Source organism: Triticum urartu, chromosome 1 (assembly GCF_003073215.2).
Source record: "Triticum urartu cultivar G1812 chromosome 1, Tu2.1, whole genome shotgun sequence".
Lineage (NCBI taxonomy): Eukaryota > Viridiplantae > Streptophyta > Magnoliopsida > Poales > Poaceae > Triticum > Triticum urartu.
This window is the reverse complement of record NC_053022.1, coordinates 66,454,158-66,526,024: the sequence shown is the minus strand read 5'-3', so window position 1 is coordinate 66,526,024 and position 71,867 is coordinate 66,454,158. Positions and strand designations below refer to the sequence as shown.

The 71,867-nt window shown below is 49.5% G+C and overlaps 1 protein-coding gene, 1 long non-coding RNA gene and 1 other non-coding gene across 4 annotated transcripts; 1 reads left to right on the top strand and 2 right to left on the bottom strand.

The window, feature by feature from the left end:
* Window positions 1-36,603: 36,603 nt before the first annotated feature.
* On the bottom strand, window positions 36,604-36,684 carry TRNAL-AAG. Its single transcript has one exon. It is a non-coding gene; the product is annotated as a tRNA-Leu (tRNA).
* A 298-nt stretch (window positions 36,685-36,982) lies between these two features.
* LOC125547748 lies at window positions 36,983-53,137 on the top strand. 2 transcript variants are annotated; one of them, XR_007300755.1, is made up of 9 exons: window positions 36,983-37,198; window positions 39,278-39,389; window positions 39,934-40,012; window positions 40,124-40,228; window positions 41,567-41,660; window positions 46,501-46,648; window positions 46,732-46,790; window positions 46,869-47,070; window positions 49,756-53,137. It is a non-coding gene; the product is annotated as an uncharacterized LOC125547748 (long non-coding RNA). The 2 variants fall into 2 exon arrangements; XR_007300749.1 differs by having other exon boundaries at window positions 46,869-53,137.
* LOC125547736 (transcription factor MYB61-like) lies at window positions 42,707-45,139 on the bottom strand. The gene is made up of 3 exons (XM_048711532.1): window positions 44,668-45,139; window positions 44,403-44,532; window positions 42,707-44,285 (listed from the first exon to the last, which is right to left on the bottom strand). The coding sequence occupies exons 1-3, from the start codon at window positions 44,798-44,800 to the stop codon at window positions 43,259-43,261; spliced, it is 1,290 nt and encodes a 429-aa protein (XP_048567489.1). The 5' UTR covers window positions 44,801-45,139; the 3' UTR covers window positions 42,707-43,258.
* Window positions 53,138-71,867: the final 18,730 nt, after the last annotated feature.

Sequence of the window (71,867 nt, the reverse complement as noted above, 5' to 3'; positions counted from 1 at the left end):
TTTACGTGGCTGCTGTGGGTGTCGGTGTCAAAACCGGCGGATCTCGGGTAGGGGGTCCCGAACTGTGTGTCTAAGGCGGATGGTAACAGGAGGCAGGGGACATAATGTTTACCCAGGTTCAGGCCCTCTTGATGGAGGTAATACCCTACATCCTGCTTGATTGTTCTTGATGATATGAGTATTACAAGAGTTGATCTACCATGAGAACAAAGAGGCTAAACCCTAGAAGCTAGCCTATGGTATGATTGTCTGTTGTCCTATGGACTAAAACCCTCCGGTTTATATAGACACCGGAGGAGGCTAGGGTTACACAAGGTCGTACAAAGGAGGAGATATACATATCCGTATTGCCTAGCTTGCCTTCCACGCCAAGTAGAGTCCCATCCGGACACGGGACGAAGTCTTCAATCTCGTATCTTCATAGTCCAACAGTCCGGCCAAAGGATATAGTCCGGCTGTCCAGAGACCCCCTAATCCAGGACTCCCTCAGTAGCCCCTAAACCAGACTTCAATGACGATTAGTCCGGCGTGCAGTGTTGTCTTCGGCATTGCAAGGCGGGTTCCTCCTTCGAATACACCATGGAAGAGTTTGAATACAAGGAAAGTGTCCGGCCCTGCAAAATAAGTTCCACATACCACCGTAGAGATAATAATATTTCCATGAATTTAATCTGCTGACACATTTTGACAGCATGATATCATGCCATGGCCCGGTTATTTATTCGAACCGTTTTTCTCAACCAGCTCCGCACATAACGCGAGGCGGTTTTCTTGACACGTCTTGTCAAAGCAGAGATCATGTCCCCCTTATCACGGGATCCTCATCAATACAAACATCGGTAACCCAACCGTGCCTGTTGGTATGACTCCTAGATTTCAGGCAAGTCCCAAACGGCCATGAGGAGGACGCCTGATATTCACCCTCTTTATAAAGGGGACAAGGCTTTTTCTTTTTTCCCTCCCGTGCTCAATCGAATCCTTCCCCGCCTCGAGTTCTAACACCCAAAGCTCAGGTCAGGTGCTTCAGACCTTCAACTATGTCCGGATCCAACCTTCAAGGTCGGTGGATGCCTTCCTCCGTCAGAGAGGAGGACATCAAGAAGTTGAGAGAGGCCAGATATCTGACTGCCGAAATTTCGCATAGGCTGACCGCCCGAACCCAACGAGAGTGTTGTGTTCATCTCCCACTTCCTCCGAGGACCAGGCCTCGCTCTGGATCCCTTTGTTAGGGGTCTTATGTTCTATTACGGGCTGGATTTTCACGACCTGGCCCCGGATTCCCTTCTTCACATCTCGTCATTTATTGTTGTATGTGAGGCCTTCCTCCGCATTACCCCTCACTTCGTCCTGTGGCTCAAGACCTTCGATGTGAAGCCGAAGATGATCGATGGGCAGCACGCAGCGTGCGGAGGTGCTTTAATAAGAAAAATTGCTGACGCTCCATGGCCAGAGGGTTCCTTTCCAGAGGTGTCCGGATTGTGGCAGCGGGGGTGGTTTTACGTCACAGCTCCCCGAAGTGCCAAGTGGGTAGCTGCCCCCACCTTTCGCTTGGGCCCCCACCACAACTGATGTCATGGATCAGCAGGGGACTGAGCTGGGGTCCAGCAAAGGACGTGCAAATACTGCAGAGCCGCATCCGAGATCTCTTTGAGAGAGATTTCAGTCTGGTTATGGTAATGCAAGTTATGCTAGTTCGTCGAATCCAGCCTTGCAAACGTCGGCCCCTCCGCGTGTGGGAATTCAACCGGGAAGGACCGCGAGCTATTCAGCATTTCCTCGGCATAACGCTCGAAGAGATGTACAAATCATTCTTCGGACCCCAAATAGAGTGTCCGGACACCACCGAGGACGTGGGTCTGAGCTGCAACCGCCCCGCTGCCCAAGTAAGTAATCCCATGTCGAACCTACTGTCCTTTTATTTATCATGGCATCATTATAAAGAGCCGCTTTTTGACCAGGACTGGATAACAAAGGTGATGATGATCAGGTGTTTGGCCCCCCTTCCAGAGGGCTTGGACAACCCGGTACTGGACAAGATGCTCGAGCGGGCGCCTTATCCAGTGCCCTCAAAGGAAGATGATGGGGGAACAAAGAGGGCGAAAGCGGGCCTCACTCGCTACTTATTCCAACCGGGGGACTCAACACCTCCGCGAGGGAGAACAATCAAAGGGAAGAATCTGACATTCTCTCTCCACGGGGAAGGAAGAGGACTACCTCTGAAGATCTAGAAACTAAGGTTTCCAAACGGGAGAAGAAATCTTCATCAGAGGGTCCTGCCTCGGAGGGTATTCTTGCCGCACAATGTCCGTGCGGGGATCAGCCCTCTACCGAGCTGTAAGTAATCGAAAAGTACTTAATAGTGGAAACATCCTACCTTACTTCCGAAGACAATAACCGATGCTTATAAATTGTAGTCCAAATCATAGCCCTTCTCGATAGAGTTCATCTTTGGGGGATCTTATTCCGAAAATGATGGAGAGCAAAATGCCTCCCCCGGACACCCCGCCTCATGAAGCGGGCAACCTTGAAGTGTCGTCGTGGAGGGTATCTCCAGATCCACTAAGGCCAGAGGATAACCCTTTGGCTACCCGAAATCCCCAGTATTCGGCTCCTAAGGAGAGCGACCGCAAGGGTCCGTACAGTGTGCGGTCGGACGCGCTGAAGGATCTTCTGGGGCAAGCAGCCGTCTCAGAAGCGCATCGTACGCTAATGGGTACCGTAATTGAAAGGATTTCATCCACTGAAAGTGGTTTGCATGAAGCTTTTATGAGTCTGCTGAAAGGCTTTGAGGTACGTGAAATAATGTATGTTTTTAACAGTACCACATACGTTAGGTATGCCCTATGAAGATAGTAGCCCCTGAGACTCTGGTCGTCGTCGAAAACGGCGGCAAACTGAGGATCATAGTCCCAGGTAATAACCAGACCGCCTTTATGTGCAGGTGGCTGAAGCTCCGGTGGCTAGCTGGACTGATGGGTTTGCCGAGCTAAAGCGGCAACTTGATGCGGCAGATGCCGACATCGTGCTTGTCAACAAGCGGCTTGACGAGGCACAGGGTGAGCGATTTCTCTGGTGATCGTCACATAATAAGAGTAACATGATGCCAGTATCTTTAATATGTTGTGACTGCAGATGGAGTTGCCACCGTGGAGACCCTTCGGGCGGAGCTTACCCGAGCCAAAGAGCAAGCAAGGAGTAGCCATGCGGCCGCTCTAAAGGAGGCCGAGGAGTTAAGGGCCGAACAGGCCGCGCATTGCGAGAGCAAGGAAAAAATAGCCAAGATGGCTGTAGAGTTAAAAGATGCCGCTGACCGTTACCATCTTCTTGAAGAAGAAAACCTGGCGAAGGCGACGGACCTGGAGAAGGCCCTGGTGGCTGCCAAGGAAGCCTGCTCCAAAATTAGAGCGACGAAGGAGGAGCTGAATCAAGCTGCAGATATCATGTCTGGGAAGCCCTTCTTGTTGCGGACTAAGTTCAAAGATCCAAAGTATGCTCCTCTGGACCGGCTATGGAGTTCTCCGGACGCCTACATGGATTTGGCTACAAGTGCTGCTGATGCGGCTGAGTACTTCAAGGATCAGAAAGGTCCCGAAGTGGAAAAGTTGTTCTGGTCACAGTTTCACGCTCCAGTCCGTCCGCTGCTGTTGAATGAGCGATTGGCCGAGTGGGCCGAGCTCCATAGGTTGTCCAGACTTGCCATGAGGTCCGTTGTGGATCACATGTGGCCGGGAGGGCCAAGGCCGAATAGCTACTTTAGCTTAGTGCAACAATTCCTTGGTGTTGTGCCACGCATCAATGTTGTAAAGAGATCAGCATGCATAGAGGGTGCGCGGATGGCCCTTGCCCGTGTCAAGACATACTGGGCGGATATGGATGCCACCACTGTTGCAACACAGGGTTCGACCGTAGGCCGAGTGGCTGCCGAGCACTACTTTGAAGAAGTTCTTGAAGGCACTCATTCGATAGAGGCTCAGTGCTCGAAGAATATTATGTTCTAGTGACATGTATTCCCATTGTAAAAACAATGTTTACTGAATTATCAAGGTTGTATTTATACTTTTGCCTGAAAGTACTATGATGCCTCCTATGCGGTCGTTTATGTATATATGTATATAACCTAAAAGTTTGCAGTCGTCGGCTTCCGCCCCCACACATATAATGCGGGGGTGTTCGCAGAAAATGCATATCCACACTTGATCCAACGTCTTGGTCCGTTAAGGAGGTGATAACACAGCGAATGAGGCAATCGGACTATATTGCTTTAACACTTTCACTTAGCCATAGGAGTTTGACAGTGGGGCTACTATATAGCCCCTGGTACTTCTGCGCTCGTCCGAATATGGGGAGGGTACATACATGACCGGGAAACGGCCCTTCGTTAATGCGGAGGAACCCCGAAGATTGCGATGAGTCATCGAGTGGTTGACCAGTCTCTCGCTATATCATGATGGTCAGTTTTCGGCTTTCTCTACTGAGGTGCTCGTCCAGATGAAGCAGGGCACAATAGCAGTAGTTCACCCAGTGCTACCTTAGCCGATATAACGGAATGTAAGGTACCAAAACGTGGGAGCCAGGCAAACCCAACATGTGACCAAAGACATGATTCGGAGCTGATGCATATAGGGCCAAACTCGCGACGCCGAACACTCCCTAAGGTGTTCGGTCTTTATAACATATTCCGGGCTAAACAATGCCCTTAATAAGAAGTCCCATGTGTCCAGGTACGTGCAAAATCCTGACGTGGCCACATGCCTATAACGCCAGCATCCTTCTCGGTTGTGTGGAGTATCCGGAGGATGTGAGCAACAAGAGACAGTAAAAAAAGTTTACGCAGGGTCTTAATCAAAAAAGAAACCTTTGTGCGGGTCCCTGCTGCACGTCTGCGCATGTGTCTCCGTTGTGCCGTGTCCTGAACGGGTGTAGCACGATTGTCATCTGCAAAAGGAAAGAACTTAGGTGAAAGTTGCCGTGCCAAAAAGAAGAATTGGTTATTGTCAATGAACTATCAAAATTCAAGACAAGCCAAGTTGAGTCGGGCTGGCCCTAATTACACGCGGGAAGCCCCTGGTATCGTTTATGAGGGTTTGATCATCAAACCAATTGTCGGGGGTTGGGTGCGACATATGCCAAAGGATGGCTTATCATAGTGGGAGCGAGTAGAACGTCACCAGTGCTCGGAAGCGGGATTAGGCGTAAAGAAGAACGTCGGCGTACTTTACCCAGGTTTGGGGCTCTCCTAGGAGATAACACCCCTAGTCCTGCTCTATGGGGTCTTCGCATGATCACTAAGGCAAAGTGAGTACAAGTGTCGGTGTCAAAACCGGCGGATCTCGGGTAGGAGGTCCCGAACTGTGCGTCTAGGCCGGATGGTAACAGGAGGCAGGGGACATGATGTTTTACCCAGGTTCGGGCCCTCTTGATGGAGGTAAAACCCTACGTCCTGCTTGATTGATATTGATGATATGGGTAGTACAAGAGTAGATCTACCACGAGATCAGAGAGGCTAAACCCTAGAAGGTAGCCTATGGTATGATTGTTGTTCGTCGTACGGACTAAAACCCTCCGGTTTATATAGACATTGGAGAGGGCTAGGGTTACATAGAGTTGGTTACAATGGTAGGAGATCTACATATCCGTATCGCCAAGCTTGCCTTCCACGCCAAGGAAAGTCCCTTCAGGACACGGGACGAAGTCTTCGATCTTGTATCTTCATAGTCCAGGAGTCCGGCCGAAGGTATAGTCCGGCCATCCGGACACCCCCTAATCCAGGACTCCCTTAGTAGCCCCTGAACCAGGATTCAATGACGACGAGTCTGGCGCGCAGATTGTCTTCGGCATTACAAGGCGGGTTCCTCCTCCAAGTACTTCATAGAAGATTTTGAACACAAAGGTAGTGTCCGGCTCTGCAAAATAAGTTTCCACATATTGCCATAGAGAGAATAATATTTACACAAATCTAATCTGCTGACGTATTCCATAGCGTGACATCACACCACGGCCAAGTCTTTATTCGAATCGTTTTACTGTCCCACCTCAGTGCGTTTAGCAAGGCGGTTTCCTTGGCACGTCTTGTCAAAGCAGAGATCGTGTCCCCTTATTCCGGGATTCTCATCAATACGGGCGTGGGTAACCCAACCACGCCATTGATTACGGCGCTTGGGAGATAAGCGAGTTTTACCAGGCTGGTGGGGGCGCATAGTCGCGTCCGCCCATATAAGGGGATAAGGATCCACCTTTTCATCCACGCCTTCTTCCTCCTTTGCCTATCCATTTCTGCGCACTCAAGCTCCAGCGCCAAAGTTCGCACACCCCACCTCAACCTTCTCCAGCCATGTCCGGAGCGGGAGGCAAGTGGATGGTCTCCTCCGTCACGGAGGGACACTTCAAAAGACTGAGGAAGGCCGGATACTTGTCTAACGACATTGCGCACCGGCTTCCCGAAGAGGGGCAGCTCATCCCCACCCCTAGGCCCCATGAGAGGGTGGTGTTCCTCCCCCATTTCCTCCGCGGACTGGGCTTCCCTCTCCACTCATTTGTCTGGGGGCTCATGTTCTACTATGGCCTGGATTTCCGCGATCTGGCCCCGAACTTTGTCCTCAACATCTCGGCATTTATCGTCGTGTGCGAGGCTTTCCTCTGCATCCGCCCCCATTTCGGCCTATGGCTCAAGACTTTCAATGTCAAGCCGAAGGTGGTGCGCGGCACCCAGGCGGAGTGCGGAGGCGCCATGGTGGGCAAGATGCCCAACGTCCTATGGCTCGAGGGCTCCTTCGTGGAGACCCTAAAGGGGTGGCAATCGGGGTGGTTTTACATCACCGAGCCGCGCGACCCTGAATGGGTCGCAGCCCCCGAGTTCCGATCTGGACCCCCTACGCGGCTCACCTCCTGGAAAGAGACGGGCCTGTCGTGGGGTAAAAAAGGAGAGCTGACCGGACTCCAAACATGCGTCCAAACCCTGGTGGACAAGAAGCTCAAACTTGTCAACATAGTCCAGGTTATGCTCATCCGCCGGATCCTCCCGTGTCAACAACGGGCTTTCAACCTGTGGGAGTTCGACCCGGCGCATCACCGAACTCTGAGCAGGCTCTTCGACACGACATACGAAGATGCCTGGAAGGTGCTTTTCAAGGGCGCCGAGGCCCCCGCATCCGCTATCGAGGATCGCGGATTCAGCATGCAGCGTCATGCTAGTGCGGTAAGCTGTTTTTACCTCTTACAGGGTATTAGTTTTTCATAGTTTGACTCCATGCGGGATCTAAGCTCCCTTACCTTTGACAGGATTGGCAGGAGACGTCCGGATAGATCAACTGTCCGGCTCCTTTGCCCGAAGGCCCAGCGGACGCTCGCTTGGCGAAGCTGCTGGTTCCGGCACCCTACGTGGTGTCGGAGAAGAAGGCCAAGAAGAAGGCCACGGGGACTCGAAAGAGTGCCCGGCGCCAGGAGGTGTCGGATTCATCATCCGACGACTCCAAGGCGCACTCCTCCCATGAAGACGAGGAGGAGGAGGAAGAGACCTCTCCCCCTCCAGTGGGGGGAGGGAAGAAAAGGAAGGCCGCCCCAACTGGGGAGGACGAAGGGTCCAAGAGGGCGAAGACCCCTCCTCCGGACTACTCCACCAATGCTGACGACGGTGAAGAGGAGTGGCCGCACAGGGCCAAGCCCCTAGCGAGATCGTAAGTATTCGGATACCAGAGTGATTCATAGTATTCCCCCATTGCACAGCTTTTCCTTACGTCGAACATGATTGTGCAGTCCGCCCAAGGCCGGGCTCGACGAGTCGTCGAGCGGCTCCCTGGATTCGTCGGATGTGAATTCGCTTCCGACAGCTTCCTCCCCCCACCCTACGGACGGCGCCGAGGTGGCGTCCCAACAGGTTCCAAGCCAGGAGGAGGTGGTCCTGGAGGCGCCGCAAGGCAACCTCCCGGACTCCAGGCGTAAAGGGGATAGAACCCCCAAGGGCTCCAAGTCCGGCCTTGAGCCAGACACCGCGCGGGAACCTTCAACGGTTCCGGACTCTAGTAGGCAGCCTCCTTCCAAGAGGAGCAAGCCTACCGAGCCGGTGACCTCCGTCCAACCGGAGGCACCGGACAATTTGCTGGAAACGCTTAACGGCGCCTCCATCGACGAGGAGCACCGCACTATTATGAGTGCGGTGATTCAGAAGGTTCATTCCGCCAAGAGCGGACTGACTGAAGCCTATGCCAGCCTTCTAACGGGCTTTGAGGTAAGTAAAGAATATGTAAAAATATTACCGCATAGACAGTAGCCCCTGATGCTCTGTTCGGCGTTTGGAAAGAAAAGCCGAATAGAGGATCTAATAACATTCGCATGAGTCTAACATAATCAAGTCAATATGCGTATGCAGGCTTCGCTGCTGGCCTCCGTTGTACTGACTGTGGAGGTGGATACGCTGAAGCAGAACCTCGAGCGGTCCGAGCAAGAGCTCGGCCTAGCCAAGCAGCAGCTCGAGGTGAAGGAAGGTAAGAAATACCTTATTGAAATATGTGAAAGGTGCAATTGCAAAAAGTGACAGGATTAACGCGGCTATTGTAGGGGCCACAACTGAGGTGGCGACCCTTAAGCAAGCACTGTCCGAGGCCGAAAAGAGGGCGGCCATGGAGCGCACCGAGCGGGAGAAGCATGAGACGCAGGTTGGCGAGGTGCGGCAAGAGCTCCAGGCTCTCATGAAAAAACATGAGAGTTTGGAGCTTGACTCGAAGATGCGAGAGTCTGAGCTCGCGGCGGCCATTGAAGATGCCAAGTCTGCCAAGGCCGAAGCCCAGAAGGCCCTCTAGGAGGTTGAGGCAATAAAAAAGATAGCGGCGGGTAAGGCATTCTTTATGCAAAGTAAGCACGTAAAAGTGAATTACTTGTTACTTACCCGAATCCGGAGCTCTCCAGGAGCATTCGCAGACTTGCCCCGTAGCATGTCGGATGCCGCCGCCTTCTACCAAGCCGAGGAGGGAAGCTCGACGGAGAAGGTGTTCTGGTCTCAGTATGCTGAGGCCGAACATCCGGTGCCCTTAAGCGACCAGCTGAAACAACTGGTCGAGCTCCATAAGGTGGCCGAACAGGCCATGAAGGGCCTCATAGTCCGGCTGTGGCCTGGAGAGGCCATGCCTGGGAGCTACTTTGGGCTGGTGAGGCGGCTGGTGGAGGCCTGTCCAAGGCTCGAAGTCATCAAGCGCTCTGTATGCATCGAGGGTGCTCGTAGGGCGCTTGCCCGTGCGAAGGTGCACTGGGGCAAGCTGGATGCTGAGAAGCTTGTGAAGGACGGGCCACTGCCGGGAAAGGAGCATCGCAAGCCCGAGATGTATTATGAGGGCGTTCTGAAGGGTGCCCGCCTTGTGGCGGATGAATGTTCCATGGATGTAATTTTTCAGTAAACTCGCTTGTTTTGTCCTGTGCGCTGAAAACTTGTTCATGTGCGCTAAGCAATGCTTTTTGAATTTAAAATATTACCTTCTGTGCGGCCGTTTATCAAATTTGAGAGATGGCGAGTCGTCGGCTTCTGCCCCCATGGCACGAGTGCTGGGGTGTTCGGGATAAACATGAGCGCTCTTTTTCCCATTCTTGGGTCCTTCGAGGGAGGCGCTCAACACAACGAACAAGGCAATCGGACTATAATGCTTGAACACTCTCACTTAGCCATAGAATTCTATAATTTTAAATTTTGGCGAAGCCCCTAGTGTTCGGAAGACCGAGTTCGGGGCGCTATCCACGCCTAGGCCGGACAAAGCCGACTCCTCGCTCTAAGCGGCATAAGTCTTTAGGGACTCGAAAACCTCTCGAACAGCGACCAGCTCTCGCCTCATCATGATGGTCAGTTTTAGCTTTCTCTACTGAGGTGCTTAGCCCAGCTCAACTGGGGCACAATCGCAGTAGTTCTCCTAGTGATACCTTAGCCGATATAACGGAATGTAAGGTACCAAAACATAGGAGCCGGGCAAACCCAACTATTGACCCAAGACATGATTCGGAGCCGATGCATATAATGCTATAAGTTCGGGGTGCCGCACTTGTGAAAGTGTTCGGACTTCTCACACCGTATTGTGGGGTACTTAAGCCCCTGGCGTATTGGCCGTACCAAAGTGTACGGGTGCAATATGTCATTAATGAACATATATTCGTAAAAAAGAGTAATGCAATAATAGATGGGAGCTATGCATTGTTTATTTAAAAAGGCTGCGAACAAAGCAGGACGATACAAATAGTGCGATAAGCAAAAGATGGGACTATCAAATATGTCCTTTCCAGGGGCGAGCTGCGGAATGTTATGCGAAACAGGTATACTGCTCGTTATAGAGACCACCTTAGAGTTCCGTAGTGCGGCGTAGCTTTCTGCTTTCCTGGTTGTATCGTTTGTGCGACAATTGTACTGCCGGACAAGCCTTCCGAAGAATGGAGTCCTGAAAATAAGAGAAAATTAAGAAATCGGCAACCCCTAGTGCGGTTTAAGCCGCGTTTCGGGCATGCCGTGATGGTGCCCCTCCCCCTGTGCCCATGGTATTTCCAGAGCGTAGTTATGTAAGCACAGCACTAGTTTCGCAAGTTCACGAGGGCTGGGGTTGGGCCGCATTGCTACGGTTGCTCTAAACGTGCCGGGCGGTCTTGGTGTAGGTTACTCCGGGCGCGCTTGATGGTGTCCAGACGTTTAATGGCCGGACTAGAGAATTGCCTTGAGAGGCTGCTTTGTACTTCCGCTGTGATAGCAGCCGTATGCTCCTCCATTCGGAGAGAGCGTTCGGTGTTTCCATTGACCGTGATGACGCCTCGAGGGCCTGGCATCTTGAGCTTGAGGTATGCGTAGTGCGGCACCGCATTGATCTTGGCAAATGCGGTTCGCCCGAGCAGTGCGTGATAGCCACTGCAGAACGGGACTATGTCGAAGATTAACTCCTCGCTTCAGAAATTATCCGGAGATCCGAAGACCACTTCAAGTGTAACTGAGCCTGTACAGTTGGCTTCTACACCTGGTATGACGCCTTTAAAGGTCGTTCTGGTGGGTTTAATCCTCGAGGGATCAATGCCCATTTTCCGCACTGTATCCTGATAAAGCAGGTTCAGGCTGCTGCCGCCGTCCATAAGGACTCTAGTGAGGTGAAATCCGTCAATAATTGGGTCTAGAACCAATGCGGCGAATCCGCCATGACGGATGCTAGTGGGGTGGTCCCTTCAATCAAAAGTGATCGGGCAGGAAGACCATGGGTTGAACTTTGGGGCGACTGGCTCCATCGCGTATACGTCCCTTAGCACACGCTTCCGCTCCCTCTTGGGGACGTGGGTTGCGTATATCATGTTCACCGTCCGCACTTGTGGAGGAAAACCTTTCTGTCCACTGTTGTTCGGCGGCCGGGGCTCCTCCTTGTCATCGCTATGCAGCCCCTTGTCTCTACTTTCGGCATTTAACTTGCCTGCCTGCTTGAACACCCAACAATCCCTGTTGGTGTGATCGGCTGGTTTTTCGGGGGTGCCATGTATCTGGCATGAGCTGTCGAGTATTCGGTCCAAACTGGACGGGCCCGGAGTATTTCTTTTGAATTGCTTTTTCCGCTAACCGGGTTTAGAGCCTCTGAATCTGGCATTAACTGTCGTATCCTCAGCGTTGTCACCGTTAATGCGGCGCTTTTGCTTGCTGCGACGCGACCTACCACTGCTGTCCTTGGTATCCGAATTACCAGGGCTCTTGGTCATGTTATTGCTGCGAGCTAGCCAGCTATCTTCTCCCGCGCAAAAGTGGGTCATAAGTGTCGTGAGAGCTGCCATAGATTTCGGCTTTTCCTGTCCTAGGTGCCATGCAAGCCACTCATCGCGGATGTTATGCTTGAAGGCTGCTAGGGCCTCTGCGTCTGGACAGTCAACAATTTGATTTTTCTTGGTTAGGAACCGTGTCCAGAATTGTCTGGCCGATTCCTCTGGCTGCTGAATTATGTGTCTTAGGTCATCGGCGTTTGGTGGTCGCACATAAGTGCCCTGGAAATTGTCGAGGAATGCGGCTTCCAGGTCCTCCCAACAACCAATTGATTCTGCTGGCAAGCTGTTAAGCCAATGCCGAGCTAGTCCTTTAAGCTTGAGTGGGAGGTATTTGATGGCGTGTAGGTCATCACCGCGGGCCATGTGGATATGAAGGAGATAGTCCTCGATCCATGCCGCAGGATCTGTTGTGCCATCGTATGATTCGATGTTCACGGGTTTGAAACCCTCGGGGATTTGATGATCCATTACTTCATCTGTGAAGCATAGTGGGTGTGCGGCGCCTCTGTATTGGGCTACATCACGTCGCAGCTTAAACGAGCTTTGTCTACTGTGTTCGGCCCGGCCGGATTTACTGTATCCGGCATGACGAGTACCGTCTCGTGCCGTGGGGCGCCCACGTGATCCGTAGATCGATCTTGTTTGCCTTGTCCTCTAATATATCTCGCAGGTCTGGCGCATTTTCCCATGCCTTGGTATTTTTTGAGCGGCGTCGGGGTGCGGCTTGAGTGGAGGGCCGAGAGGCCTCTCTGTCACGGCCATAGGGTGGCCGGTCGGCCACATCATGCGCTGGTGATGTAGGTTTAGGTGCTTCCTCCTCTAATTGGGGTAGCAACCTGCGCTTTGGGTAGCTCTTGGAGGACGTTCGAGTTCATACTCTTCGGCCGCAAGGACTTCAGTCCATGTGTCGGCTAACAAATCTTGATCAGCTCTAAGTTGTTGCTGTTTTTTCTTGAGGCTGCTCGCCGTGGCCATAAGCCTGTGTTTGAAATGCTCTTGTTCGACGGGATCCTCCGGCACGACAAATTTGTCGTCGTCGAGGCTTGCCTCGTCTTCGGAGGGAGGCATATAATTATCGTCCTCGACCTCTCTGTCTGCCGCTCTCTCATGAGGGCTGGCTTCTCTATCCTCCTGTGCTGAATCTTGCTGGAGGTGGTTGTCTTCGGCACTGTCCGGGGTGTTATTATCTCCCGTGCCGGAATCACCGTTTTTGTTTTGGCGGGATTTAGAGCGGCGCCGCTGACGCCGGCGCTTAGGCTGCTTCTTGGAGGGGTCATCCTCCGCTGTTCCATCGTCATTGCCTTCTTTTGGGGTGTCCACCATGTATATATCATACGACGAGGTGGCTTTCCAGTGCCCTATAGGCGCTGGTTCTTGATCGCCTCCTGCATCAGCGTCCATACCGTCGATGTCTTCGGAGTCAAAGTCGAGCATGTCGGTTAAATCATCGACAGTGGCTATGAACTGGGTGGTGGGTGGGCTTTGAATTTCTTCATCATCCGCATCCCAACCTTGCTAACCATAGTCCGGCCAGGGCTCTCCTGACAAAGAGAGACTTTAGTGAATTCAGAATATCGCCGAAGGGCGAGTGCTGAAAGATGTCCGCGGCGGTGAACTCCATGATCGGCGCCCCATCGGGTTCGATCGGTCGGGGCTCGGAGGGCTCGGAGTCTGGAAAGGAGTCCAGCTCCTTGGAGTCACGGGCTTCGTAGAGAATAGGGCTGGTGTTCGGCTCGATCGCCGTAGAGATTGCAGCCCCCGAGGCGGTGTCTAACCACCCATCCTCAATTGGTGTGATCGGCTCCAAGCTAGGGGTCGGAGCGGACACAGGTGCGGCCTCCAGGGCACTATTCGGCGGCAAAGCTAAATCATGCCCATCGTGACAGTGCGGCGCGCTCGGCTGTGGCTCGAATCCGTCGAAGATCAAGTCTCCGCGGATGAGGAGGAAGGGGTGGGGATGGGGTGCACTGTAGCCATCCCCCGCCCCGCCCCCCTTGATGTGGGTACGGGCTTCGAAGGGGCCGCGGGCCGACTCCTCGGAGCCGGCTTCTCTAGAAGCCGCCTGGCAGGAGTCGGCTCGTCTCGACCTTGCCTTCTGGACTCGGCCGTCTACGGGCAGTCGGCTATTTCTCCAGCCGGCTTCCAGAAGGCGGCTCTTTTCTTTGGCATCCTGAGGGGCGCGGTCAGCCGGGATGTCTTGAAAGGTTATGGGCGTCGGGTTAGCCTACCCGTGGCCCATTACTCTGACAGTAGTCCCCGAAGCTGGTGAGGCGCTGGGGGCGACTGGTCGAGGAGCCTCAGCAGTTTCCTTTCTCCGAGTGCTTGAGGCGAAGCTTCGTTCGGCTTCTCCCGGGCCGACTGGCAAGAGTCGGACTCGCCCAATATGACTTGTCCAAAATTTTCGAATGCCTCGGCAGGATCCAAGTGGCGTGCTAGCTAAGCTTCCGGGCCGCCGCTTGTTTCGGGCCTGTCACGTGGCGACGTGCGGCCGGGCCAGTCTACCCACCCACGCACGCGACGGGACACGCCTATAGGCAGGGCCCACCACTACCATGCCACGGCACGTGAGCGGATCCGCTGCAGCCGGGGCGGACGGTTGAGATTCCCGCAGAGTTACTGTGCGCAGTAACTTTGTGTGATAAATGTGGGGGCATGGGGTAGTGGGCGCAACAAATCCCACACCCGCCCCCTCGGCTTCGCAGCCCACCGGTCTATAAGTAGGGGGAGGAGGGGGAGCAGCAGAGCACGCGCGCCCCTCCTCCTCATTGCTTCCTCCTCTTCTTTCTCTCACCGCCGCGCCCCAAACCACGCCAAACGCCACGGTGACCCGTTCCCAATGAGCTCTTCTTCCGCCGCCACGCCCCCCGCGGTGCACTCTGGCACCGGGACGGTTCGGAGGTCCACGATGACCACATAGATTTCCTCCGCATGACACGGCGGCTGCCCGGCAAGGACTTCGTGAGGGTCCGCCTCGCGCCGAAGAAGGAAATCTCGCCGGCGCCGGAGGAGGGCGAGCGGGTCGTCTTCCGCTCGCACTGCCTACGCGGCCTTGGCCTTCCGGCAAGCGGCTTCTTCCGCGCCTTTCTCGAGTTCTATGGTCTCCAGCCGCACCACCTCACCCCCAACACGGTGGTGCTGCTGTCTGCCTTGGTCGCCTTGTGCGAAGGTTTCCTCGACGTTCTCCCCACCATCGAGCTCTGGGGGGGGGGGGGTTCTTATACTCCAAGCTCGGCCCCCAAGCCGCAGGCGTGCCGGCTCAGTGCAGCGCATTCATCGTCGTGCGAAGGTCGGGGGCTGACAACCCATTTCCCCCCATACGGCTAATAAAGTCGGTGAAGATGTGGCAGCGGTCGTACTTCTACGTGAAGAGCGTCTTCGCGGAGGGCGACTGGGTCAATCTGCCAGCCTACGTAGCCGGCCCGCCGGCTGGGAGATAGCCCAACTGGTCGTATCGGGCCAGGACGCTGACGCCCGCTAGAGCCGGCACCATCGCGCGACTCCGACTGCTGACGCAGTCGGAGGGCCTTACCGGGCCGGATTTGTCGGCCGCCTTCATGGCGCGCCGAGTGCTCCCACTCCAAAGTCGCCCCCCATGATTTGCTAGATGAGCGGGCATTAGGACCCGAGTCGTCTGTGCACCAAGGAGATGCCTCACGCGGAGGTAGCTCACATGGTAAACAACCTTGCGAACTGCGAGCTCACGGGAGAGTGGCAGTTCGGCAAGGAGCCGTATTCACACGCCAACCCTCCACCCATGGTGAGTTGTTTCTTTTCCTTTTTCTCTGACTCCTTTGCCGCCAAGTCCGTCTTGTCCAATTTGACCAATCGGCTTTGGTTAGAACCCCCTCCTTCATCCGGCAGCCGGCACCATGGGGCCAGCCTGCGAATTCCTCCCCGACCAGGCGGAGAGCGACATCGACGACCCCGACTTGGGGGCGGCGGCCTTGGAGGACGACGCCGAGGGAGGAAGTAGCGAAGTGGGCGGCCCGAGGCTCGGGGCCAGTTTCAAGGACTGGCCTGACGATGACGCGGAGGAGGTCGCCCCACGCCACCAGCCAGGAGCCGGCCAGCCCAGCGTGAGCTCTTCTGCCGCGCCAGACGCCCAAGGCAGCGTGAAGAAGTGTAGGGCCGCGCCGAGCCTGTTCAGCAGCCGGCCAAAGAAGCCCAAGGGCTCGGTCGTGGCGACCAAGCGGGACGAGGCAGCCGCAAAGGCCCACCGCTTCCACAAGGAAGTGAAGAAGCCGCTGCTAGTCTCCACGTAAGTGCTACCTTTCTTGTGCTTTTATTTTTTCTTTCGTTGATCTTGTCTGAGTTTGCTTGCTTGCCGCCCTTGGGTCCACGGCTCCCCTCTCTCTTGACAAGGTCGTTGCCGCCTCCATCGTGGGGTCGGCGGAGACTTCCGCCACCACTTGGCGGATCGACCCTGCCGCCGACCTCCGGGAGGCAACAGAGCGGAACGCACAAGAGGTGCGTGAAGAGCAGGAAGCCGCCTGCCTGAACAAGGCAGAGGCTGAGAAGGCGGAGGCCGCTGCCAAGAAGAGACTGACGGAGGCCGAGGTCGCCGATGCGGTGAAGAAGCGAGCTGAAGAAGCCGTGCACCGCCAGTCGGCGGTTTTTCTCGTTCCTCTGAACTCCACGCCGCAACCCCCGGAGTTCACGGCGCAGACTGGGGAGGCCAGCGGTGAGAACCCGGTCATGGAGAGGGATGGCGGCGACACTGCCACGCCGACGTGATCGTGCCGCCACCGCCGCCATCTGGGAGCGTGCAAGGCGAGCAGCCGGCGGACCCGCCGGTGCCGCCGACTGAAGACGAGGTGGTGGCGAGCCTAGTTCTCCAGGTCGCCACGCCGACACACCGCCGTCTCGCGAAGGCGGCTTCGGCGCCGCGCCCTCTGGAGACCGGCGCCGCGAGCTCCGTGATCCCGGACACCGAAGCGAAGAGCGCCGCGCCCACTGGGTGGGTGCGGGGAGGCGGGACGGGCCCATTGAACCGGGCGCTTCTGGACGTCCAAGCCAAGCTCCGAGCCGAGGGCGATGCCATCAAGAACTGCACCAAGGTGTATCTGGCATCACGAGAAGCCGTCCGGGTACGTTCCCTTCCTCTTTGTTTCTGTTTCTTGTTCTTCTCGGTGGGGGCGCGCCAGCGCACCCACTGGGTGTAGTCCCCGAGTTTCGGGACGGCTGCTGAGCAGGCGGCCCGAAACTCTGATCGGCGAGTTCCAAGTACTAATACTTGTCTGAAATTTTTTCACAAGACTACCACAATCTTCGTGTGACCACCTTCAACGCCAATGTGGAGGAGCTGTCCAAGCGGACCGCCGAATTGTCGGAAATCCGGAGTGATTCCTCTTCCTTCTCTGCGGGGGCGCACTGGCGCACCCGCGGGTTGTAGTCCCCGAGATTCGGGCCGACTGCTGAGCAGTCAGGCCGGATCTCCCCGGCGACTATTCTTTGTTCTGTTGGTGACTAACACCTTGTTCTCTTCTTTCTTTTGCAGAGGCCAACGCCGCCCTGCAGCAGCAGCTGGGTGAGGCCAACACCGCCCTGCGCACCAAGGAGGAGGAGTGCGGCCAGCTGGCTGAGGAGCACGGCCGGCTGGCCACGCAGCTGGCAGAGCAGAAGGAGCTGCTCAAGAAGGCCCAGAAAGAGGTGGAGGACAAGGAGACCACCCTCCTTGCCGAATTCGCATCCGAGCGCTCCTCCTGGACCGACAAGGAGGCGATGCTGTCCTCCGGCTTCCATGAGATCGAGGATCTCGTCGACAGTGAGCCTCTCCTCACTTTTCTTCTTTGAGTTGCCGGCTGTTGGTCGAGCTAGCTTCTAATCTTCTAATTTGGCTCTTTGTCTTCCTGTCCTGGCAGACTTCTTCCCTGGCCACTCGGACGCCGCCAACCAGGCCATCGAGGCTGATCGTGAAGGGCGGAGGGCGGATGGCGCGAAGATCGCCGCTGACTCCCCCCGAACCCTTAACGAGCAGATCCTGAGCATCGAGGCTTGTCTTCGGCCGGCTCACTGGATGTTGTGCCGGCTTCAACGTGTCGGCGCCCAGGCGATCGCCGCCCTGTGGCCGGACATGCCGGCACCGCGCACCCCAAGTCTGACTGCCGACTGGCTGGAGGTAGCGGCTGGCCGCCTTGAAGCCTGGAAGGGCTCTTCGGCCCGGGTTGGAATGCGTCGGGCCTTAGAGTTCGTCATGGCGTGGTATCCTGGGCTAAGTCTAGCCCAGCTAGCCACGTTCCGGCTAGAAGCTTAGGCAGAGTTGGTGGTCGTGGAAGATGACCTCGTCAAGCGCGCGACGTCGATCGCCGAGTACACTGACACCAGCGTCTTCGTCCCAGAGCGGGCTGAGAATGGCGACGAGACGCCACCGGAATGGTTCGGGATGAATCCGGCTGACGGCGAGGATTCAGCGGAGGTGATCGACTCCAGTGGTGAGGAAGAAGGCGGGGAGGAGGAGGAAGGCGAAGGGGAGGCGCCAGAAGTCGGAGCGGACGGCCAGCCTCAGCTCGACCGCGCCTCCAACAATGAGCGACGCCCAACTGAGCCGGCTACCACTTGAGGCGACCAAGCGAAGACTTCCCAGCCGGCCGCTTCACCAGCCGGCGCCGCCGATTCCGCCGTTCCACCAAGACCGCCTGCTGCTTCCTAGGCTGCCACTTTACCTCTCTTTTTTTATACCTGCTTATCGGTCTCGATGAACTTTGTTAATTTGCACAATTCCACCCGCGGGGTGTATCTTGAATTGTTGTTTGAAGATTGGCCAAGGGCCTTGCTATCTAAATATATTCCGAGTTCTATCCCTTCTTGCCTGTTGCTCTTTGGCTTTTTTCCTTTGCCGCCTTCCCTTGGTTGCCCTCTTGCCAGTCAGACAGCCGCTCTGTGGACTATTTCTAGATCAAGTACTTAGCTTATTTTGGGAAGGCAAGTACTTAGCCGTTTAGAGTTCTTTGGCAAGTTAAGTAGAACACGGCGAGCCGACTTCTCAACAGTCGGTCGTAAGAGGCGGGAAGCCGGCTTAGACTATGCCCATGCTTGTGTCCTTAGCCATTTTTCATATGGGCACCCTTTCTACCTTACTCCTACCCACCGTCTGGTCGCTCTGCGAGCCGCAGCTTCTGGCAGGAGACGGCTTAGGTGCCACACATTACTTGTCCAGCTGCAGGAAGCATTTCGTAGTGCAAGGCGGCAAGTCCCCAGGCCGCCTAGTCAGACCCGGTGCCAAGCGGCATAAAAAATAACACACTTATTGGCATGATTCTAATCATATAGATAAAAGAGGGCAGTCCCCGAGCTCGTCTCGGGGGACCCGGAGTCTTCGTACTTAATACAAAAGGTAGCGTGGTACATACTGCTTTAACTATAAAATCTTCAGAGAAGGTTTGCGTTCCACGGCCGTTCCGTCTCCTTGCCGGAGTCGTCCCTCTTGCGTGCTCGAGGCTTCTGAGCGTCGATCAGGTAGTAGGAGTCGTTTCCTAGCACTTTGCTGATGACGAAGGGGCCTTCCCAAGGCGCTGAGAGCTTGTGTTGACCGGCTGTTCGCTGGATCAGCCGGAGCACAAGGTCTCCCTCTTGGAAAGATCTCAACTTGACCTTCCGGTTATAATATCAGCGCAGGCTCTGCTGGTAGATGCTGGACCGACTGAGTGCTAACAGTCGGCCCTCTTCCCCAGCAGATCGACGCCATCTTGACGTGCTTCTTCTGCCTCCTCTTCGGTGTACATAGTGACTCGAGGGGAGTCAAACTCTATGTCTGTTGGGATGACGGCTTCGGCACCGTAGACGAGGAAGAAGGGCGTGAAGTCGGTTGACTTGTTTGGAGTTGTGCGCAGGCTCCAGAGGACGGCCGGCAGCTCGTCGAGCCAACAGCCGGCCGAACGCTCCAGAGGCTCGACCAGTCGAGGCTTGATGCCGGACAAGATGAGGTCGTTTGCTTGCTCTACTTGTCCGTTTGACTGCGGATGGGCAACGGACGCTAAGTCCAGTCTGATGCCCTGCGTCGTGCAGAAACGGGCCAAGGCGCCTTTGGCAAAGTTTGTGCCATTGTCGGTGATGATGCTGTGCGGTATGCCGTATCTGATGGTGATGTCAGAGATAAAAGTCACAGCAGTCGGACCGTTCAGCTTCTTGATTGGTTTGGCCTCTATCCGCTTGGTGAACTTGTCCACCGCGACAAGCAGATGGGTCATGCCGCCTCGCGCTGTTTTGAATGGTCCCACCATGTCCAGGCCCCAGATAGCAAAGGGCCAGGCGATGGGAATAGTCTTGAGCGCAGAAGCCGGCTGATGTGGCTTGGAACAGAACTTCTGGCACCCTTTGCATTTTTGGACCAATTCCTTGGCGTCTTCAAGAGTAGCCGGCCAGAAGAAGCCATGGCAAAAGGCTTTGGCGACGAGTGCTCTTGAAGCCATGTGGTGGCCACACTCGCCTTGATGGATGTCTTTGAGAATCGCTTGGCCTTGCTCCGGCTCCACGCGGCGCTGGTAGACACTAGTGACACTACGCCTCACGAGCTCTCTGTTGACAATGGTGTAGGCTGCTGCCCGACGTTGCACTTGCCGAGCCGAGATCTCATCAGTTGGTAGCTCTTTGTTCACCAAAAAACTAAGGATGGGCTGGGCCCATGAAGGTGCTGCGACTTCTGCAACTGTCTGGACTGCAACTTGGACAAGGGTGGCTGGGCCGGGAGGCGGCGGGTTGGAGTCGGCAGCCGCTTGCTGTGTCGATGAAGTCTCCGGGCCGATTGGTGCAGTCCTCGGGCCGAGTTCTGAAGTCCCCGGGCTAGTCGCTGCAGTCCCCGGGCCGGGTTCTGAAGTCCCCGGGCCGGGTGCGACTGCTGCGACCCCTGAGCCATCCGTCAGAACTCCTGTGCCGGCTAACTGAGCTCTCAAGTCGGATTCGACTGCTTCAGGAGGAGCCGGCACGAAGATAGAATCTGACTCTGGTGATGGCTTGACAGACGGTTTGAGAAGGCGCTGAAGGGCGACACCGGTTGGTATTGCTTGACAGGTGGAGCCGATTCGTGCCAGGGCGTCTGCTTGGTCGTTGTCGTTTCTTGGCACATGGAGAAACTCGCATCCCTCAAAATATCCACTGAGTTGCTGTACGAGGAAGCGGTAGCTCGCCATGTTTGCATCTTTGGCGTCCCAGTCACCTGACGACTGCTGGACCACCAAGTCGGAGTCCCCATAGCACAGGATCCGGCGAATGCCGAGCTCTTTGGCAAGCCGGAGCCCGTGAATGAGTGCCTCATATTTGGCGACGTTGTTGGAGGCGGCAAAGTGGATTTGCAGCACATATTTGAGCTTCTCGCCTTTGGGAGAGGTGAGGACGATGTCGGCTCCCAAGCCGGTGCGCATTTTGGAGCCGTCAAAATGCATCCGCCAATGGGTGGAGTCAGGCGCTGGCGGCAAGTACTGGGTCTTGGCCCAGTCGACGAGGAAGTCGGCCAGCGCTTGTGACTTGATGGTGGTGCGAGGCTGGTAGTAGATGGTGTAGGGGGCCAGATCTATGGCCCATTTGGCCACTCGGCCCAAAGCATCCCGGCTTCCAATGATCTCGGCCAGTGGAGCTGTGCAGACCATAGTGATTGGATGCTCTTGAAAGTACGGTTTCATTTTTTTGGCGGCAAAGTGCACACCATAGCACATCTTCTGGTAGTGGGGTAGTTTTGCTTAGAGGTCGACAGTACTTCGCTCAAATAATATATCGGTCTCTGGACTGGTAGGGCTTTGCCTTCCTCCTTGCGCTCTACCACGATGACTGTGCTGACCACTCGGCTGGTGGCGGCGATGTATAGGAGCATGGGCTCCTTAGGAGTCGGAGCCGCCAGGACAGGTGGAGTGGTCAACATCTTCTTCAACTAGAGAAAAGCTTCGTCAGCCTTGTGGTTCCACTCGAAAAAAGTGGTCTTCTTCATGAGTTGGTATAGGGGGAGAGCCTTCTCGCCCAGCCGACTGATGAATCGGCTGATGGATGCCAAACAGCCGGTGAACTTCTGTATGTCCAGCAGTCGGCTGTGTACTTCCATCCTCTCAATGGCCTTGATCTTCACAGGGTCGCATTCTATGCCGCGTTTGGAGACCAGGAAGCCAAGAAGCTGGTCGGCTGGTACTCCGAAGACGCATTTCTATGGGTTGAGCTTGATTTGAAATCGGCACAAATTCTCAAAGGTCTCCTTGAGGTCTTCTAGCAGCGTTCCATGCTTCTCCGTCTTCACCACCACATCGTCCATGTAAACATGGGCGTTTCTGCCGAGTTGCTTGAGGAGGCACTTCTGCATGCAACATTGAAAGGTGGTGCCGGCATTCCTCAAGCCGAACGTCATAGTCAAGTAGCAGAAGGCTCCAAATGGCGTGATGAAGGCGGTCTTCAGTCTGTGAGCTGGGTTCAACTTGATCTGGTGGTATCCTGAATATGCATCCAAAAAAATCAACAGCTCGCATCCGGCTGTGGAGTCTATTACTTGGTCGATTCTTGGTAAAGCAAACAGGTCCTTGGGGCATGCTTTGTTGAGGCTGGTGTAATCAATACCCATACGCCACTGCTTGTTCTTCTTCAGCACAAGGACCGGGTTGGCCAACCACTCTGGAAAGAACACCTCCATGATGAAGCCGGCTGCCAGCATTCAGGCAATTTCTTCTTCGACGACTCTTCTCTTCTCTTCTGACAGGCGGCGCAAGGGCTGCCTGATTAGCTTGGCATCAGGCCGGACGTGTAATTTGTGCTCGGTGAAATCCGTCGGGACACCTGGCATGTCTTTGGGGGACCATGCGAAGATGTACCGATTCTCATGGAGGAAATCGATGAGCTCGCCTTCTATTTGCTGTCGAGGTTTGTACCTATGACAGCGTACCTCTCCGGGTGCTCTGGGTCCAAGGGTATCTTGTTTGTTTCTTTGGCCGGCTTGAACGAGCCCTCAGCTTCTGACTCCTTGGGATCGGGCGACATCTCTGGCTACTTGCTTGCCATCGCCACAACCTGGTTAAGGAGCCGATTCTCAGCTGCGATCACGAGGGACTCGGCCAATCGACTGCTCTCTGCCGCGCAGGCGGACGACTTCTTGTAGTCGCCAGTTATGGTCAAAATCCCCTTAGAACTTGGCATCTTCATCTTGAGGTAGGCAAAGTGGGGAACAGCCATAAACTTGGCCAGGGCAGGCCGGCCAAGTAACGCATGGTATGGGCTCTCAAGGTCCACCACTTCAAACCATACTGACTCTTGGCATAATCTTTGTCTCCAAAGAGGACGTCTATCAGAATCTTGCCAATTGGTGAGCAGGAAAGGCCAGGAACTATGCCATGGAATACTGTCCGGCTGGGCTGAAGCTGCATTTGTCTGATTCCTAATTTCTCCATGGTATCCTTGTATAGGATGTTAATGTTGTTGCCGCCGTCTATCAGGACTCGGGAGAAGCGAGCTGCTCGCTTGTCCGTGGCAAAGGTGGCGTCCAAAATCAGGGCATAGGAGCTGGGCTTTGGCATCACCTCTGGGTGATCAGCTCAGCTCCAACTGATGGGCTTTTCAGACCAATGCATGAACTCTAGGGTCTCTGATGCTACCGCATTTACTTCTTGTTGCCGCAGCCGCCTGCTATGTCGATCATCGGCTACACTGGTGAAGATGACATAGGCTCCATGCTCTTCTGGGTATTCGTCTTGTATTGCGCCGACTGGTCTGACCGCTGGCTGCTGGGGGAGGAGGAGGAGGAGGCTGCCCAGCAGGCGGGGGTGGCATGAGGTCGTCTCCCTTGACGATCCTGGTGAGCTAGTGGCACTTCCGAGTGGTGTGATTGGACGGCTTCGCACCACTATGGAATTTGCAGGGAGCATCCAAAGTCTGCTCATATGATAAGGCCGGCAACTAGTTGGGCTTGCCGCCCTTCTGTCGTTTGGGCAGAGGCGGCCCTTCCGGCTGCTGGTCTTCGACTGTTGCCACCTGTCGGCTGATGGAAGCCGGCTGTGTGGCCTTGCGCTTGTGGTCGTTCTGTTGCTGACGCCAACTGGCGTCTCTAGACGGGGTTCGAGGAGCCTGAGGAGCCACCTTGCCAGTCGCACTAACTTGGATTTCCGCCTTCATGGAGGAGTCAGCCGTGGCATATTTGTCTGTTATGATCAGCAGCTCGTCGAGGGTCTCTGGCTCGTCGTAGAGGAGCTTGTGCTTGAGGAGGGTGCCCTCTCGGCACCCGGCGGTGAAGTATTCGATGGCCTGCACCTCATGCATGCCCTCGCAGGAGTTACGGAGCTCGGCCCAGCGCGTGAGGTAATTGCGAGTTGACTCGTTGGGGCCTTGCACGCACAAGAAAAGCTGGCAAGGTTTGGGAGGCCGCTTGTACGTGCTGGTGAAATTGCGGATGAAGGCATCGGTGAAGTCGACCCAACTGTTGATGCTGCGGGGCTTCAAGCTATTTAGCCAAGTCCGGGCCGTGCCCTGGAGCATGAGCGGAACATACTTCACGGCAACACGCTTGTTGCCGTTTGCTATGCTGACTGCTATGGAGTAGTTAACCAGCCAATCTTCCAGATTCACAGAGCCGGTGTATTTGGGCGTGTCTCTTGGGAGTGTGAATCTCTGGGGAAAGGCTCGTCTTGAATGCGGGGGCCGAAGCACGGCGGGCCCAGCTCATCTTCTTCTTCAAGCGCCAGGGATCGGTGGAGATGGTCGATCCGGTGGCGGGCATCATTCTCTCTGACTCCCTCTCGGCAGCCAAGACGTTCGCCGAGCGTCGGGTGGTCAATAGGCGGCGGGGAGACTCGCCTTTCCTTGCGAGGGGGAGGAGGCGGACAGTCGTCCCGTTCTTCCACTGCTCTTGGGCGGCCGTCTTGGTCGCGCTCTATGGTGATATGACTCCAACTGTGGCTAGCAGCCGACTCCTTGTCTTTTCTTCCACGGACGCCGCCGGTCGGCGTCCGAGACATCGCGCCGTGGTCTCGGCGGGGGTGCAGGTCGTCATTATGCCGTCGCAGCACGTTGGTGCGGCAATCGGCCTCGTTCTGCTCGGCGGCCGCGTCGAGGAGCCGCTGAACGCACTCCGCCATCAAGCGACGCTCTTCGCCCTCGAACTTGTCCAGCTCGGATGTTGCCGCTTGGGCAGCTCGGATGTTTTTCGTCGGCGTGGCGTAGACGGGGCGATCTGCCCCGAATAGGTTGGCGATGGCCATGCCGCGTTGCTGGACTACGCCAAGGCGGCTGGGCCCAGCGAGAGCCGACGTGCCACCCACAGCGCGGTCCACCTCGCACTGATAGGCCTCCGACAAGCGTCTCATGCTGGCCAGCTTCTTGGCGCCTTCAACAAGCTGAAGGCGGCGCGCCTCCAACATCTTGACTTCGGCGTCTTCGGGAATGGGCGTGGTCAGGTCTTGTACTGCAGCATCAAGCGGGTCGCGAGCACCTCCGTCGGAGTGCTCGCCGTGACCGATGACAAGCACCTCCGTGATGGTGCTTCCGCCGCTCTCCGCGCGAGGGAGCGGCTCGTCATAGACCACCATGTTGGTGGGAAACACGTCGAGCAACGCGGTGTCGGAGTCGACCAGCATCGGGTCGGTGGAGCCTACGGACTCCAAGTCCACAGCAGGCTCACTGGCGACATGGAGTTGGTCGAGGAGGCCCGCGAGGAGGCTCTCAGGGTCGCTTGTGCCCGTGTCGGATGCGGGCTCGTCAGAGAGGCAGACCTCGCCGACAAGATCGGTGAGGCAACTGGCCGCGCAGGCGATTTCTGCGCCACGCAGCGCGTCGACACAGACTCCATCTGGTGTGCCGGGCTGGCTGCGCTCGCCAGGGAGAAAAAGGGTTCCCGTCCAGAATAGGTCTCCGGACGACGGTGCACCTTGCCCCATGGTGGGCACCAAATGTCGGGGGTTGGGTGCGATATATGCCAAAGGATGGCTTATCATAGTGGGAGCGAGTAGAACGTCGCCGGTGCCCGGAAGCGGGATTAGGCGTAAACACGAACGCCGACGTACTTTACCCAGGTTCGGGGCTCTCCTAGGAGATAACACCCCTAGTCCTGCTCTATGGGGTCTCCGCATGATCACTAAGGCAAAGTGAGTACAAGGGTGCTCCTCGAGCTGTATGCTGGAGGTAGGAGAAGGCGAGGCTAGCTTTATCCTACCTATACCTCTGGTCTAGTTCTAATGGGTCCAAACCCTTTGCATGGGCGCCCTGGGGGTTTATATAGGCCTACCCCCCAGGGGTACAAGGGTAATATGACTGGGCATAGGCCCAGCTGTCAGTCTCTTCGGCCGCCGACTGCTGGGGCTCGCCGATCGGGGGGGCCCGCCGACTGGTCTGGTACGGAGCCGACAGGCCATACCCGCTGCTTGGGGGTCTTGCCGGCTGCTGATCACTGTGACGCGCTTCTAATGATGTAGGCTTGGTCAAAGGATCATGGCTATAGCACCGCCATCATGGCGGGCGATTACTATAGCCATTCCCCGTCTAGTCTTGTTAATGGTGCATGGGGCCCGTGGGAGGAGCAGGCCGACTCCTAGGGGCCGACTCCCATCGGGTCCGATTGTAGGGCTCTTCGCCGTCTTCCTGACTCTCGCTGACTGGTGGGGCCCGTCGTCCTTGGGCCGTACAGACAAGCCGTCATGGGAGTAGGACTCCGCCTGCCCATGGTGACGTCAGGGCTGGCATGGCAACAGTGCCGCGCTGGGCGGGGCTCCTCGTTGGTACAGCGCACTGTGGCCGTGCCAACCCTTTAGGAAGGGGTGGGGATGGGCTGCACTGTAGCCATCTCCCACCCCATCCCCCTTGATGTGGGTACGGGCTTCCAAGGGGCCGCGAGCCGACTCCTCGGAATCGGCTTCTCTGGAAGCCGCCTGGCAGGAGTCGGCTCGTCTCGACCTTGCCTTCTGGACTCGGCCGTCTACCGGCAGCCGACTATTTCTCCAGCCGGCTTCCAGAAGGCGGCTCTTTTCCTTGGCATCCTGAGGGGCGCGGTCAGCCCCGATGTCTTGAAAGGTTATGGGCGTCGGGTTAGCCTACCCGTGGCCCATTACTCCTTCACCAATCTCATGTATACATGATGGAACGCAGGACTCGTCTAACCATTTCTGTGGTCTTGATGACCTGCCATTTTTTTGGTTGGTGAGGCCGTCTAGTTCGCGATTGTTAGAGCCGCCATGTCCTCTTCCGTACGTAAAAAACGCTCGGTATTTCCGCTAACTGAGATGATGCCACGTGGACCGGGCATCTTGAGCTTGAGAAAAGCATAATGCGGTATTGCGTTAAAACGAGCGAACGCCGCCCTTCCGAGTAGTGCTTGATAATCACTTCAGAATGGAGCGATGTGAAAAGTTAACCTTTCGCTTCGGAAGTTATCGGGAGAACCGAATACCACCTCTAGTAGTAGAGAGCCCGTACAGTGGACCTCTTGGCCTGGTATTACTCCCTTGAAGGTAGTATTATTGTGGCTTATTTGTGTTGGGTCTATCCCCATTTTGCGGACTGTGTCCTGATATATCAGATTTAGATCACTGCCGCTGTCCATGAGGACTCGTGTGAAATGGTACCCGTTTATTATTGGGTCTAACATCAAGGCCGCCAGTCCTTCATGCCGGATATTTGTCGTGTGATCCCGACGATCAAAAGTGATCGGGCAGGCCAACCAGGGGTTGAACCTAGGGGTGACGGGCTCTATGGCGCGTGTGCCTCGGAGTGCATGCTTGCTTCTCCTCTTTGTCACATGGACCACGTTTACTGTTTTAACCTCTGGTGGGAACTTTTTCTGTCCTCCGACGCTTTGCTGGCGAGGCTCATCATCGTCTTCGCTTGGTGTCTCTTCCCCTTTGTGTTCGGCGTTTAGCTTACCGGCCTGCTTGAAGACCCAACATTCTCTGTGGGTATGATTTGCAGGTTTGTCTGGGGTGCCGTGAATCTAATAGAGTTTGTCAAGAATTTTGTTTAGGCCCGATTGTCCTTCTCTGCTGCCTTTGAAAGGCTTTTTCCGCTGACCTGGTCGAGAGCCCCTGAATCCGGCGTTTACCACCGTGTTATCCGGGCTACCTTCTTTATTTCGACGCTTGTTTTTGTTACGTCGTGGTTTACCATTGCCATCCCTAACTTCGGATGTGCTTGGGTCACTGGTGCTGCTACGGGTCAACCAGCTGTCCTCGCCCACACAAAAGCAGGTCATGAGGCTTGTTAGGGCTGCCATTGTTCTCGGTTTTTCTTGGCCGAGGTGTCTGGCGAGCCATTCATCTCGGACGCTGTGTTTGAAAGCTGCTAAGGCTTCGGCGTCCGGATAGTCGACGATTTGGTTCTTCTTGGTGAGGAACCTGTTCCAGAGCTTTCGGGCGGACTCTCCGGACTGTTGGATTATATGACTTAAATCGTCTGCATCCAGAGGTCGGACATAAGTCCCTTGAAAATTAGCCCGAACAGCGTCCTCGAGCTCCTCCCAACTTCCAATTGAGTTTTCGGGGAGGCTTTTCAGCCAGTGCCGAGCTGGCCCTTTAAGCTTGAGGGGCAAGTATTTAATGTCATGGAGATCGTCTCCACGGTCCATATGAATATGGAGGATGAAGTCCTCTATCCAGACTCCAAGGTCTATGGTCCCGTCATACGCCTCTATGTTCACCGGTTTGAATCCCTTTGGGAATTCGTGATCCAGCACCTCATCAGTGAAACATAAGGGGTGTGCGGCACCCCTATATTGGGATGTGCCGTGGTGTTCGGACGGTTGCAGTATTTGGTGTTGGTTTTGTACCGTAGCGCGCTTCCTAGATCCATAGATGGATCTGGTCGCGCCGGATTTTTGACGCAAGTTCTCACGTAGATCGTGTGTTGACTTATGCGTGACTTTGTTAGCCGCTTTGTCGCGTTCACAAGGTGGTGGATCCGGCCGGTTGGCCGTATCATTCTTTGGCTGTATAGGCTCTAAGGCCTCGTCGTCGAATTCTGGTAATAGCTTGCGCTTTGGATAGCTGTTTTTATGGTAGCTTCCACCATACTTTGTTACTTTGTTCCACCTGCTGTTGAGCGTATCTTGTGCTACCTTGAGCCTTTGTTTCTATTTCTTCAGGCTCCTCGTTGTGGCAATAAGCCTTCTATGGAGGTTCTCTTGCTCCAAGTGTGTTTCCGGGATGATGTGTGCATCTTCGTCCGGACTGTTTTCTTCCCCAGACGGGGTTTGATGAGGCTTATCTTTGGCGCCATCGTGTTCGGATGTCGGATCCGTACTATGCTTGCAGTTTGCATCTTGATCGTGCTCTGCCACCGGGGTGGTGCAGTCGTCGTTTCTTCTAGAGTCGACTGGACTGTTATTTCCTCTTGCGCTGCTATCGTTGTTTTTGCTATGGCGGGACTTAGAGCGGCGCCGCTGACATCGGCGCTTGTGTTGCTTGGAGGGGCATCCTCCGCTGTCTCTTTGCCATTGCCCTCTCTGGGTGTATCCACCATGTATATGTCATGTGATGAAGTGGCGGTCCAACGCCCTGTGGGCGGTGGTTCCTGTTCGTCTCTTGCATCGTCGTCTATACTGTCGATGTCTTCGGAGTTGAAGTCGAGCATGTCGGTTAAGTCGTCGACAGTGGCTACTAAGTGGGTGGTGGGTGGGCCGTGAATTTCTTCGTCGTCCGCATCCCACTCTAGCCAGACATAGTTCGGCCAAGGTTCTCCTGACAGGGAGAGAGACCTTAATGAATTTAGCACATTTCCGAAAGGTGAGTGCTGAAAGATATCCGTGGAGGTGAACTCCATGATCGGCGCCCCATAGGATTCGATAGGCACGGATGTAGGCGGCTCAGAGTCCGTGGCCGGGGATAAATCCAGTGGTTCGGCGACGTGGCTCTCGAAAGGGGTGAAGTCAGTATCTGGCTCTATCGCCACTAAGAGTGCGGCCTCCATGGTGGGGTCTATCCCTCCGCTCTCGGACGGCGCAGTTTGCTCTGGATTAACGGCCGGAGTAGCTGCGGACGTGATCTCCCGAACACTGTCCGACGGCAGAGTTACGTCTTGCTCGTGGCGACTGTGCGGCGCGTCCGGCATGGGCTCGAATCCGTCGAAGATCAAGTCTCCGCGGATGTCGGACGTGTAGTTTGAGTTTCCAAATCTGACCTGATGGCCAGGGGCATAGCTCTCGATCTGCTCCAGATGGCCAAGCGAATTGGCCTGTAGTGCGAAGCCGCCGAATACGAAGATCTGTCCGGGGAGGAAAGCCTCACCCTGGACCGCATCGCTAGCAATGATCGAAGGAGCCATCAAGCCTTATGGTGACGACACAGTGAAACTCTCAATGAAAGCACCAATGTCGGTGTCAAAACCGACAGATCTCGGGTAGGGGGTCCCGAACTGTGCGTCTAAGGCGGATGGTAACAGGAGGCAGGGGATACAATGTTGACCCAGGTTCAGGCCCTCTTGATGGAGGTAATACCCTACGTCATGCTTGATTGTTCTTGATGATATGAGTATTACAAAAGTTGATCTACCACGAGATCAAAGAGGCTAAACCCTAGAAGCTAGCCTATGGTATGATTGTTTGTTGTCCTATGGACTAAAACCCTCCGGTTTATATAAACACCGGAGGGGGCTAGGGTTACACAAGGTCGGTTACAAAGGATGAGATATACATATCCGTATTGCTTAGCTTGCCTTCCACGCCAAGTAGAGTCCCATCCGGACACAGGACGAAGTCTTCAATCTCATATCTTCATAGTCCAACAGTTCGGCCAAAGGATATAGTCCGGCTGTCCGGAGACCCCCTAATCCAGGACTCCCTCAGTGGGTTTCTAGCAAGAACGTGTCTTACCTATGCAAAACCACAACGGTGATGTGTCAATTGCTATTTACCCTTCATAAGGACCCTTTTCATCGAATCCGATCCGACTAAAGTGGGAGAGACAGACACCCGTTAGCCACCTTATGCATCAAGTGCATGTCAATCGGTGGAACCAGTCTCACGTAAGCGTACGTGTAAGGTCGGTCCGGGCCTCTTCATCCCACAAGGCCGTTGAATCAAGATAAGACTAGTAACGGTAAGCAAATTGAACAAATCATCGCCCACAACTACTTTGTGTTCTACTCATGCATAGAATCTATGCATAGACCTAGCTCATGATGCCACTGTTGGGGAACGTAGCAATAATTCAAAAAATTTCCTACATGTCACCAAGATCAATCTAGGAGATGCTAGAAACGAGAGAGAGGGAGTACATCTTCATACCCTTGAAGATCGCTAAGCGGAAGCGTTGCAAGAACGCGATTGGTGGAGTCGTACACGCAGCGATTCAGATCACGGTTGATTCCGACCTAAGCGCCAAACAATGCCGCCTCTGCGTTCAACACACATACAGCCTGGGGACGTCTCCTCCTTCGTGATCCAGCAAGGGGAGAGGAGAAGTTGAGGGAGAACTCCGACGGCACGACGGTGTGGTGGTGATGGAGCTCGTGGTTCTTCGGCAGAGCTTCGCCAAGCGCTACAAAGGAGGAGGAGGTGTTGGAGAGGGGGAGGGCTGCGCCAGGGGAAGGGTGTGGCTGCCCTCCCACCCCCCACTATATATAGGGGCAAGGGAGAGGGGGTCGGCCCCCCTTAGATGCATCTAGAGAGGGGGCAGGGGCCAAGGGGGAGGCTTGCCCCCCAAGCTAGGTGGGGCGCCCCCTCTAGGGTTTCCCCCAACCCTAGGCGCAAGGGCCCTAGAGGGGAGTTGGCACCCAGCCCACCTAGGGGCTGGTTCCCCTCTATATTCATCCCATAGGGCCCTTCGGGGCAGGTGGACCCTCCCAGTGGACCCAGGAACCCCTTCGGTGGTCCCGGTACAATACCAGTAACCCCCCGAACACTTCCGGCGACCGAATAAGGACTTCCCATATACAAATCTTCATCTCCGGACCATTCAGAAACTCCTCGTTACGTCTGGGATCTCATCCGGGACTCCAAACAACCTTCGGTAACCACATCTTATTTCCCATAACAACTCTAGCATCACCGAACCTTAAGTGTGTAGACCCTACGGCTTCGGGAACCATGCAGACATGACCAAGACATCTCTCCGGCCAATAAACAACAGACAGATCTGGATACCCATGTTGGCTCCCACATGTTCCACGATGATCTCATCGAATGAACCACGATGTCAGGGATTCAATCAATCCTGTATACAATTCCCTTTGTCAATCGGTATGTTACTTGCCCGAGATTCGATCGTCGGTATCCCCATACCTTGTTCAATCTCATTACCGGCAAGTCTCTTTACTCGTTTTGTAACGCATGATCCCGTAGCTAACTCCTTAGTCACGTTGAGATCGTTATGATGATGCATTACTGAGTGGGCCTAGAGATACCTCTCCGTCATACGGAGTGACAAATCCCAGTCTCGATTCGTGCCAACCTAACAGATACTTTCGGAGATACCTGTAGTGCACCTTTATAGCCACCCAGTTACGTTGTGACGTTTGGTACACCCAAAGCATTCCTACGGTATCCGGGAGTTGCACAATTTCATGGTATAAGGAAATGATACTTGACATTAGAAAAGCTTTAGCAAACGAACTACACGATCTTGTGCTACGCTTAGGATTGGGTCTTGTCCATCACATCATTCTCCCAATGATGTGATCCCGTTATCAATGACATCTAATGTCCATGGTCAGGAAACCATGACCATCTATTGATCAACCAGCTAGTCAACTAGAGGCTTACTAGGGACATATTACGATCTATGTATTCACACATGTATTATGGTTTCCAGTTAATACAATTATAGCATGAACAATAGACAATTATCATGAACACAGAAATATAATAATAACCACTTTATTATTGCCTCTAGGGCATATTTTCCAATAGCCGATGACTTGATTGGGAGTCATAGGACGGAGCACATACTCTTTGCCATTCAACTTGAAGCCATAGTAGTTTCTGCACCTGATGAGTCCAATTTATGTGATAATTTTGGTAGTTATTTTGTGCCTACATGGTAGGCTTTATGAGATTTTTATCGCGTTCATGCACCTCTCTTTGTCGGTATTCCGCATGTAATGCCTTTTGGAGGAAATAATATTTTATGGAAGGAGTCCCAGAAAATAGCAGTGAGATCATGTATTTAATGTGATAATCAACTACCATAAAAGAATGGAGCAAAGGGACCAAATAAGATTGCTTGCGGCGCCTCCAGAGCAAAAGATGGTGCTCCATAGGAGCACGCCTGCTCATATGGGCAGTCGTATGATGCACCAGGGCCACCGGCTCGTCCACTAATTTCACCGTGTGAAATCGAATCGGTAACGGGATGCATGAGACACCAGAAACACATTCAGAAGGTAGAACCATAGCCTCTGGAGATCATCCGGATGAGGGATTGGCAAGAAGGACATTGCATCTTCACCACCAATCACAGGGGGGTTACAACATCATCACCATTGTCATCATCATCATCATTCACATCCATCTCATTGTAACATCAGGAACCCTTAGTGAGACTCTATTAAATGCTTAGTTTAATAGACTCCGTGAATGTTGTGAAGGGGCCCCACTTCGCATTACCGTTGTAAGGCCATGAAGTGTATCACCATCGTTGTAAATAGTGGCAGAGCTTGATTGGGATGTTGGGGGGAGGCAAAGTGTGCATGTGGGGGGGGAGGGAAAGTGTGCATGTTTGGGAGGGGGCCAATGAGAAAATTTTCTTCTAACTATATGTCCCTTAAAAAAATTCTAGAGGAATTTTTCATGGGCTGGGGGGCCACAATCCCCTGAGGAATGCCCATAGCTCTGCCCCTAGTTGTAAACGTTCGGATGTGAAGGTAATTCGAGGTGACAGCAAAAGCCTTTGCTTCTAGCCTTTGCAATTGATAGGAGATTTACGGAGAACCCTTAGTGAGGCCGCGTCCACGAGGTAACCCTTAATTACCATAGTCATAATCTACAGGGGGGATTATGGTGGTGTGTGCGTGGCACGAAGTCTACCTAGAGTAGAACGTGTATTGTACCAGGCTCCACCCCGCATAATCATCAAGAGTGGGCTCAAGTATCTAGAGCATATTATGCATATGCATGTATTGCACTAGAAATACCAATGGAGATTCTGGACTCCCTAAGAACGCCTTACTCCTCTGCCATTGCCACTTGTTACTCGTGTTGTTGTTTTCTATTTACTTTTATGTTATTTATTTTCAGTCCACTCTAAATCCAAATCACTATTTACCTCCACCCTCACTTTATCTGTAGTCTACAATTACTTGCAGGCACAAATCCATAATTAACTACAAGAGGCAACACTCAATTCCTATGCTCCATGTGGGATTGATACTCTTATTTTGAAAAGGCTACAAATAACCTTGTGCGCTCGCAGGCCATCAACACCCATCATGGGTGACGTCCTGGTCATATAGCCAAGGTCGCCCCAATAGAAGGTGACAAACAGTCATGGGCATCACATTGCATTCCAAAATATCCTCATAGGCTCCAATTTTGAAAAAAACACTTGCACCATGTGCTCCACTTGGATGTTGCCGGAGTAGCTGAACCATTGTACCTTCTAAGGACGAGGATGTCGCTTCTTTGAGAGATGCAACTTGGGGCAAAGTTCTTCATTTGCTAAGTTTTGACAACTTCCACCGTGGATTATGACCTTGATAGATTGTCCTTGAATGTCCGCTTTGGCGTGGAAGATGTTTCACCATTGGTCACCATCATTGTGTTGTTGAAGTGTAAGACCTTGGAGACAATTAGAGCGAGGCTCGTGTCATTGTCACAAAACTCTTGAGCATCTTCATGTTGATTGAGTTGATGATGACAAGTGACTTGTTGCAAAGCTTCCATTTCTCCTTCACTCAAAGCTCCATAGTCTCCATCTTCATCGATCATCATGGTTCACTTTGTTGGGAACTCAAATGACTTATGGTTGAGTCTCTTGCAAGTGAAGCACTCAATCTTGCTTGCATTCTCGTTTGAGTTCCTTAGAGGATTGGCACTTGTAGCAGTGGTCAGCGCCTTGAAGCTTGAAGTACCACCACTAGTGGGTGTAGCTCGAGGACATGGCACCAAACTTAGAGAAGCTTGATTGTTGGAGTCAAATGTTCTTGATGGTAGGTGGAGTACTTGGCATTGAATCTGACTACTCCCAAGTTATCTCGCCCCTTGATTCTAATGCTCCAAACAAGATTGTTTTGTTTCCGATTGTTGCTGACATAAAGAACAAGATGGATAACTTTCAAGAGATCACACCTATGTCAAATAAAAAGGGCAACAACAGACTTGCCGACGAGCTTGGGGCGCATGCAAGGATATACGGATATCCGGTGATGCTTGCTGACGTTACCATGACTTGAAAATTTTCCTCCTGAAAGAGCGCAAGCAGTTGAATGTTCCCCTTAATGTATGGATGTGCGTCTAATCTTAAAATAAACTAGATCATATTTGGCGCGCGTTGCCGCACCGGTCTATTTGAAGACTAAATATATGAATGTATGAAATATATAAATTTTGCACAATCGAAACGTCTATCAGTCAATCAATCATAATTGGTGATTCAACTTCGCGGCTGTTCGTCACCACACCCCATCCCGCCGGGCCACCCGCGTCCGTGCAACCGACCGAACCGGCGAGGCGCTGTCCTTCGCGCCCATGCAACTGAAAAGACCGACCAGGCGATGTCCCTCGCATCGGTGCAAACTCAGCTAGTCGCTATTGCAGTCCAAGTCCCACATTGGTCGGCACCTAGATTGGTCAACCATGGAGAGGCGCCGCCAGGCGAGATTGTGAGCGTAGGAAACCAGGGTCACGAGTGTCCAGATTGTCTTAGTTTTCCGCTTTTGCGTTGCACAGTAGCCTAATACTGGCTCAATAGGCCCAACTGAATCTCAGAGGGCCGAAAAAGACTACCGAAGCAGCTGCCCGCGAATTTGCTCGTTAGGCTGGAACAAAGCATGTACGCGCAATGGTGCTATTCAATCGGACGGCCGAGAAGCCTGAAAGTGATGATCCAACGGATACAAATGCTAATGGTCTGAGAGGGCATAAAAATGTGCAGTTATAAGACTACCCACGATGGGAGTAACATAGGTAGTAATATCACACATATCTAGATAAAGTAGATGGCGTGGCAAAACAATAAATAAAGAAAAAGAGGAAAGTAGTAACATAGCTAGTAGTATGAGTAACATCACACATATCAAGACAAGATGTGTCTATAAGCTAATAAATGAAGTGTTGCATGTTACCATACATATGTTACTCCCCACTATAGAGGTAGTAATATAGACTAATAACATGTGCATGTTACTAGTCTATGTTATTACCCATTATGACTAGTCTAAGGTATCCATCTAAATTTTTAAAGTAGTAACATAGCTAGTAGTATAAGTAACATCACACATATCTATAGCCTAATAAATGAAGTGTTGCATGTTACCATACATATATTACTCCCCACTATAGATGTAGTAACATAGACTAATAACATGTGCATGTTACTAGTCTATGTTATTACCCATTATGACTAGTCTAAGGTATCCATCTAAAATTTTAAATTAATAAAAGACGACTATTGAATTTAGTATCTGCTTGTCAGCCATCAAGGTCCCCTACCTAGCAGTATACAACCGGAGAATGAAAATATGCGTCTTATGTTTTGGAGGGGAGGAAATAGACAACCTTTTCTTTCATGTACAAACCAAACATGTTCTTTTCCCTCCCTCAAAAAAACCATGTTCTTCGTGGTACTATGTCAAACTTCTTTGAAGAACCGCAAATTAGATGGCCCCAGAGCACCCGTAAAAAAAAAAAGATGGCGTCAGAGCGATTCAGCAGGAGGGAAATCATGGGTCTGCCCGAGGAAAGCATAGGCCGAGAAATTAGGGTCTCTTCCCGAGGAAAGCATACGGGCGAGAAATCATGTTTCATAAAAAAAAAATTGACCAGAGTGGGATTTGAACCCACGCCCTTTCGGACCAGAGCCTTAATCTGGCGCCTTAGACCAACTCGGCCATCTGATCTTGTTATGTAAACTTACTTTTAAATTTCTATAAACCGTGAGACCTAATTGTGCTCGCTGTGCTCCCTCGTCAAAGTCACTCATGCCTGCATGAAAATTCTCGACATGTCTCCCTTTGTTTTTCGGAAAACATCTCCCCTCGCCCAACTGCTCTTCCCTATTCCCAGTTCAAAGAAAAACTGCTCTTCCCCATTCACGGCCCGAGCCGTAATTAGCTTTGCGGCCCAACATAAATGCTTAACGCGCTTTACAGCCCAACAAACAAAATCCTTGTGGCTCACCCAATTGGCCCATTATCCTCCACGCGCACCTCCCCGGCCGAAATCGACGGCGCCCCACTGCTCCGCCCCGAGGAGACAGGCGTACGAGCGACGGAAGTACCGCACCACCGGCAGCGCAGAGGAAGAGAGAGGCGCAGCCAAAGCACCCTCGCCGCCCGCCTCCTCCCCCCCGCCGGCCGCAGTTTCTCGCCGCCGCGCCGCCAACGCCCTGCTCGACCCCCGCGCGTGATCACGGTACAGGTTCCCCCTCCGCTCCCTCCCTCCCTCTGCCTCTCCGCTCGCGATGTTAATTTCGAATTAATTGGCCGCACCCTCACGCCTGGCCTCGCGCATACGAATCCGCCCTACGATGGTACCTCGCATTGCTAATCGCGGTCCATCCGCAGCCGAATTGATTAGCCATTTTGGTGGGGGAGCGGGTGGATGATCTCTGTTCCTGCGCCTGCTGCTGCAGTGGTTACCACTTACCACCAATGCGGCATCAGTCGATCACGGAAATGTTTTCCCCGCGTGAAATCGCGGTCCCAGTGCCCCCCGGTGTCAACTATCGGGCGTACGATTTGTCATTTGCGGAAGGGGGCTCGCTGCATCCGCCCTGACAGGGAGGGTTTGCTAGGGTACTGGCCAGGTTCAACGTCCCTTAACTCCTTTGCTGGCGGTCTCCTCAGGGAGTCAGGGTGCGGTCTTGAGTCCTGGGCTCACTTCATTGTTACTTGTGGATATGGACCGTGACGCCCATGCCGACATTGCTATTTGCTGGTCGAAATAAATAATTGATCAGTGTTCACGACCGTACATACAATCATGCTCTGTAAGCTTGTGACCCCAGCCAGTTACCTGTACTTTGTCTGAACTATTGCTTTCAGGAAAGCAGGGCGCCTTGCCTTTATAAAAACAACACTGCGTTGATGGTCAATCAAGTTGGATAAGTTGGGTGTTTTCGTGTAAAAAGACAACTCAGCTGTCAAAACCATAATGGTCTGTTGATAAAAAAAACCTTAAAGGTTTGTAGGCTTTCGAGCTGAACCCAGTTTCTAGTGCTGTAGGGTTTGCATATAAGTACAGCACTGTTGTGGTAGTTGAGTGCTTGCAAGAGCAGCACTGAAGAAATACATTGGGTCTTAATTTCTTAATCCTGGAGTAGAGAGTTATTAGCTTAATCTCTTGATCCTAGACTAGTTTCTTTAGCTTTAGATGATACATTTATGCTTTTTGTATGTGCCTATGTGGTAGCTATAACGTCCTAAGTATACATCGGAATCATGAATTTAAATTTTCTTATGGTAATTCTTCACTTCCTTAGATGTCACACCTTGCTCTCCCTCACCTGTGTGAAGTCAATATTTAATCTTCTTTTGACATATTTCAAGCTTTGACATATTTCAAGCATCACCCATTGCTTCTTTTTTTATCAAATTGCTATAGGGACCTAGAAGTGACTGTTTGAAACAAGAACCCGTGTTACCTACGTTTTCTCCTAACTGGCAACTATGATGAAAATGTGATACAGTTTCCTTTCTGATATCTGTGCTGCGATCTTATCATCTATTGAATATGGTTTCTCCAATCAGCATTTGGAAATAATTCAGAACGACGGGCTCTCAAGTTCCATAGAGTACATTTGTTAGATGTTAGTATGTTTTTCCTGGAGAATAGAATTTAGTATCAATGCTGTAAAATATGTTTGCTGTACTGGCTGTTTCTAGTTTCTAGAACAAACAGTAACAGAAAAGGATCGAACTAGTTCTACTGCCATTTGGATACTGCCCTGTGTAACTGATGTAATGTTGATCAATATTATTGTGTTATCTACTCCCTCCGTTCCTAAATATTTGTCTCTCTAGAGATTTCAAATGGACTACCACATACGGATGTATATAGACATATTTTAGAGTGTAGATTCACTCATTTTGCTCCATATGTAGTCACTTGTTGAAATCTCTAGAAAGACAAATATTTAGGAACGGAGGAAGTAGTAATTTATTCTATTTGTTTCAGTGGATTTATGTTCATGCCTGTTGACATTATGCAATGTTCTTTTTCACCTGTTCAATTAAGTACATGTTAAACCTAATGCGTCCAAAAAATAATAATTTTCATTTTACAGTATCACCTAAATGGATAAACATGTTGACATATTTTTAGATTGAACACCGCTTGTGGTTTGTACTTTAATTCCATGAATCTTCTGGAAGTGCAGTGTGTTTAAGTTGATAATAGGTTTAGATACAACGTTTTGGCCTGTTGGAGCACCGCTATAAATTTCTGAAATTTGCAGACTAACTGGGTACCAAATTTTGTTGTTTCATGTAGGATCAAGGGTAGTTGGTACTGGTAGCTTGGTATAGATCATGGTGCTATTGTGTTTGATAAGTTATGAAAGGCTAAGGACACCTTTTTGTATGTCGGGAGTACCTTTCAAAGTGTAAGGATTTCCCATTTATTTTCAAGTCCAAGTTCTGTAAATTAGCATCGTATTATTTTTGGGTACTGTGATTTACTTATGTCAGTGCTTGCCTCATTTCATAGGCTGGCAGTGCATCCTTAATACATAATAAATTGTTTTGCTACATAAGTCTCAACTGTTTGTTCTAAAATGAATGTACAAACTGGATAAATCATAAAGCAAAAAGATAATAAACAGCAAAGCTAATGCCTCTGATTTGACCAGATAGGTAGTAGAAATAGAGGAGGGGCGCATTGTCAAGATAGATACATATTTGGATAATCGAAAAATTAAAATTTTGCAATGTAGCAGTTGTAGTTTCGTATTTATGGACAGTCTAAGTCAGGTTCTCAGAGTGAAGGACTCCCAGAGAAATAAAGGTAAAGTCATAATGGTCTCAGCTTCTGCTCTTAGGTTCTGTTGTCGTAATCTGCATCAATCTTTCTTATTTTTATCAACTGAAGTGCAATTGTTACTTACACTTTGACCAAGTTCTAACATGAATTGGGAACTTTGGCAACAGATCAACCATACGCGCTGAGGTGCTGCTCAATGAGACATTGTTGGAGACATTCTAGATCGTCCCTAAGTTGTTAAAGAGAGTAAGAGAACTTCCTTGTCCTGGGCAAATGCTTGTGATTTACATAGTAGGCTCACAAGAATGACCCTTAAACTGCTGGTACGCTAATGAGAAGATGGCCTTGATTTGCCAGGACTTGTGCTCCCGAACATAGCAGCCAGCCTGTGAAGGAGGAAAGTGCAGCAGTACTCTTCACAAGGCCTATTGACTCATCCTCACCAGCAAATGTGTCATAGAGGTAAAACGAAAACTCAGAAGAAAAAAGAAGCATGATGCCTTGCCATATGATTCCATGAATTAAATTGTTGAATGCACATACACTTGGGTTGTATATTAGATACATTCATTGCCACTGAGTTAGGCTGTATCTAGTTGTTATTATTTTCTTGGTTGATGATACCATCTACTTGCACACCTTCATTAGTAGACAGTCAACTGAAGGATGGTTCCAACTAATTAAGCTGCTCATATTTGCTGCTTCTTCCTATCTTATGCCATTGGGCCATTCATTTTGATTGAGTGGACCTATTGAGTAGTGGCTAAGGTATACACTGTTGAAACTCTGCAAATGCTATAATTCTCCCTCTACCTGATCCTGGCATGGTTCATAGAACCATAATCTCATCTTAGTTCTTTGAGCTTCTTATGGACTATATAAGAAGAGATTGCTAACATGAGCACAAAGATGTACCAGCTTTGACATTTGCCTTTACATATCTGTGAATTCACAGTTTAATAATAACTGATGGAACTATTCGTAGTCAGTTAGTCATGTCTCCAGTCTGTAATTGACACATGTTGTCTGCAGAGACAGATAGTGCTGAAGACAGGGAAATTAACTTGACACGTGCAGCCCCAAGATGGAGAAGCCTTTTATAATTACAGAATTCCAAACTTAAAGCTGTGCCAATATGCTTTCCTATTTCCATCATCATGCTGATGTCAAAGGGAGGCTGAGAGGAAAGAACTATTCGCAAGTACATATATCATGCAGCAGTAGATTCGTGTCTTGCTTTTAGTTATTTGCTTGTAAAACAAGAACTCTATGGCTTTTATTTTTTGCTTTACCTAAATTTTATGTTTCTGTCAAACCAAAGCAATACTTGATCACAAATTCACAATCAATTGCAGTGTGGGTTGTGTCAAATAGAATGGGTGAACTGGCTGTTGATTGTTCTTTTGCTCCATTTGGACCTCATAATAGTACACACATTACAATATCTCAGATCTAATGTTGTGAAGTTACTGTTGCTTGAGTAATTATGCAAAACGACATGCAGTCCGGTGCATGTTCGAGGAAAAAAAAACTGCTGATTGTGTAATTTGTGATATTATTCCTTCTCATCTGTTATCTTCCATTCGTTAATGATGATGTTAGGTGGTCATTATTGCAGTCTACTGCTGCTGGCAATCTTGACACTAAATATCAAATTATTAAATTAAATGTCCTTTTTCATCTGGAAGAGCACTAGCATCCTCCTTTTTGAACAGTTGCTATTTTCCTGTCTTGTTACTTCTTCCTTTTCAACCTTTTGTTTTTTCTGTCAACTGATGTGTCAATTTCTAAAACATGCAGATGCATCCAATAATACAGCTCATACGTCCAAGAAGACACAGGATATAAACAAAGCGAATTAAAGTGCATATGCCACATAAGTTGAAACGGCATGGTACGCAACCAAGCTCTTATGAAGTGTAATTCATTATGAATTATTTATCAGAATCTAGAGATAGACATGTACTCCTTCCGTCCCATTGACACTACACTAGTGTCAAAAATGCTCTTATATTATGGGACGGAGGGAGTAGTATTTATCACTGCATTCCAGAATTATTGGGCTTCTCTAATTTTCCTTTAGGTGCTAATGGTCCTTATGAGCATTATTGGTCTCATCGTGTCTTTGAAAATGAAAGTGTCAATCACTTTATGCCAGCCTTTTTTTCCACATGACCGAGCCCTGTTAGTTGTGTTATGTAAATATAGTCTGTAACTTCTAAAGCTAATTTATTGTTTGGGAACCTGATTTCATAGGTCCATTATTTAGCACTATTGCAACCCATAGAAATAAACCCATATTTGAGGGTTTGAACATGAGGAGTCATAAAGAAAGGATCCCACCATGGCCAAGCCAAATTGGTTAACAATCTAACTCAGCCCATGACATGGTCCCTCAATTGTATTATTAGCAGGAGCATTAGTATTATCGCCCTTGGTACAGCGATGTTGAACGTTGAAACCAAGTTCTGGTACTCTATTTAGCCTTTTCAAGTAAAGGCTAACTTTTCTGGAGGTTGGTTGTGGGTTACTTACAGTGTCACCTAGCTCGTACCACAATTTGTTCGTGATAAACCAAATAAGCACCCAAAATGGCTTAAGTTTCATGGTTGCCGAATGTTGAGCTCCTAGCCAAGTTTAAGGTACATTTTGCAACGCTATGATGTAATCATGGGGAAACCATGATGCGCAGCCATAGTTGAGCATATGGTTGAGTGCTCACCACAAAATGAGGCTTCATATGCTACCCATCTTGCATGGTAGGTAGATATTCTTAAATACTTGCCTCCTTTTCTCTCAGCCGTGCTTACTCTCTCCTGAGGATGGTTACCTCTTTAGACCATATCAAATCAACCAATCCTTTTCCATGCTGGTATTGAAGTAGAAAGCGATCAAGTAGCTTCGTATTCTCCACAGGGAAAAGATTAAGACAGAAACAGGAAAGGGAAAGCCAGAGAAAAATTGCTCGTGGGTCAATATATTCCAATTTTCTGCCTTTACAAATATACGACTGCAGTTTGTCGGCAACTTCTCAAAAGATATAAAAATACAACTTGCAATAATTAATTCCCATCTACGTGCATGGCAGCAGTTGAAAAGTTTGGGACTACTAGTATGGTCTGTGATAGCTACCGACACATGCAGTTTTTCCCATTCCTGTCTATTTATTTGATAAACAGAGAGTGAACAAAAACTCAAGTATCCAAAAGTTGAGCTGTCGTGTACAGAAGAAAACAACAATTTCAAGAGAAAGAAAGGGAGACTCCAGAATGTACTTTTCTGTGCAATTTGACGCCACTCCTGATGACAGAGCTGTCTTTTCCATGGCACTGCATGATCTTTATAACCAAGGAAGGTTGTGGAGGGTTGATTTCTGTATCAACCCGCATATGTATCTATGCAAGCACCTCAGCATAGCCTGCTCACGAAATTGTGAGACAAGTCTCAGCTTCTGCTGATCTTCTCTGTTCCATGTATGGCAGAACATGGTACCTAGATATGCTCAAAAGACAAGGGCATTCTTTGCAAGTCTTTATCATACATGTCTGATGCTGCTTGCAGCTGTTGCTGTGGCTGCTGATTCTGGAACCAAGAAGCACATATCCCTTCCATGTTGAACTGGCTCTCTGCTTTGATCACATCATCGTATAGTGATTGGCTCTGGTTCTGCATCGCTGTGGTTGCCTCTGCAAAGGTTCCATGAAGCAAGTCAGGCCACTTGAGTTCCTCCACTAACTGAACTCTGGTATCCTTTTCTTGCCCAACTCCGATATCTGTCCATGGGAATACACTGTTCTCCAGAATTGAGTTCGTGCTCTGTGGCTCGAACCCCATGCTGTTGCTTCCGCTGCTCCCAGTACTACCGCTGCTGCTAGGATTAACACCATCCCAGTAGAAAGGGGCACTGCCGATGCCAGTGCCCCCATGGCGGTGATTGTCTGGTGGGAGGTTCAGTCCCATCGGCGTCGAGAGGGCTGATGGTGAAACTGTTGGCATCACAGTGGAAATTGTGTTGCAACTGAAATCATTCTGGTTAAACCAGAGTGAGTTCATATTTGCACCATCTCCACTGCCACACTCGTTGCTGTAGCCTAATTGCTGCTGGAAAGGAAAATACAGCGTTGGACCTGATGAACGGCAGCTTGATGGGCTCTCATGACCAGCAGTAAGCTGGTCCAAGAACAACTCCTTTGCTGGCACCTTAGGTCGTGCCAAGCTTGGAGTTTCAGGGCGCTTCTTGTCATACACCGGCAGCAGCATTGAAGACTGGGCTGTCTCGCTGAGGAGGTGACCAAAGTTCCCTAGAGCACCAGCACTTGACGGGTTGACGTCACTGGAACCAGAGGTCCTCTCGGTGCTGATGGTGGGAGCTGCTCCACTGCGATCAGCCTCAGTGAGGGGCTTGTGGGTATTGGGGTCAATGCCCTTCTGCCGCAGCTTCTTCTTGAGGGACGAGTTCCAGAGGTTCTTAATCTCATTGTCAGTCCTCCCAGGCATCTGTGCTGCAATTTGAGACCACCTTCTCATGGAAAAAAAGGAGGCGTATTAGTTGAATTATTATCAAGGTTTGCTCTGCAGTTACTAATGCCTAATTCTGTTAGGGTCCTCCTAGTACAACTATAGGCTTAAAATTCACCTGTTCCCGAGCACAGCATGGAGTTCAACGATGAGGTCTTCCTCGTCCTGAGCGAAGGCACCTCTCTTAAGGTCTGGCCTCAGGTAGTTTATCCACCTCAGCCTGCAGCTCTTGCCGCACCTTTGGAGTCCTGCAGCAATTTACGAGGCAAATTTAGATAATTGGATTGACTAAGAGAGGGAAGCCTTCTTAGGAGGAGAAGAAGGGGGAAAGACTGGAAGTTGCTAATTGACGAGTGAAATGCAGAAGATTAGTTTTTGCTCACCTGCAAGTTTAGGGACAGAGCTCCAGCAGCCATGGCCATGCTTGGTGATGTGGTTCATGAGCTTCTCATCCTCCTCAGGGGACCAGAGCCCCTTCCTCAGCTTCTGCTTGTAGCAACACGAATGCCTCCCCATTTCAGTGCAATGCAGAGCCTGCGAGCTTGAAATTCGCAGACCCGACGGGTTCGCGGAACTCACGCAGCTTGCAATCGTGCACAGCAGAAGTCTCCTCTGGTAGCGCAGAGCTTGTTCAGGAATCCATGGCTGAAGGGGTGGGAAATGCCGAGGGTATAGTGACTTATATATGGGAAAATGATTGCTGAGAGCAGAATTGAGCAAGAAGAGCAACAGTGTGTATGGTTGCAGATAGGAGATTTCAGTGGAAAGCAGGGAAAGGTTAGGGGGCACTCCTCTCCTTTTCTTTGCAGGACACCCCCCCTTTAGCACCTTCTTTTAAAGGTGGTGGTGGTGGAGGTGGTTGCGAGAGGAGAAGGGGGTGGGGGTTTAACCCTTCTTCTTCTTCACTTGGTTGCTTCCGGCTACGTGTGGGGGTACGTCTCGTCATCTCTCCTAAGAATCTATGTCTGGTGCCAAAACCGGTGGGGTAGCCGCCTCCACCGATATTTTAATTGTCGCGGCCTTGTTTATGAAACTCTACTTTCATCTTCTCCTTCCTTGTGTTTCTTTGAGCACAAGCCAGTGAAAGTAAAACGGGTCCATCTGCCTCTGCATTATCAGGAAAGGGACTGCCTGCTCCTGCTCCTCCCATGGCGAATGACCACGACCCCCCAGAGCAGCATCCAGTGTACACCACTCCTCCTCCTCCTCCTGCTACTAGAAGCCTTGTCTTTTTATTTATGTTGGCTTCTTTTCTGCAGCTACTTCTACGTCACGAGTGTTCCATGCAGGGTAAAGCACACACAGTTGGGGGAGGCGGCCATGCCCACCTTTCTTCTGCTGCTAATTAAAACTCATCTTTGTTAGCTGCTGCTGCTGCTGTTCGTTCGTGCATGTGCACCTCGTTTTCCGCCCACCTGCAAGAAGATTTTATGTGTCAGGCCCAAGAATTGTCCTCTATCTCCGTTGCTTTTCAGGTAAGTCACTGGATCACTTCTATGTGGGGGAAAAGCCATCGGCAATCAATCATCACAGTTGGGGTCCTGGGGAGAAAGAGGTGGCACTAGATGTTCGTATTCCAGGACAGAGGGCATCTCCCTTTTGTTTACCCGGAGCAGCAAGCTGCTAGCTAGCAATTTCCAATCAGAAATCTTTGCTTCTCCAATCCGGGACGGAGCACGTTGCCGCCGCTGAACCTGTCCGTGATCAGTGGTGAAGAACCGGGCTTTCTATAATGACACGGGTACCAAGCATAATGATTTGCCTGCTGACTGTCGCTAGCCTCGTCAATGGATGATACTCCGATCATTGTAGAAAGGAAATAAAAAACTCCTTGTTTTCTAATTTCCCGGATACAAAATAGGTCCATAGGAGGGGACAAATATTCGCGGCACAGTAGTATTCCCGAATGAGCCAGTCAATGCACGTATTATTGTTCCCATCCTTGCATGTCCAATACAAAGGAGAGAGTTTAATCCATGGTTCCATGATTAGGATCGTAATGGCATCCTTGTGTGCCCATGTGATGGCCGATACTCGTCCCCATTAAACAAGACGCGGGGCGGGGACGAATCAAAAGGCATTGATGATTGGGCGTTTATATAGTCTGGTTTCCAGCTGATCGTCTTGTCCTTTGATTCCCCATGCAGCGGATCTCATCCGTTCTGGAGGCTTGCATTGTCTGTTCTGATAGACTCTTGTATATATTGTTTATGCAGGTTTTTGGAGCAATTAGCACATCCCCGCTTGTTTCGTATCGCAACGATTAAAACCAACCGGTGCGTGTGTGCCCGTGGGGGTTAATGTCACCATCTGTTCCTCCTCCATGCAGGACTTGCGGTTGGGCCGAGATAAACCGACTTTTAGGTAACAACAACCTGCCTTTTGCTGGGCACTGCTCTAGCTGTTTCACTCACTAATTTGTTGGCTCCTTGGCTTTTCTTCTCCAGCACCTTGAGCCAAGAGAAAGCTCGCTCACTGAAGCACTCCGGGCGACCCTGCTGCCATGGTAAGGAAGCAACTCTATGACCTCTGCCACGACAATTGCGAAATTACAGCGTAATTCTGATCCTGTACTATCTTACAGGTGCATGCATTATCTAGAAGGGGGTGGGAGATAAGGGACGGCAGCGGCGTGGCGATTAGCAAGGCTGGCATTAGAAGATCACGGGGGTAGGGCGAGTTTGACGAATGAACGGGAGGGCATCTTTTCCGGGGTCCCCAACAGGACATAGGTCCACCCCCTCCCTCCCTCCCTCCCTACAGCACCACACAGGCACAGGCCCAAGGTGACTTACTCGCCCACTTTTCAATTCATCCCTTCCAATTGGGCTTACGATAATACTATTGTTACGATCAGCAGCATTATGCATGAGAGAGAAAGAGGAGAGAGAGAGAGAGAGAGAGAGAGAGAGAGAGAGAGAGAGAGGGAGAGGGAGAGGCGTTAAATTTGTGATGCATGGGTCCTGCCGTCCTGGCGATGATGAACGAATGATCGGTACAGCCGGGATTCAAGAGGGCTAAAAGAAGAGATCAGAACAGGACGGACGGCATCCCATAGTACGCCCGGCGGGCCCGTCGAAGCCAACACTGGTGCACGCGTACCTTTCGTCTCATTTCCTCTCCCCTCGTCTCCTCCTCTCTAGTCTCCAGAAGAGAGAAAAGAAGAGGGAGGAGAGAGAGTCGTAGGACACTGGGCCGTCGTCGGTAGGGGTGGGGGTACCGTCCAACCCAATCCAATCCACCCATCCATTGCTCCCATGTAGACACAGTCAGTGGCTGGCTACCCATCGATGGATGGAGCGAACGATGCAGCTAGCGAGGCTGCTAGGGGGCCAAAGGGGAAAAGGGACCACGTCTCCCGCGCGCGCGTGTGTGCCAACCAACTCGACGCGCACTCGCGCTATAGGCTGCTAAGCTACTGTACAAACCTCCTACGAATGAGTATGTTCATGTCGCAAATAGTTGGCAGCTGCCCTGGGCCTGGGGTAGCTACCCGGCCACTTCCCCTTGCCCGCTCTCTCGCTCGATTCCCCGTTGAATTCGGACGGACCATGGATGAAACGCTTGAAAGTTGCCTTCAATTCATACGGCGAAACTTTAACGACGATGCGACGCGGAACCCGGTGAAACTTCTCTCAAACATGTGCGTGCAGATACATCTTTATCTTTCTGTATGCATATCTGTTCTTTTGGTAGAATATAATCTATCTGTATGTGTACAAGATGCTTTATTTTACGTGGTCGGAGCAAGTGAATACTGCTGTCGCCCCTTTTTAGCCGTGTTTCGTCCCTGTCCGTGGCTAGCTGTCAGCCGTGCGCGCGTGTGTGTGGTATCCATGCGTCCGTAGCCAATTCTGCGCCTCCTGTATCCCACATAACCCCAATGCATGCCTCTGTGGAATGCATGCATGTGGGCGCTATAGAATGGCGTAATCGGCAAGAATCTGGGGTAACATGGCCTGCTTGCCATAGGTTTGCGGCAAGGAGTGCTGTTTAAGTACAAGAGGACATTCATTCCACGCCACACAAACACACACGAATGCCACTCTACTAAACATGCTACAAATACTACTCGCATAGCGTGGGCACGCGCTTTACCGCCCTGATTAAAATACCTGATGTAGTCATTTCAATTTGTTTTCGCATGGCTTTGCCTCTTGTTTTTGCCGTTTGTGTACCTTGGTGGCCAATTTGAACAATTCCGATGTTCTCGGTTCTGAGTCCTGCAACTATGTGAAGATTTTAGGGGTTTTCTGACCGTGCTTAATCGAACGGTCCTCTTGCCATTTCTCCTTCTCATGCACCCTGAAAGAAACGGTATCTACTTTTGTGTGAAGTGGATGCGTTTTGGGATATATGTGACAGCTCATGGACAATTTCCGCATGCACGCCCACTTCTCCACCGATCCAGTCCAGCAGTTAGAATCACCTTTTTAATCAACTATAAATTGTTCGTCAAAGACTACACCAGGATTGCCCAACCATTTGTAGCTCTAGCTTACCTTCCTAATGTAGTCTATCCAGGATTAAAAAGTGTAATTAAGGACGAGATCCATGCATGCCTCTCTCGCCCGTTGTCCTTTTCATGGCAAACAAATGGTCTATATGAATTTGCTTTCATGTGGTATTCTGGAGAATTTGCTTTCATGCGATTGGCATCACTTTCTCCAGCCTAGTATATCCATGTAGCTTGAAAAGAGCCCGACCTTAATTCTATTCTAGTCTCTTTCTTTCTCCCTTCACTCTCAGCGATAGACACCCGCAAAACCAGTAATAGATGTTGCATTCTTGGTAAAAGGCGACATCATGTGTAAATGTCCTCTAATCGCAAGAAACTGCCCATGGTTGACACTTCTTTTCCATTCCAATATGGTAATATGAAATATCTGTTATAATATTATTACATCCAAGTTACATATACAGTGTTGTGAAAGCTTTATATGGAATTCAAGATTCTATTATATTCTCAATATGAGGTTAAAAAGGTTTCCACATTTGCTTTGACATGCTAAAATTAATTGTAAAAAGGAGAGAGCTACATTATTCATTCTATGGGCATAGGTTCTAAGTTAAGATGGAGTTTAGTTAGATGCACATAGAGACTCATATCTCTTATACAAATAGTAGATTTTTATAAGAGGTATACAAAGAGTAAGAATGCATCTACGTTCAATGAACATGTCTTTCTGATCCGCTTTGGCCATCACAAAATGCAAATAGGCTTGCTAACGGAGTTCACTGTGGTCACTATATGCATCTACTATGGTCACTAGCCCACATGTTAGCCTCGTCCACCCTCCATCCCCATAACTCTTTGTGCTCTCTTGCCATGATGCCATCACGTCGTTTGATTTAGGATTGTGGCACCAGTGAGACGCTGCTCGTGTAGCACTACATCCAATGACTCTATGCTCCTTAGTTTTAAGCTTCCACCCATCCATCACCATTAACAATTAACAAGAAATGTGCAGGAGACAGGAAAAAGGAGATGTATAGGTCACCGATGAATCAAATTGCTAAATAAGGTGAGCTTTCTTGCCCTAGATATTGGGCAACACAACAACACATTCGCCTGCAAGACCTATGTTTAATGATGTCACTGGTATGCGCCTAAGGATAAGGAGTCAGGGGCAAGGGTGCTGACGCAAACATGTTGAGGAGGACAATATATGCTTCAACGTGGTAGTGTTTGGAAACACACGAGATTGACCTAGATGTCAATTAGCATGAGGATATCAGAGAGGACATGTAATACTTCCTCCGGTCCTTTTTACTCTGCATATAAGGATTGTCTGAAGTCAAACTTCATAAAGTTTGACCATATTTATATGAAAAAATATTAACATCTATAATGCTAAATTTATACAATATGAAAGTAAAGTCATGATACATCTAATGTTGTTGATTTCACATTTTAAATGTTTGTATTTTTTTCTATAAACTTGGTCAAAGTTTACGAAGTTTGACTTCAGACAAATCTTATATGCGAACTAAAAAGGACCGAAGGGAGTACAACCTGTTACATCCGCCCATGCCAAGGTATCGTGCTGGCATGGATGGGCATCAGCGACATAGCAAGAGTGGCACAAGCGCCCTTGGGTGAGGGCGTGGCAGAGAGCGTGCACTGTAAAGGCGGTTGCTTCGCTTAGGCCTCCATGAGCTCCGTGGCTGCCTGGCTGCAGAGAGAGGGTAAGGAAGAATCTGACGTGTGGGGCCCTTCTAATGTAAATACACTACTATGTATAGGAGGTGTGCTAGTGACCGTATTGGACCTCTGAAGCGTAGTGACCATATATATTCTGCAATTTCCTGTATACAATGGCCAAATTGATTGAGATGAAGTGGTTCGTTGATGATAGATGAACCTTATACTCTCAAGAGAAAATACAACTACCCCCCAACAAAGAAATGACATTTATGCATGAAATGCAACTGTGTCTTTACTCTTTAGACATACACGTTGTTTGTGGGCAGAGCTTAGCTAGTTAAGAAAACGATAACAAGTCGTATGTAAGCTAATTATGCTATACATGCTAGTACAAAGAATGTAGAATACACAATTGTTCTTCGTGTAATATTAGAGTATATACGTACCAACCGACAGATTCCCTCCCATCTCTCTCCTCTCGTCTATGCATAACCTCCTAATTATGGTCAACATGTAAGTTAAGATAACAAAATAACACAATTTCGGAGTGGCAAAAGGCTGCAAATGCATGATTAGTTAGTTGTCAGTGTTGGGGGGTCCAAATTACCCTACTACTTTTAGCAGGACATGACAGCAGACAGCACGGCTGGGCTCCATTTCCACGATAACATCACTTTCCATGATCCCCTTTTAATTTGTATGAACAAAACCTAATTAATGCTGTGCCGGATATGTACATGCATGACTGCAACTCGCACTACCACTCTAGTCTCCGAGATCTTATTCGTATAGTCAAGCTAAGCGCAAACTGTGGCACGAGAGAGAGCTACGTCACCGTATTTTCAGATACACGTAAGAAAGCCATATAGTGTGCATCATACCTATAGCACAACCCTTAGACTTTTTTGCCAACAATTTGTTTCAAAAGGTTTGCATGTATACTCTTTCACCATTGATGATAATACAAGATTCACTCATGCTCCAGTCCTGTACAACACATTCTAGTCCACACAATTGGGTTATCGATATCTATCCTGCTACTACCTCCGTTTCAGTTTACAAGTCCTACGCGTATACCTAGGTTGCCAATTTTATCACCTTAATATAAACTATATAACACAGAAATTATACGGTTTGAAAATAGAACACTTGAAGTTTATATTGGTATATTTTTTGTAATATATGACTTGTATTAGGTTGGTCAAATTGACGACCTAGGAGCACGTGCACGCCATGTAAACTGAGAGAGAGGAAGTAGTACTTATATTCATCTTAATTATGCTAAAATCCTTGATTAATTATGGCTGTGGTTAACCCGCAAGCCCTGGCCACCCTTGTTGACAAGCCATCAATTAATTAAGAGGGTCCAATCCGTAATAATACTAATTAATCTCCTGTCCCTACTTGATGTGAGGCCGCACCTTCCACGCATATGGTCCCCCCATGCATCATGCATGAGTGTCACTCGTAGTGTAGCGCTTTTAGCAGCTAGCTGCCGCTAGCGTACCAGTGCACAGTTTTCTTCTTAGTTTCTTTCCAGTGTCACCATACATGCCCTGTCTGTGCATGTATCCGTCGACATCCGTGTAATCCCGTCAATCCCTTCATGCGTGTATACATCACGTACGCTGTCCTACGAAAATTGTATGTATCACGCACGTACACGTACACGTACGATGACACACATCAGTGTGCTCGCTCGTACACCGGCCTGTCCTGCTGGCAAACGTTGATACGTACATACGCGCATTTTACCTATGCACGTACTCTACCTACCACTGTAAATACTTTAAAAGTATGAATGCGTATTGTTGTATCTTTTGCTGGCTGCCCAGCCGTGTTAATAGTTCTTTGCAGGTCTGTATGCTTGTGTATTGTTGTACTTGTTGTATAGCTGGTGTACGCCCACGCGCGTGCAATATGCATTATGAAGATCACATGCATGATATCTACATGCGTGGTCCATTCTCTCCATCTTTGTTGGAAATTTTGCACGGTCCATTCCTTTTCGTCTGCATATCCTCAAGGCTAGCTAAGATCACAACTGTCCATTGGTGTAGCTCGAAGAGGGAGTGTCACAACTGTTCATTGGTGTAGCTCGAAGAGGGAGTGTCACAACTGTCCATTGGTGTAGCTCGAAGAGGGAGTGTACGCGTGGCCTCCAGTAGTATACGTAGCTATAGTATCCTCCTGCCATGCACGCCGGCCAGTGTCTTGTTCAGACGTCGTTTTTCCTGTCCAAGAGTATCTCCATCGGGTCCTAGGATGAGTGCTTACAAATAAAAGATGCCAGCTATGAATGGTCTAGCTTTTCTTGCTAGCTGCTAGCTAATTGATACGTATGCATGCGCATGGGCATATTCCACGTTGCCCAATATTCATCAAGAATTATGGGACAGGCAATTCATCCAACCCTGTTTAGTTATAACACAATAATTTCACATGCATGAAAATGTTCAATTCCCATCCCATAAGACCCACAAAATAAAACAGACCATTACATCGAAACCTTATGAAAAAAAGCTGGCAACACATTGTTTGTGCTACATCTTATTTCGTTGGTTGCGACCATGATGCATTGATGCCCACCTTGATTATTTCTGCCGCCTGCAACTAGTGTACATGTTAATTAATTATCTGCTTTAAACACATGGCCATTGATGCTAAAATGACTGTATGTTATGTTCTCTTCACAAAACCATTATGCAGTTAGCGTGCTGTTACTTTTTTTTTCATAATAATACATGTCTCATTCATATTATAAAGATCAAATTACAAGTCATGTAAGGACTGACATGACAAAATTGAAAAGATAGTAGAACATCCCCGAGCTTGACACAAACGTCTGTCACCTGCCTCCGGCACCAACATAGCAGCCACTGAAGAAAAGAATGACAGATCACCTCCTCATCCGAGCTCGACGCGGCTCCATCACTGGTTTGCAGCTTTGCGGACCAACAAGGTGGCTTATCAAAAGTGAAGCCCTTGCCGTTGAACGAATCAGACCGGGGCAACACCCCGGACACGCCATCGAACTCTAGATCTGACACCCCACCATGACTAAGACGCCGAAGGAGGAAACCATACCTGCCATCCACGAACCACGAATCCAGCACACGTTCCGTCTTCCAGATGTCGTCGATGCAAACCACAATCAGCATCCGCTCTTGGACTACCTCCCAAGCTTCGCGCCGACGCAGACCCGCCGGTCTTAGTTTAATTTGGACACTACGTGACATGAAAGCAAGGCTAGTGGAGTTTTTATCTAACGGGAAATAGGGTTAAAATATACAGTCTTGTCAACCCAACACGGCACAAGCATACGCCAAGTGGTATGTACAACGGTCAGTAGAGTTCATATGCTAGAAACCGTTGAGGTGCAACGGAGAGATCAGAGAAGGCAAGGTGGGGGACACAATTATTTGTACAATCCACTTTAGCCGTGTGAACCAAGAGAGCCCGGTCTTAATTTGGTAGAGCAATTGCTGTTACAAGGATGCAGTACTCATGTATGGTCAACTATCAGGTATAGTCCTTCCCTTGTCTTGCACTTCTGTTTGTATTCAAAACACAGCTAGCGATCAACAGTATGGTCATTATGAGCGTGATTTAGTGTGGTTCGAATCACATAATCACTTCAGGTCATCTCTAGCCGATCCCCTACAAGTTAACGGAATAAAAACCTTCGTGGAGTATTATACTTCATTAATTTTTGGCCGTTTTTAGCCGATCCCCTAAACTTAAAAGAGTAAACATCAATTTGATCAAATTCAAAGCAATTTGAACCAAAAGTAGCATGCATTCAAACATAAACATAGATATTTTTGCACACTGAACATGAAACATAAATTTAAACTAAACTAAAGCAACTAAACTACTTTCGATCGAAGTGGAGGTCGAGCCAATCCCTCCTCGTCAGGTACGGTGTGCTGTGAGCCGGGTCCGGGCCGGTGCGTCTTCAGGGCCGTCAGGGAAGACACTCCTCCACTCGTTGACGTCGATCTCCTTGTCGTCGCCGCCCACCTCGCCGCCTTGGACCTCGTCGCCGGAGGAGATAACGATAACCTCGTCGTCAACGTTGGCAAAGATCATCCGCTCCGCCTCCATGAGCTCCAGGTGCTCCCGGCGGAGCTCTTCCATGTAGGCCTAGTCGGCGGACTCGGCCTCGAGGCGCTCCCTCACCTCGCGGTCCTCCCGCGCCATAGACGAGCTTACTACCCCCAGCTCCGGCGGGACGAGATGGACCGGACGTGTGCCCGGTGGAAATTGAGCCGCGCCGCCGCGCCATGGAAGCGGACCTTCCAGCGGTCATACTCCATGGCCACGAGCTCGGCCGTGTGGAAGGTCCCGAGCCACCGCTTGGCGTGGGTCTCTCGATCCGAGATTTCAGCCACCCACGTCCCCCAGTGCTGCTGCCGGACCCTGAGGTAGGTCCTCGTCAGCGGCTGCGGCAGAGGGAGGGCGGGAAAGTCCTCGAACCGGCGTAGGGGCCCAGCGGCGAGCGGATCGGGCGACCAGCGACGGCGACTCGATGAAGAGCCCGTTGAGGACGACCCATGCGCGTAGCGGCGCGGATCCGCACTGCGGATCAGCGGCGGGGACCCGCGGCCACCACGTCCAGCCATCGAAGGTGCCGGGGAAGGGGGGGGCGTGCCGGCGGCAATGCGGGGAGAGAAGAGGCACCGATTTTACTCAGCCGCGTAACGATGAAGTAAATATACTCAGATTTTTACGGATGGAGTAAAAAATTTACTCCACTAAACCGTATAGGGGATCGGCTAGGTCAAACTTAGTGGAGTAAAAAGCCAAATTTACTCCACTAAGGAGATATATGGGAGCAGTTAGAAATGCTCTTAGCAGATGGGTGTGCCCACAGATGTATTACCGGTATGTATCTGAGTATCTCACAGGCTTGCATTTGTATGTATATAGAGTATTGCTATGCATTTAATCTAGTAAATGTGCATGCACCTGCAATTGTACTGTTCAACCTGTTGATGTTCTAGAACTTGGAAATTGAGCCATGCATGTATTTGTACGTGGAAACATACAGTAGATGCCTCCAGAAGGCGTGCGATTGCTTTCGCTCCTCCCTTTGATGCTCGCCATTTGCATGTGCTCTCTCGTCTCGTGCTACTGTGCATATTATGGTGTCAAATACGACCGAGATTCCAGTCGTACGCCCATCGTCGTCCGATGTGTACTGTCACTGTAGCTTAATTTACGTTTAATTATGCTATAATTAGCCAACCAGATTAATCACACTCGCTTGTTTTTGTCGTCGAGGGACAGCGATGCGTGGAACGGACGGCTCACGATTAGCGTCTGCATGCGGGCCCTCCCGTGTTGTCAAGAACGGACAAACTTACAAGCACACCTGTAAAACTTTGTTAATCCGTTGCTTTTGGTTAGTACGGCATCTGAGCAACATCGAATATGTGTGCGTGGATTGTTGTGGTATTAGGTGAGTGCTGATGATGCGGCAGTACCGTTAATTCGGTATGTGTCCAGCGTGCAGGACTCTTGTGCAGTGGCGCATCTTGAACAAGAATCCCTTCCCTTCCGAGAGCATCTCCAACAGGTGCACGGTTATGCGGTGCGCTAAATTATTTATTCAGCGTCGAAATAGCGTTTTTTAGCGCGTAAGAGGGCATTTGCTTCAACGGGCGCTGCAAAATATGGCGCACGCGAGCAGTTGGTGCTTAGAAAAAATTGAAGCAACAGATACGGAAAATATGAAACAACACATAGATTAAATTCATAGCATAGTTCAAGCCCAACACCACAAGCTAGTCCATACGATACAAATAAATCTAGATAAAAACGATACTACGATGCAAATATAGTAGATAAACGCGTCGATGATAAACTAGATAACTACTTCTCGTCCTCCTCGGTGGTGTAGTTTGATGATAGAAACGCGTCGAACCACCGAGGATCATTCTCGTCCCAGGTCGACGCAGGTCCTAGTTCGCACCGTGCTTCCGCCAATGCCTTCCGCTCACGCCTGTCCGCCTGATCCGCGGCTCGCTCCGCCATCCTCTGTGCCCAGAACTTGTTCTCGGCGGCGACATCCCGCGGGAAGCGCTCGCACCACACCACCATGGCGTGCTCATCCGCCTCGGCGATGAGGAGTCCGCTGGATGCGGCGATCCTCCGCGGTGACTAGCCGCGGGGAGGCATGAGTTCATGCGCCTGCTCACGCGTCCAAGCGCTCGAGAAGTTCATATGCGCTCGTGGCCTCCCGAGGCGCCACGCTGCCGCGTCGTACGCGTGGGCCCGTGACCGTTGTGGATGTCATGAATCCAAGCCCGATACTTGAGACCTTAGCGCACAATGCTGTTGCGATGACGCCGCTTGGGCACCATAGTGAGAATCGGAGGGGCGGGGTCAACGATGGACTCCCGTCGATACAATGATCCGACTACAACATACATGTGTTTCCATCCCCAGCGGACCAAGGTGTAGAGGCACGGAAGATCCGCATCGCCTCAAAATCGACAAGGAGGTGGATTGGCTCCACGGGCGAGAGGGGTCCGTGTGTTTGAGTAGCAAACGAGTACGAAGTGCTATTCCCACACGATGAAGATCTTGAACGTCAAGGCCGTCGAGGGAGGTAGGCCGACAAACCTTAGCCCATTTGACACATCACTGGCCACCGTTGGTATCCTTGCGACCTACCTAAAGGAAGACGTGGATGATCTGGTTAACCTTGGCGAGGATGGGTATATTGAGGACGATGACCACGAGCAAATGTGTAGGCATTGCACAAAGAATGTGTCGGGCGAGCGCGTGCCTGTTGCCGACAGATGGCATGGAAGCCCGCCAAATGGTATAGTGGGCCAAGCGAACTATCGAAACTCCCCTAAATCTCCCCCAAGTATGGCTCAGGTTTGTGCGAATTTAGACATCTGGATTAGTCCGTGGATGTTTAATGCAGGGCGCTGGAGGGCAAAATGTGTCCAGACAACGCATCTAGACATTTAGGGGCGTTTCGATGGACCATGCTGGAGATACCCTTATACCAATGGCGATGCTACATGGTGACTAAGATGTCAAGCGAAATCATAGAATTAAAGTTTGCAGCCAATGTGTTACCACTTCTAGGTATAGTTTGTGTACTCATAAGCTAAATTTCTTGCTTCCACATCACAACTTGTGACTCCTAGCGCCGCCACTGTCTTGTACCCTATACACCGTGAGTGTTACACCTTACTTAGCTACATTACTTGTCCCTCTATTTTAAATCAGTACTTGTCCCCAAGCAAATGTGGATGGAATTCTGGATATGACCACGTTGACATCCTCCCACCGCGTGGATAGCCCAAACTCTGCTATTGATGAGAGCTTGAAGGATCACATTGGTTCCTTTCTTGACCAATCTAGTGTCTAGTATTTCTACTGGTTTAGGTCAATGAATGTCCAATTGTACCGCCTTCAACAATTCATAATAGACACAAGTCTGCAATAAGATCAGAACTCCTTGAATCGCGAGACATGTATTATAGGGTGAATAAAAATTGTTGCCTCGTATGTCCTCTCGAAAAGTGACTGCGTAAATATGTTCCAAAATTTGGTAGGTGGCAAAAAATATGCATGCTGAAAGATCGTGGATGTCGCCTAGAGGGGGGGGTGAATAGGCGCTTTAAAATAATTACGGTTTAGGCTTGAACAAATGCGGAATAAACCTAGCGGTTAATTTGTCAAGCACAAAACCTACAATAACTAGGCTCACCTATGTGCACCAATAACTTATGCTAAGCAAGATAAACTACTAGGTGATAGCAAGATATATGATAAGAAACAATATGACTATCACAAAGTAAAGTGCATAAGTAAAGAGCTCGGGTAAGAGATAACCGAGGCACGCGGAGACGACGATGTATCCCGAAGTTCACACCCTTGCGGATGCTAATCTCCGTTTGGAGCGGCGTGGAGGCACAATGCTCCCCAAGAAGTCACTAGGGCCATCGTAATCTCCTCACGCCCTCGCACAATGGAAGATGTCGTGATTCCACTAAGGGACCCTTGAGGGCGGTCACCGAACACGTACAAATGGCAACCCTTGGGGGCGGTCACCGAACCCGTACACTTTGGCAACCCTTGGGGGCGCTCACTGATACCCGTCAAATTGCTCGGGGCGATCTCCACAACCTAATTGGAGACCCCGACGCTTGCTCGGAGCTTTGCACCACAATGATTGAGCTCCGAACAACACCAACCGTCTAGGACGCCAAGGCACCCAAGAGGAACAAGCTCTAGGGTGCCCAAACACCCAAGAGTAATAAGCTTCTCAAACTTCACTTCCACGTATCACCGTGGAGAACTCAAACCGATGCACCAAATGCAATGGCAAGGGCACACGGAGTGCCCAAGTCCTTCTCTCTCAAATCCCACCGAAGCAACTAATGCTAGGGAGGAAAATGAGAGGAAGAACAAGAAGGAGAACACCAAGAACTCCAAAATCTAGATCCAAGGGGTTCCCCTCACAAAGAGGAGAAAGTGATTGGTGAAAACGTGGATCTAGATCTCCTCTCTCTTTTCCCTCAAGAACTAGCAAGAATCATTGGAGGGATTGAGAGTTAGAAAGCTCGAAGGTCAACAATGGGGGAAGAACACGAGCTCAAAGGATAAGGTTCATTGGGGAAGAAGACCCCCTTTATAGGTGGGGAAAAATCCAACCGTTATGCTCACCGCCCGCACAGAGTGGTACTACCGCTCCAAGGAGCGGTACTACCGCTAGGGCGGAAGTACCCCTTTGAAAAACAACAGCGAGGAGGCAAAAGGCCAGTAGAACCGCCGGAGTGGTACTACCGCTCGTCCTCACGGTACTACCGCTCGACCTCACGGTACTACCGCAAATGGTAGTGGTACTACTGCTTGCGAGCGGTACAAAAAAAGATACTTCCGTGCCTACTTCCGCTGAGCAAAACACGAGATTTTGGTCCGGAGCGGTACTACCGCTCAGGAGCCGCGGTAGTGCTGCTCTGGAGCGGTAGTAAAAAATTACATCCGCTCTAGCCACGATAGTACCGCTGCAGCCTTTACAAAAACAACCATAACTTCTGCAAACGGACTCCGAATTCGACGAAACCAAATTTGTTGGAAAGCTAGCGACAAGGGCTAACACAATCTTGATATAAATACCAATAAGAAGCAAATGAGAAAAGGCCCAAAAGAAAATGGTGAGAACCCTTCCTCAGATAAGACCGGTAAAACCTCCAACACCGAAAACATCATAGAAGACGCATGCAAACTCCATTTTCGATGAACTCAAGCTTGTCATCAAGATGACCATAAGCTCTAAGACTCACAAAGAGAACCAAACAACAACCAAGAAACATGATGCAATGATGCAATGGTTTGAGCTCTCGACGAACGATATGATCAAGCTACTCACTTGAGAGCCCCCCTTGATAGTACGGCTATCGATCCTATAACCCGGTCTCCCAACTACCACCATGAGACCGGTAAAATAGATCAAGGAAAAACCTTTGCCTTGCACATGATCCACTTGAGCTAGATGATGACAATCTTGTCCTCATCTTTCTTGATTGCGTTGGGTCGATGGAGACTAGATGTTTGCTCCCCCATACTCCACTATGGGTGAGCCATTCTTCAGCACATCTTCACAAGTCCATTGACACCACAATGGATGGCAAGCTTCAAGCACTTGATCTCTTCGTGATGCTCCACTTGAACTTGCACACGGAAATCTTGATGACGATCACCACTTGATGTCATCCTCTCCATGGGTTGAGTGATATCTTCCTCTTGACGCAAGCCCATGAACACGTACCTAACCCCACATAGAACTCTCACATAGACCATGGGTTAGTACACAAAGCACAATGGACAATGCTTACCATGCCATGGGATCACTTGATCCCTCTCGGTACATCTTCTATGCTTTGTGAGTTGATCAACTTGATTCACTCTTGACTTAGTCTTGATCAACCTTGAATCTTTCCAACTCTCTTCATTTGGATGATGTCTTGAAGGTAAACATGAATGATCACACAATCTTCTTCTTCAAGACATGCTTGCAATAAGCTCAACACTCATATGACCAATCTTTGGATAATTCCTTAATAGCACCTTGGTCAACCCATAAACTCCTTGAAACCAACACATGGACTTCAAGAAAAGCATATGGACAAAACCTTCAAATATAACTCAAGGCAACCATTAGTCCATAGAGATTGTCATCAATTATCAAAACCAAACATGGGGGCACCGTATGTTCTTTCAATCTCCCCCATTTTGGTAATTGATGACAATCACTCTCAAGAGAGTTTATATAAGGAATTATGCATCACCAATCAATGCAACAACCAATAATGCATGCGTATGAGATGCAAATGCTTAGGAACAAAACCAAAGCAAGGAGAAAACTCTGAAGACTTTTCCACAAAACTCTCTGAAACTTCTCCCCCATTGGCATCGATTGCCAAAATGGGCAAAAAGCTTAGAAGGCCAATATAAATTGTGTTCCTCCATAAATTGTGTATTTCTCAACAAGAGAGTGGAATGCAATACACATATCCAACGGTAAATACTTGGAGGAAGACGAACTATATTGAGGCCCAAAGATTGCAAAAGGAAGATATGCCACAAAGACATAACAAAGAGAGAAACAAGCAATCAAGCAATCAAAAGATAACAATTGAAGCAAGCTATAAAAAGATACCAATTGAACCAACTAGGCCAATGATCCTACGAGCCACATGAATAAAGGATATTATGATAAGAGCGTAGCAGTGTTCTAAAGAAACTAGAGAAGCTCCCCATGATTTGTGCACATCAAGAATTTTTGTATTTGGATACAAAGTGCACAAAATAGGATCATAGCTCCCCCAAAATCAATAGAAACTTACAACAAGTGCAAGAGAGCATATAGGAAACTAAGCCTAGTACTTGCAACAAACACATGGTTGAGCGACAAGTAAGAGAGGCGACTTAAGAGTGGGCTCAACCAAAAGATGTGTGTGAGTCAAGGCAATGCACTTGAGAAGACTAATGTACAGAAGAGCATTAAGCATCAATAAAGTCTTCAAAGAATGAGGCACACAATGCAAGGCCTTTCATTCCCACACACAACTAGCAAATGGGTTCACAAGCTTACTAATAAGCATATAGAGAACCTATGCTTGTGACAACCCGCGGTGAAGATAGAAGATGGAAGGCACATCAAGACGAGGGATGCCAATTAAGATGGCAAAAACCTCGTAAAGATAAGCATGAGGAAAATAATCTTCACCATACAAGAGCGCATCAAGATGCAACGATAGAAGACACACACTCAAGGCAAAAGCTTTCACGGAGCCACCAAATAAATAACATAAGAAAGACAAGGTGGATGTGAAAGAAAGGATATCATCTAGATATGCAACTTCTCTCAAGTGTATAAGATTCTAGGTAGACGAAATCATGATGACATATATATCTACAAAGAAGGATGTACACCCGAAATAGTTACAACACGAAGGAACAAGATATCCAAAAGGAAGTCATACATATACCAATAAGATATTTGCTTAAGAGCATAGCACATGGCTAGATATGGTCTTATTGTATATAAATGAATTCCAACCACACGAACATCAAAGACATCACAACTAGCAACAAGACATCATTGTTGGGATGCTTTAAGAAAGAAAACAAGTATCACAAGAAAGAATGGATAACATGCCATGATACAACCTACACAAGGTTGATGCAAGAAATGTGTGCATGAAGTATATGAAGATACTTGTTACCGAGATAACATTGGAAGGATGTAGTAGATACCAATTGAAGGTACAAAGTAGTTCATTGATCATCCTAGCTTGACTCCAATAAGCACATGATGACAACACCTTCCTTGTGAGTGAGCCGAGCATCCAATGCATCTCCACTTGTTCCTAGAATAACAACACAAACAAAATGGTACCCAAACTCATTGGGACCAAAGAGTTAGAGAACCAACAACACATAGGACAAACTCCACATAAATATGTGCATATAGATATAAAAATGAATTTCATGCACATCTCATCCAATTTGAGACTTGGTGGAGTTCCCCCTATATATTGGGTCAAAGAAAGAAAACATGCCAAAGAAACTACAAGAAGTAAATATGCATGCTCAAGAATTTCAAGAACCGAGACCAAAAGACAAAGAAATACCAAGCGAAGAAAAGATACCAAATGAATAAATCATCACTTGAAGGATATCCATAAAAGATACATCAAGAAATGAGATATCCATTGATACACTCACAAAGAAAGATGTCAAACTCTCAAAAGAGAGAATGGTTCCAAACAAACCAAGCCCTCTACAAAGTTTCATGATGGCACAAAGCACCAAAAAGAAACGGCTTGCCTTCCACAAACACACACTTGATAAGGATCACAAGATGAGTGTTTTATAGAGAATAGGATAGCTCCTCCAAGACTAGTGCATTATAGAGAATTTGCATTTGAATACAAAATGCACGAGGTGGGATCACCACTTTCACTATATCTAGAAAACACTAGACAAGGTCAAGAAATTAACAACATCCACAAGTGGTATGGAATACAATGGGAGTTGACACAATCCTAGGCAAGAGATAAAGCAAATTAAAGCAAAGGCTAATGTAAAGATGATCAATAATTTCTACCACACATAAGTGAGTACCAATTGTCAAAAGACAATAAGTATTTGGAAATAATTCCCGGTGGTAGATAACAAGGATATCCGACATCATCTTCACACCAAACAAAAAGCAAATTGCAACTTGTAGAGCTAACATGCCACCTAGGAACAAGATAATTTACAATATCAATTCTAGGTGACAATATCTCAAATGTACACATTTTCTAGGCTAGTAATATACACATAGCATATTACTCCCCCATAATGTGATACCAATTAAAGATAAACAAGAGGCAAAATAACGATCCAACACGAGATAATTAATGGACAATATAGAATTTGAATTTCTCATGAGAAGACATACCACATAGCGACTAGATAATCTTGAAATACCAATACTAGATGGTATTTCAATTTCAATAGTACTTGAAATTGTTTGCCAGTTTGAATTCTTATTTGCCTGTAGCTTCGTCCAATTCTGCATTGCTACAATGGAGCTAGTGCCAACATAGACAAAAGGCGTCATGCAAAAATTGAGATTGCGCAACCATATAAAGCTTTGAATGTCGAACAATAAAGACAGGTGTGGTATTTTAAATTGTGCCATAACTCAAGGAGTGAAAGCCAGGCTCACCACTTCTTGGACATGGGTCATGCATGACACATCAGATACATCTCCAAGAATTTGCCGTGCTCCATTTGGCCACCCGTGAATGGATGGTATGCCACAGAGAAGAGCATCTTTGTGTCAAAGATGACGAGAAAATCCGCCCTCATGTGGTTCTTATGGCGATTTAAGATGATCGTGAATGGCATGACATGAAGCTTAACAACATTGTAAAGGAAGACATTGGCAATTTTGTGCGCTTTGAATGGATTATGTATAGGCACGAAGTATGGATAACTTGAAAAATGATCCACAAGGGGAAGCCCTTGGATGGAGTTAACACTGATGTCCTGCCAAGCCCCCTATGAAATTTGTAGTGATCAAGGGAGGATCACAGTCAGATGGCATGGCGCTATGCGCATGAGGACAATCCTTGCCCAAAATTGTGTTGTAGTTTCCTAGCAAGACTGTGCATATAATTGGCAAATGTGTTGTCTTGGTACCACAAAGTTAAATTTTCTACATGTTGCATACCCGGGAGCACTTGGCAATTGACGATAGGAACTTGGCCAAGTGTATTGGCATGTTGTGTTGAACGTACTATGCACATATAATCGTGGTGGTACTCAGAGTCAATGAGGACATGCATGGCTTGATTCTCGACAAGTGCTCTGATGTAAATGGTATGTTTATCTTTAGTGCCACTGTGTTTAGTGATCATGGTTGTACCATGAAGCTTAAACTCCTCCAATACCTCATCGGTCAGCTGGATATTTGACTCCTCCGTATTCAAGAAATTTAGTTGTGCGACACCTTAGGAACACACTGATGCATAGGTCATTCATTTCCCCACATTTGAAGCAAAGACCGTGTGTTCACCAATAATCCAAGAACTAATGATCTCTTAGCAGTTCACCACCGCTGGATGGAGGGGCCTTGACCACTTTGTTTAGCGAATGCGGTTGTATCATGAAGCTCTAACTCCTCTCATTGGCCAGCTGAACTTTTGAATCATTCGTTTTCATAGCATTGAGCTGCACCGGCACCTTACGAGCACACTTATGCATAGGGTCATACCCTTCCCCATAGTTGAAACAAAGATCGTGAATTCATCGATAATTCTGGAGTTGCTGATCTTACCAGAGTCCATTGGTGTCGTCGAGTGAAGCCTTGACCACCTTGCGGAAGTCAATGATTCATATGTCCAACCGAGCACATCCTAATGATTGCCAGTCTTTGGAATTTGGGACTCCACAAGTCTACGCAACTTGTTCTTTATGTCCTTGACAAATTGCTAGAAAGAGTAGAGATTCGTCGTAGTGGGGATTGTACATATAAGCTTGATACATTAGGACTTCAAACTACAACTTGTACTACTCATGTGGTAAACTTGGCTTTGATTATGTCCATTAGAGATGCCCTTCTATCAATTATGCTTGACCTGTTAGAGTTGCAACCAAAATGTCATGTCGTTGTCCATCATCATGGTCACGTGTTTATCCATGATGTTGTAGAGATACTGAACATACCAAAGTAATCCATGCATTTGCCGTGCTAGGTGTGCGGTTCATAAACCTTCAAATATGGGAAGGACATCTTAGTCAGAGGCGTACGTCCACTTCCATTGTGTTCGTATGTGTATCGAGGAGGTCTACTACCGCCATATCCATCGCCAACACTATCACCATAGCCACCACTAGTCGGTTTTGAGAGATCGTGTGTGTCTACCTCCATCATCGCTTACCACCACCAGCATCTTGAACCACCAGAGCATCGCCATCCGTGTAACTTGTCGATTTGCGTTGTGGTGAGTCACCCATTCACACAATCCGTAAAGAAGGTGAATGAGGAACCCCTTCCCTGTTGCCATCACCGCTTCTAGAAGTGAATCATCCTCGTGTGTCACCACCGCCTTTGTAACCTAGAGACGCGTAACTTCTGCTGCCATCAAATTAATCTGTCGGGCCAAGAACTCCAAGCACCTTTTCCTCCATCTTAACGACAAACGAAGCCTCCATACAACCTTCTCTCTTGCCCATCACCTTGAAGCAAGGTAGGTCTAGTGTAAGGTTTAAGATGTCTTATCATAATTTCTCGTCAATACCGGCCAACCAATATGAGGACTTACAAGGGCCTTGAAAACCCTCCACTAGGAATTTTACGGTTGCAGACTAAACGAATCCTGCAATCGACTGACCTCGATGACCAAGGCAGGAGAGAGAGAGAGAGAGAGAGAGCGAGCGAGGAGGGAGGGAGGGAAGAGCATCTCTGTGTCAAAGATGGCGAGAAAATCCGCCCTCATGTGGTTCTTATTGCAATTTAAGATGATCGTGAATGGCATGACATGAAGCTTCACAATATTGTTAAGGAAGATCTTCGCAATTTTGTGCGCCTTCAATGGATTATGTATAGGCATGAAGTATGGATAACTTGAAAAATGGTCCATAGGGGGAGCCCTTGGATGGAGTTAACACTAATGTCCTGCCAAGCCCCCTATGAAATTTTTAGTGATCAAGGGACGATCCCTGTCAGATGGCATGGCACTATGCGCATGAGGACAATCCTACCCCAAAATTGTGTTGTAGTTTTCTAGCAAGACTGTGCATATAATTGGCAAATGTGTTGCCTTGGTACCACAAAGTTAAGTTTTGTACATGTTGCATACCATGGAGCACTTGGCAATTGACGATATGAACTTGGCCAAGTGTACTGGCATGTTGTGTTAAACGTACTATACCCATATAATCGTGACGGTACTCAGAGTCAATGAGGACATGCATGGCTTGATTCCTGACAAGTGCTCTGATGTAAATGGTAGGTTTATCTTTAGTGCCACTGTGTTTAGTGATCATGGTTGTACCATGAAGCTTAAACTCCTCCAATACCTCATCGGTCAGCTGAACATTTGACTCCTCCATATTCAAGAAATTTAGTTGTGCGACACCTTAGGAACACACTGATGCACAGTGCATTCCTTTCACCACATTTGAAGCAAAGACCGTGTGTTCACCAGTAATCCAATAACGAATGATCTCTTGGCAATTCAGCAGTTCCTCTGGATGGAGGGGCCTTGGCCACTTTGTTTAGCGAATGTGGTTGTATCATGAAGCTCTAACTCCTCACATTGTCCAGCTGAACGTTTGAATCATTCGTTTTCATAGCATTGAGCTGCACCGGCACCTTATGAGCACACTTATGCCTAGGGTCATACCCTTCCCCATAGAGAGAGACTCCGACAAGTGAACCCACACTTAACTCAGAACACACGCATGCACCACGAAACGCCTTTGAGCTTTGAAGGTGAGGCAATTCCCAACCCCTCCCATAAGAAATTTGGAAGTTGCGCCCCTTTGCACATCTTGTTCCGCTAGTCTAGAAGATACGAAACATATGATGTTTCAATGCCAGAAGTAAAAGGAGGTTAGAAGAAGGGTGGGATTGGACAGAATTATTGATAGATTGTGTGAAGTTGATCATGCTGGTGGGGTTACTTCTGGAATTCTTATTACAGTTGCCAAATCAAGACTTATCTATCATGGGCCTTCAGGATACATGTGAGATGATCATCACTACTGCTTGGTATTTGTGGTGGGAAAGGTGTAAGCTTGTGCATAAAGAGAAGATTCAAGATGCTACATGGATTTCTATTGGCATTCTTGCTCTAACAACTAATTATGTTTTTGCTCCATCTCCAAATGTTTCTATTAAAAGGGGGGGGGGGGGGGGGCTGTTGGATTCGCCCACCTGTGGGTTTTGTGAATCTTAATGTTGATGAACCCTCTGATAGTGACTTTCTTAAGGCTACGGCTGGGCCGGTCCTGAGGGATGATAAAGGAAATTCATTGCATGGGGAAATTGGAGACTAAATTGGTGTGTGGAAGTTCTGACAGTGGAAGCTTTGGAGCTCAGATTCGGTCCGTCCCTCGCGCAAAGCATGGGGGTGCAACAGACTCGTTATTAACTCTGAAAAATGGAGGACGATCAGTTGGAGCAGCGGCGGTAGTTTTTGATGATTGTTAGTATATGGCTTGTGATTTTCCTATCTCTAGTTTCGATTATTGTACTAGAGAAGCTAATAAGGTTGCTCATAAGGTTACTAGGTTGGCTGGATTTCTTTGAATTTTGATTGGTCTGAGGAGTCTTTGAACGAAATTGTATCCCTCATCATAAAGCACGTAACTATTGTTTTGATTGAATAAAGCCGTGTGTTTTCTAAAAAAGAAAATGCCACCCCCTCCCCTGTTTCTAATAAAGTCATAGAGAGGACCCCCCAGAAAAGTCATAGAGAGGATCAACATTGATATGTAAGCAACATCGTGGAAAAAGAGTGTGAGAAGAAACATCGATGCATGATGGAGTCAATCACCGGCAGCAAACTGGGTTGGTGAGTTGACGTTATAAAACCATATCATATCACACGATCAATTTGATCAACGCGCCGGCGCATATATATAGTCGATGATTAGATTTGGGTATGGAACCATATACTATCTTCTTGGCTTGTTGTCCTGGCGGGGCGGCCGACGACGATAGCGCTGGCCACTACTGTCGGTCCAGTGAAAAACAGTCACAACTGCCCATTTTACAGTGTCTGGGCATCATATGCGTCAGCGGTTCAACCGTGGAAAATTGTGGTCAGGTATACGTTATAGTTACACAAACCTGATGTCAGTTGTTTATTATATACAAGTATTTTTTATGATTGTGGTTCTGCAACTTATATGAATGAAAATTGTAGGAAGTATTCTAGTCCCTCCATTCAAAATTTAAAATGTTTTGGATATTTCAGTATGAACTATATACGGACTAAAATATATGAACAAACACACTAATATACATCTGATTTAGAAATAAAGTTAGAACATATTATATTTGTGAACGGAAGGAGTGCTTTATTGTTAATATGAACAACCAAGCATTAAAGCACAAACCAAAAACGAAACATTAAAACAAGATATACACTTGCACGTAAACAATTATACATTATGATGGTATATCTCGTGATAAATCTAGGCATACCAATTTATTATGTTGGATACCAGTAATTGTTTTACTGGGGAGGCAACGTTCCCGTCGACAATGAGGCGTCTACAATAACGTCATCAATCTTGAAACTTCATAACTCCGACCTGGTCTTCGGTAGACATTGTATGAGTGCACGCGTCTACATTATTTTTTTGGAACGAAGGCTCAAGAAGAGCCCGGCTTTGAATTAACAAAGCCATCAACCGGCCAGGATTACACAAGGCCACCAAGCATGAGCGACCGAAAGATACATGGGAGCTGACTGAGCAGCTTACAACACAACGCACACTACTGCACACCAAGAAAATACACGAGAAAGTCCTGCAAGTAATGTCGAAGTCCGCTGCACCCGGGACCAAAGACAGGAAAACAAAGAAGCATCAAGGAGCAGTCAGTAGCATGGAGGCACCGAGGGTCGCCTGACCATGAAGCATCGGACAAAACGAGCACCTGTCTTTCAACGCCGAAGAGGAACCCTATCCTCTCGCCTAGGCTCGAAGGCGCCGCACCATCGGATCGTTGGGAGCTCACCCGAGAGCTAGAGCAGGCGCCGGCCGACACACCAGAGCAAGAAAACTATCGGTCCTCGCCACACCGAAGACACACCACATCCGCTACACTGCCACCTTCCTTGGACACCGAGAAACAGAAGGAAAGCTGCCGGGAGGATCGTCGAAGAAGCACTGCAGAGCACCAGGTGCCGCTCCAGTGTCCACACAAGGGAAGAGGCTTCTGCAGTGCGCGTCGTGGAGCTGTCAACGGGAAGAGGAACCCTATCCCCCTCCAACCCGGCTCAGGAGTAGAGCCACCATGACACACCATGACCTTGCCGCCGCAGAGCATCACTCTGTCAAGGCATACACCTGCAGGAACACACACCCTACACAAAAAAAATCACCCCTTGGGCTCGCCGCCGACGAGCGCTCTCCAAACTCACAACCACTCTCCCGAAGAACCAGAGAACCCCAGGTGGCGTCTCCAAGGAGAGAACGACGAGCAGGGCACCGCCGCCGCCCAACCCGAGACGGGTTTGGGCTTTCACCCGGGATCTGGGACGGGGGTGGAAAGAAACAGGTCCTCAGCGGCGCCTCCAAGAAGAAAAACCACGCGCGCACACGCCGTCGCCACTGTGGCCGGAGAACCAGCCAAGGGATTATCCCAAACGCCGTCCTATACCACCATCACCCCGCTAGCATCGGATCTGATAGCCAAAGCCACAGATCGGACACCGCTAGAGGGGGGAAGTGGAGCAGAGGAGGAGAGAAGCACGACCTTCAGATCTGAAGTGGAAGAAGCCCACGCCACGACCATCTCCTGCCGACTCCTTGCTGCCCAAGCTGCCGAGGAGGCCGTCCGCCGCATCCTGCGCCCGCCACCTGCCGTGAAGGTGGCGTCGCCTCGCCGTCCAGGGCCGCCGCCCCGGCATCCAGGGTCCTTTGCCAAGGGACGAAGCGACGGGGAGCCTCGCCGCCACCTTCATCGGCAGCCTCCTAGGCTGGCGTACCTCTGGTGGCGGCAAGGGGAGGGGGGTTGGAGGGGATGGCGGCGCCGGGGGAAACCCTAGTCGTCCCCGAGTCGCCCAAGGGGGACGACGCGGGAGCCGGGGGGGGGGGGGGGGGGGATCTCCGTAGGCGATTCGAACGGATCCACACGTCTACATTATAATTGGTGTTTATTAAAAAAGTAGAATTTGTATGGCCCGGTCTTCAACATAATTATGAAAGGACAAACATTTTGGATGTAATGTGATAAATATTCCTAACATTAGTCACTGCGGATTAGTCATGCTTGTAATTTTAGTACGAATCCAGGTCCTAATTAAAGAGCAAAAACTACGTACGAGACGACACTAATGACAGGAGAGGGGTGCCAACGACAAAGAGAGGTGCATGCCAGTATTATAATGCCCTCTAAATGCATCTTTCGTGCGCTTGCATGCGTACTTGTGCACCGACAGGAAGAACCGGCAAAGCAAGCTAAAAAAGCTTCCCAAGAAACAACGCCAAAAGGGAGAAAAGAAAAAGGCTTCTCCATTTATATATGCCCCTCCAATCAACGCGAAAAGTCTCTTCCAAGATTCTATTGATATTCATCATCATTCGCCAAGAAGATCAGATCGCGCGATATGCAAGGGATCGTTTCACCATCACTACGAGTGGCTAACTAACTTTAGTGAACTTTTTTAGTTTTATTTGACGGCAAGGTGTCTAGTGAACTAAATTATTGTAGCCATGAAGAAAAAATGATGCGTGTGCATGGATAAGAATGGTCCATAACCGCAGCTTCATATGTGGCTGGCCACATGAAGATTCTATGTAGAAATAGCCGTTATATACAGCAAGGTCGATAATAAGATAATTAAGTGGTGCATGCGCACTAGCTATCTAGGCCAGGTAATCCCTTTGCTTTTCAGTTAGAAGAAATATATCAGCTAATAAGGGAAACGGGTGAACACACTAGCCCTGTGGTTGTGCACCAAATCAGCCAGTGTCCCCTACACGATCATCGCGACACCCTAGAACATGACCCAAAGCCGCCCCCCTGCCTTATAGATCCCGCAATCCACATTCATCGGTCTTGAGGTCGCACACCAAATGGGTCGACGACTCCATCACCCAAGCGATTATATTCGATACCTCGCAACACGATCGGAGCCGTCACTCCGGCTTACAAACCTCGGCAACACACCCTTATCTGCCTCGAGAAAACGTACCAGACACCCAAACGACCAGAGTTAACACCCTACAAGACAAAGGCGATCTCAGGAACCGCCACTCCGACTTTCCACAGTGACCCCAAGGCCATGAACCTGTGTAGCCAACCATAAAACTAAAGGCAAACACAAGCCATTGACACTTGACAGAAGACTAGACCTCCAGGGCGATATCCCCATGGAGCAAGTGACGGGACGTCGCTGACGCACTATCCGGTAGTTTCAAATGATTCGCATCACATACAATGTTTTTTTGAGGAACTGCCCGTTAGTTAGGCACTCGAGGCTTTCGCACCCCTCAAGACTCCATCGTCCGCCCCCGTGGGCCGCCAGGGGGAAACCCTAGCCGCCGCTCGCCAGAGGCCTCCCGCCACCTTCCCTCCTCCTCGCCGCCACAGGAGGGTGCCACTGGGCGAAGCCCAGCTGGCGTTGGTGGTGGCAGGGCCATTTTCCCTCCTCCACTGGTGCTCTG

Coding starts and splice junctions, on each gene's coding strand:
- LOC125547736 (XM_048711532.1), bottom strand. CDS start 44,800: ATGGGGAGGCATTCGTGTTGCTACAAGCAGAAGCTGAGGAAGGGGCTC. Junction 44,533..44,667: donor CTCTGTCCCTAAACTTGCAG/GTGAGCAAAAAC, acceptor AAATTGCTGCAG/GACTCCAAAGGTGCGGCAAG. Junction 44,286..44,402: donor CATGCTGTGCTCGGGAACAG/GTGAATTTTAAG, acceptor TTCCATGAGAAG/GTGGTCTCAAATTGCAGCAC.